Genomic DNA, 72,089 nt, shown 5'->3' on the forward strand with positions numbered 1-72,089 from the left:
AAGGGGCTTCTTGACTCAGCGATTTAAAATCTGCCTTCAATGTAGCAGCCATTGAAGAGACATGGGTTCAATCCCAGGTTTGGGAAGAACCCCTGGAGGACAGCAAGGCAACCCACTCCAGAACTCTTTCTTGGGAAATCCCATGGACAGTGGAGGCTGGTGTGCTATGGTCTTTGGGGTCGCACAAAGTTGGACAAGACTGAAACTGCTAAACATACACACATATGCTCAAAGAGAACTTATCTTAAATAAAATATTACACCAACTCCTTGAGGGCTAAATATAAATTACAATATTTCAGGTATGTGAATTATACCAGTAGGAGTGAAAATTGTCATTATTTCCTTTTTCCTGGTAGTCGACTACACCCCATGGAACCAAGTAACAATACACAGATTTCAGAATTTCTTCATTTGGGAATTTCAAAGGAAGCCAACTACAGCCCCTCATACTTGGGCTTTTCCTCTCCATATACCTGGTCACTGTGCTTGGGAAGCTAATCATCATCTTCACTGTCAGCTCAAACTCCCACATTCACACCCCCATGACTTTCTCTCCAACCTGTCCTTTGTAGACCTCTGTTTCATTTCCACCACCATCCCAAAGATGCTGTGGAACATCCAGACACAGATCAAAGGTATCACCTATGAAGGCTGCATCACCCAGATGTATTTTTGTATGCTGTTTGCAGGATTAGACGACATTCTCCTGAGTGTGATGGCCTATGATCAGTATGTGGCCATCTGCCACCCCCTGCACTATATGGTCATCATGAGCCTCCGGCTCTGTGGACTGCTGGTTCTGATATCCTGTATGTTGATTGCCTTGTGTTCCTTGCTACACAGCTTAATGTTGTTTGATTGTCCTTCTGTACAGTTCTGCAAATCCCCCACTTTCTCTGTGAACTCAGTCAGGTGGTACAACATGCCAGTTCTGACAACTTTCTTAATAACATATGATGCATTTTTCAGCTGTCCTGATGGGTGGTGGTCCTTTTGCTGGTATCCTTTACTCTTACTCTAAAATAGTTTCCTGCATATGTAAAATCACATCAGCTCAAGGAAAATACAAACCATTTTCCACTTGTGTGTCCTACCTCTTGGTTGTCTTTCTATTTTATTTTACAACCTTAGGAGTTTACCTTAGCTCTGGTGCTACCCACACCTCACATTCAAGTACAGTTGCCTCGGTGATGCACACTGTGGTCACACCCCTGCTGAACCCCTTCATCTACAGTCTGAGAAATCTAGATATAAAGGGGGCTCTGAAGAGTTTATATTTGACACCAAGTATAAAAGACCAATTATAATTCCCTGGATTGCATATCTGAAAGCCTCAGAACCAGAAATGTGATTCTTTGATCACTGTGAAATAAAATTTGCTCCCTGTATGTATTTTCTGGAATTTCCATTTTTCTTTCCTTCTTTGGATTCAGCATATTTATACAATTTTGGCACTTTCTTTATTAAGCTTTATTCTCAGTGTTATACACAGGAAATTTTAATTTTTCCTACTCCACAATTTACATACCTTTGAAGAAAAATATGTTTGGAAATTTCATTTCTTTGGTGGGGTATCATAGATTTATGAATAATTTGTTAAGAATCATGTTTTTTAATTAGAATATTTAGTTTGCTGACACTGATAGAGATTATCCATAGGTATGCGTATTGCCAGTGTGTTCTTTGTTTCTTGTTTGTAGTTCTTATTTTTTCCTTCTTTGTGTTTCTTTAGATTTGATGTTTTATTTAGTGGTATGGTTTGAGCAAGCTCTGGGAGATGTTAAAGGACAGGGAAGCCTAGTGTGCTGCAGTCCATGGGGTAGCAACAAGTCAGACACGACTGAGTGACTGGACAGCAAAGTAATAATGCTTGTGTTTCTTTCTCTCTAGTTTTTGTGTATCTAGTGTAGTTTTTTTTAATGTATGTTAAACAATGGGTTTTGTATGATGGCTTACAGCTGTGTTTTCTTTTTAAAACAGGCTGTCTTTTAAGTTCCTGCACTTTCAAATATTCACTATATTTTCACTTCCTGAGCTACATTTGTGTTTTTTTTTGTCATATTTAACACTTCACTATTTATCCCTTTAATTCTTATTGTAGCTATACTTGACTTTAGAAATTCTTTTTGTCTATTAAATTTTCATTCTAGCTTAAGTGATTTGATTTGCAGTCTTTCTACAAGTTTGCCTTAATTAGTGGGATTATGCCTTTTGTATAGTTACTTCCCACTTGTTATACCTTTTTCTTTCCTTAGAGAAGATTCTACATCATTTCTTGTCGAGAACATTTCATACAAAGATGGGCTCGATAAAGGACAGAAATGGTCTGGACCTAACAGAAGCAGAAGAAATTAAGAAGAGGTGGCAAGAATACACAGAAGAACTGTACAAAATAGATCTTCACGACCCAGATAATCATGATGATGTGATCACTAATCTAGAGCCAGACACGTGGAATGTGAAGTCAAGTGGGCCTTAGAAAGCATCACTACGAACAAAGCTAGTGGAGGTGATGGAATTCCAGTTGAGCTGTTTCAAGTCCTGAAAGATGATGCTTTGAAAGTGTTGCATTCAATATGCCAGCAAATTTGGAAAACTCAGCAGTGGACAGAAGACTGGAAAAGGTCAGTTTTCATTCCAATTCCAAAGAAAGGCAATGCCAAAGGATGCTAAAACTACTGCACAATTGCACTCACCTCACATGCTAGTAAAGTAATGCTCAAAATTCTCCAAGCCAGGCTTCAGCAATACGTGATCGGTGAATTTCCTGATGTTCAAGCTGGTTTTAGAAAAAGCAGAGGCACCAGAGACCAAATTGCCAACATCCGCTGGATCATGGAAAAAGCAAGAGAGTTCCAGAAAAAATATCTATTTCTGCTTTATTAACTATGCCAAAGCCTTTGACTGTGTGGATCACAATAAACTGTGGAAAATTCTGAAAGAGATGGGAATACCAGACCACCTAACCTGCCTCTTGAGAAATCTGTATGCAGGTCAGGAAGCAACAGTTAGAACTGGACATGGAACAACAGACTGGTACCAAATAGGAGAAGGAGTACGTCAAGGCTGTATATTGTCACCCTGCTTATTTAACTTCTATGCAGAGTACATCATGAGAAACGCTGGGCTGAAAGAAGCACAAGCTGGAATCAAGATTGCTGGGAGAAATATCAATAACCTCAGATATGCAGATGACACCACCCTTAAGGCAGAAAGTGAAGAGGAACTAAAAAGCCTCTTGATGAAAGTGAAAGAGGAGAGTGAAAAATTTGGCTTAAAGCTCAACATTCAGAAAATGAAGATCATGGCATCTGGTCCCATCACTTCATGGGAAATGGATGAGGAAACAGTAGAAACAGTGTCAGACTTTATTTTTTGCGGCTCCAAAATCACTGCAGATGGTGACTGCAGCCATGAAATTAAAAGATGCTTACTCCTTGGAAGAAAAGTTATGACCAACCTGAATAGTATATTCAAAAGCAGAGCCATTACTTTGCCAACTAAGGTCTGTCTAGTCAAGGCTATGGTTTTCCCTGTTGTCATATATGGATGTGAGAGTTGGACTGTGAAGAAGGCTGAGCGCTGAAGAATTGATGCTTTTGATCTGTGGTGTTGGAGAAGACTCTCGAGGGTCCCTTGGACTGCAAGGAGATCCAACCAGTCCATTCTGAAGGAGATCTACCCTGGGATTTCTTTGGAAGGACTGATGCTAAAGCTGAAGCTCCAGTACTTTGGCCCCCTCATGCCAAGAGTTGACTCATTGGAAAAGACTCTGATGCTGGGAGAGATTGGGAGTAGGAGGAGAAGGGGACGACAGAGGATGAGATGGCTGGATGGCATCACGGACTCGATGGGCGTGAGTCTGAGTGAACTTGGGGAGATGTGATGGACAGTGAGGCCTGGCATGCTGCGATTCATGGGGTCTCAAAGAGTTGGACACGACTGAGTGACTGAACTGAACTGAACTGAACTGAGGCTTAGAATTAATAAATTGTTACAGTCCTTGCTTGTCTGAAAAGGTCCTTATCTCTGCTTCAATTCTAAATGATAGTCTTGCTGGGTAGTATGCCCTAGTTTGCAGGTTTTCCCCACTCATCACTTTAAATATATCAGATTTCTCCCATCTGACACGTAATGTTTCTACAAATAAAAAGAAAAAAAAAAGGAAATCATTTGATAGACTTATAGGGTACCTTTTTAATATAATGCTTCTTTTCTTTTGCTTCCTTTAGAAACCCATATCTTTAATATTGCAGTTTTCATGGATGGATCTTGGTGTGGTTCTTGTTGCTGTCATTTTGGGGGGACACTTTTATCTTCTGGTACCTGATTCTGGTTTTTTATTCATCTTTGAGAAGGTTTTCAGGCATAATTTTTTCAAATACCTTTTGACTATCTCTCCTTCTGTCTTTTCCTTCCTGGACACTCCAGTTATGCCAGTGTTGGTGTTCTTAATGTAGTCAAACATCCCTCAAAATATTCTCATTTTTAATTTTTTTTTCTTTTCTAACAGAGTCATTTCCATTATTCTATATTTCAGTTAACCTATGCATTCTTCTGTATTACCTGGTATACTATTAATTACTTCTAGTTGTTGGCTATTTCCTTTATTGTAGTGTTCAGTTCTAACTAGTTTGTATTTTATAGTTCCCAATTAAAATGATCACTGTTTCATCAGTCTTTTTTTTTTCAGAGAATTAAATATTTTATGGTCTTCCACTTATTAACAAAGTGCACAGGGTGAATACTGGAAATAAAACTTCATTTGGAAGGTTCCTTGAATCATTTTAGCTTGAGAAAATGAAGTTTCATATCATCTTTACTAATGCATTGATTCGAAATCTGGCAAACTGTTTCTTTCTCTTTCATTACCTGTTTTTTAGGCATGTTTTTAGGGCTTGAATCAGGTGTGAGATATGGCTTCATCTTTGACTTGTGGCCAATACTGGCCTAATAGGAGGGAGGCAGCTCCCAAGTTGCTAGAGCAGAAGCCCTGAGGATCAGGTCTGAGCTGACCTTGTTCCCCCTATGTGTGTGCTTCCCCACTCCCGCACCAGCTCGGTCGACCCAAAGGGGAGCAGTGCTGGAGCAAGAAGTGCTAGTGTGAGGCACTCTACATGTGGTGGGGCATGGACCTGTTGGCCTGGGCAGAGCTTGAGATGCAGACTGCCTCTGATGCACTGTCTCTGAAAGCACTGCCAACAGTTGTCCCTCCCCTGCTCAGAAGCATCTTTGGGTCTGAAGCTCTTTTGTCGCTACAGTATGGCTACTGTTCTTATTATGGTATGAGGTGCAAATCCAGGGAGCAGGGACTTGCATGGACTTCTGGTATGGATAGTGGTGTGGGCTGTGGCACACGGCTGTAGTCAGTGATTGGGGTTGCTTCTGATGTGAAGCCCATGTAAGCGCCAGTAATGGCAGAGATCGTGGCCCTGTTAAGACATTGCTTCATGCCTGAGCCTCTGCTGTGATTCACAGCCAGGTTCCCAAGCATCCACTCATCTCAGGTTGTGGCACACACACACACACACACACACACACACACATTATATCTTTATCTATCTATCTATATATACATATATATGTATATGTATGTGTATATGTATATATACTGCATCTCGTGTATGCAGGCAGATTCTTTACTGCCTGATCTACCTAGTGGATCTGCCTGCAATGCAGAACATGTGAGTTTGACCTCTCCATCGGGAAGATCCCAGGGGAATGGAAAGGCAACCCACTCCAGTATTCTTGATTGGCAAATCCTACAGACAGAGGAAGCCTGGCAGGCTACAGTCCATGGGGTCACAAAGAATCAGATGTAACTGGGCACAGTACACACACACACACACACACACACACACACACACACATAATACTCTAAGATAGTTCATGGTACATATCAACATATAAATATCTCTCTTATCAGTACAAACATTTAGTAGTGAGGGGATAAAGGATAGCTCTTAACTTCTGATATAACTGGGAGATTTCTAATTGACTTGGAGAAACTATCATGCATCCAAGGAGTATATTGACCAAGGTTTTATTCCAAAGTAGCAAAGTCATCCCCTTTTTTGAAGAGGATAATAGCAATGTTTCGAGATTTCAGTGGTTCTGTCCCTGCCCCAAATCAAAGTATTAAAGACCCAAGGGACCTAGTCAAGACAAATCCTGAATGTTACAGTTTAAAGAAAATTTTGGTTGTTTTAATATAAATTTATTTATTTTAATTGGAGGCTAATTGCTTTACAATCTTGTATTGGTTTTGCCATACATTAACATGAATCTGCCACGGGTGTACACGTGTTCCCCATCCTGAACCCCCCTCCCGCCTCCCTCCCCATACCATCCCTCTGGGTCATCCCAGTGCACCAGCCCCAAGCATCCTATATCATGCATCAAACCTGGACTGGCGATTTGTTTCACATATGATATTATACATGTTTCAATGTCATTCTCCCAAATCATCCCACCCTCGCCCTCTCCCAAAGAGTCCAGAAGACAGTTCTATACATCTGTGTCTCTTTTGCTGTTTCACATACAGGGTTATCATTACCATCTTTTTAAATTCCATATATATGCATTAGTATACTGTATTGGTGTTTTTCTTTCTGGCTTACTTCACTTGTATAATCAGCTTCAGTTTCAACCACCTCATTAGAACTGATTGAAATATATTGTTTATTTTTTAAAAATTTTTTAATTTTAAAATCTTTAATTCTTACAGGCGTTCCCAAACATGAACCCCACTCCCACCTCCCTCCCCATAACATCTCTCTGGGTCCTCCCCAAATGGCTAAGTAATACTCCATTGTGTATATGTACCACAGCTTTCTTATCCATTCATCTGCTGATGGACATCTAGGTTGCTTCCATGTCCTGGCTATTATAAATGGTGCTGTGATGAACATTGTGGTACACGTGCCTCTTTCAATTCTGGTTTCCTCGGTGTGTGTGCCCAGCAGTCAGATTGTTGGGTTGTATGGCAGTTCTGTTTCCAGTTTTTTAAGGAATCTACATACTGTCCTCCATAGTGCCTGTACTAGTTTGCCTCCCCACCAACAGTGTAACAGGGTCCCCTTTTCTCCACACCCTCTTCAGCATTTATTGCTTGTAGACTTTTGGATAGCAGCCATTCTGACTGGCATCAGATGGTACCTCATTTGATTTTGATTTGCATTTCTCTGATAATGAGTGATGTTTAGCATTTATTCATGTGTTTGTTAGCCACCTGTATGTCTTCTTTGGAGAAATGTCTGTTTGGTTCTTTGGCCCATTTTTTGATTGGGCTATTTATTTTTCTGGAATTGAGCTGCAAGTGTTGCTTGTATATTTTTGAAATTAATTCTATGTCAGTTGCTTCATTTGCTATTATTTTTCTACTCCGGGATGTGATGACATGCTGAGAACCTTAGGGATTTAGAAGCAAGAGAATTAAGAGGGAGGAGTAATAAAAAATAAATTCACCCAACTTATAATGCAGTGTCTTAGGTATAGAGAATTAGCAGAGGGAAAAATCCATTCTGTCCAGAAAAGTGTCCTTATGGGAAATCATGTAGTTACAGGTTGGAGTAATCAGAGGAAACATGCCTAATGAGCTGACACAGGAAGCAGCAAATATCTCCTCTGCTGCAGTCGCTCAGCCTCTGCCACTTTGATTGGGGAGGACCTGGTTCTTGCCTTTGAAGTTCTGCATCTGTCTGGGAACCAATGCTTGATTTTTATCACTTCCTGTTTTCTTATTTGGGAACAAATTTTCCGTCTGCATCAGTAATCATTTAGGGAGGAATTTTGACTTCTACAGAAAAAGCTTTCTCTCTCAATCTGCAGGCAGGTGAGTCTGAGAACACCACAGACCCTGCAGGAGAGTGTCAGTGATGATGGAAGCCCGGGATGTGGACCTGAGGTCACTTGAGGACCAATCTTGCATAGCCCAGAGGCCAGAGGTCATTGTGGTTGTTTTCCGGTTTTCCTAATATTAATGTACTTATTTATGGTCTAAAACAAAGTGAACATTGCACTTGAAAATGCAAGTGTCAATCTTGACAATTAAATGGTAATAGTAGAAGCTCAGAAGGAATGATGTCAGTGGTTTAGTTGCTAAGTTGCTCCAACCCTTGTGTCCCCATGGACTGTAACCCACCCGGCTCCTCTGTCCATGGGATTTCCCAGACAAGAATTCTGGAGTGAGTTGCCATTTCCTTCTCCAGGGGATCTTTTAGACCCGGGGATTGAACCTCTGTGTCCCGCATTGACAAGCAGATTCTTTACTTTCTGAGCCACCAAGAAAATCCCTTTAAAGGGAACGCATGTACACCTGTGGTGGATTCATGTCAATGTATGGCAAAACCAATACAGCATTGTAAAGTAAAATAAAGTAAAAATAAAAATTAAAAAAATTTTTAAAAAAAGGAATAGGAGGCATAAAATGCATCCAGTAAAAGTAGAAAATAAGTATAAGGATCTTATTTATGAACAAGAGGAAACAAATAGGGGGAAGTCCTAAAGAAAAAGAAATCTGCTTTATATGCTTCATATAAAACATATCCAACTTCTGTTGTATTTTGTCTATCTCTGATATTGAATTGGTAGCTTATATTCTAATTTTTTCTTTTCCTTTTGGGATATTCAAACTGTAAGATGTTCCATGTCATACATCTTTCATTATTTTAATGTTCTTGGACCAAAGATATTTTTCTTGATTATGTTTCCAGACATCAAGGCGATGTCACTGGAGTTGGAATGTTTATACAGCAAGGAAACCTTGTTTATTGCATTTTCTCAGGGTTTACTGAGTATATTGGATATTTTTTCCCTAATGTCTATATATCCATTTCATTTCTTTCTGTTTCCTTCACTCGTACATTTTATTTTTCACTAAATACCAAGCAGAAATTGACTATACAAAAAATGAACCCCACATTTATTTTTCCATGAGAAGTTTATAAACTGGAATTTCACAGTAAAAATTATATATTCTTTTGGAGAATAATTATTTGACCTGACCAGCTGAGCTGTAACCACTCACAGCCTAAAGAGGGTGAATCTGGGTGACCAATGTATGATGGTGACACAACATAGAACATGGTGTGTGTGTGTGTGTGTGTGTGTGCGCGCGCGTGCTTTTGTCTTGAAAGGGAGAACAGTTCTCAACAGCAGAGGCACCTGGACCCATATGCTAAATGACATAGACACAGATCAGAGCAACAGATTGAACCAAGTGAATTGGATATAATTCATAGGATGGTTTTATAGCTAAATTGATAATGTGTAAGGAACCACATGGAAAGAGGGATTCTCTATGGATGGAAGGTTCAGCTGTAGCAGGAAGGCCACCTTGTTCCTCAGCATCCCTGACACCATCTCTAATCACTCCCCCTCCTGCTTATCCCTCTGCCCCACTGGCTTTCATGTTTGCTATTGAACATGTGGAACAAGCATCTTTCTTCCTCATATCTTTAGCAGTGGCAAGTTGCTCTTTCAGGCACATAATTCTGACATCACACTAGCTCCTTGTCTCTCTTTCTTTAAGAATTTGTTCAAACATCACCTAGTTTGCTGGACTTTCCTGAACACTCAGGGCAAAATAATACCTCCTACCACTTTCTTTTATACCTGGCTTTGTTTCATCATGGCATCTATCACATTCTGACATATTCTATCATATTTTATTAGCATAACCTCATTCACCATCCTTGCATTGCTAGAGGTTTGCTTTTCAGCATTTTCTACTTCTTGTCTCCATGTTCTTGGAACATGGTTAGCACTAAATATGTTTTTCTCAAAAGATAGATGGAATATCACATTAATACTCTAGAATATATGACCTCTTAGCAATAGTGATGAGAATGGGACAAAAATTCCTAGTCATAAATGAAATGAAGTATATCTTCAAGGGGCTTCTGCAGTGACTCAGTGGTTTAGAATCTGCCTGCAATGCAGTACCTGTTCATGAGAGGCAGGATCAATCCCTGTGTTGGAAATAACTGCTGGAGGAGGGCATGGCAACCCACACCAGAATTCTTTCTTGGGAAATCCCATAGACAGTGGAAGTTGGTGTGCTATGGTCCTTGAGGTCGCACAGAGTTGGACACAACTGAAGTGGCTCAACATACACACATGGTTGCCATTGCCATCTCCAAAAGAGAACTTATCTGCAAATAAAATATTAGCATCAACTTCTTGAGGGCTAAATAGAAATTGCAGTATTTCAGTTATGTGAATTAGTATGAGTGAAAATTGTCATTATTTTCCTTTTTCCTGATAGTCACCTCCACCCCATGGAACCAAGTAACGATACACAAATTTCACAAGTTCTTCTTCTGGGACTTTCAAAGGAAGCAGAAATACAGTCCTTCATATTTGGGCTTTTTCTCTCCATGTACCTGATCATTGTGTTTGGAAACCTGCTCATCATCTTGGCTGTCAGCTTGGACTCCCACCTCCACACCCCCATGTACTTCTTCCTCTCCAACCTGTCCTTTGTAGACATCTGTTTCACCTCCACTACCATCCCAAAGATGCTGTGGAACATCCAGACACAGAGCCAAGTTATCACCTATGAAGGCTGTATCACCCAGATGTATTTTTACATTCTCTTTGCAGAATTAGATGACTTTCTCCTGACAGTGATGGCCTATGATCGGTATGTGGCCATCTGCCACCCCCTGCACTACATGGTCATCATGAGCCCCCAGCTCTGTGTATTGCTGATTCTGATATCCTGGGTGCTGATTGCCTTGCATTCCTTGTTACACAGCTTAATGGTGCTGCAATTGTCCTTCTATCCCATTGTACAAATTCCCCACTTTTTCTGTGAACTCACTCAGGTAGTTCAACTTGCCAGTTCTGACAACTTTCTTAATAACATAGTGATATATTTTTCAGCTGTCCCGATGGGTGGTGGTCCTTTTGCTGGTATCCTTTACTCTTATTCTAAAATAGTTTCCTGCATATGTAAAATCACATCAGCTCAAGGGAAATATAAAGCATTTTCCACCTGTGTGTCCCACCTCTTGGTTGTCTCCCTGTTTTATTTTACAGCCTTAGGAGTTTATCTTAGCTCTGGTGCTACCCACACCTTACATTCAAGTACAATTGCCTCAGTGATGTACACTGTGGTCACACCCCTGCTGAACCCCTTCATCTACAGTCTGAGAAATGAAGATATTAAAGGAGCTCTGAAGAGATTCTACTTTATGCCAAGTTTAAAAGACCAAATACCCTAGTCCCCTGGATTTCATAACTCAAAGCCTCAAAACCAGAAACTGTGATTCTTTGATCATTGTGGAATAAAATTTTCTCCTATTTGTTGCCTGGGATTTCCATTTTTCTTTTCATCTTTGGATTCAGCATCTTTATGAAATTTTAGGAACTCTCCTTATTAAGTTTTTTCCTTAGTCTTATGCATAGGCAGTTTTTGTATTTTCCTACTTCAAACTTTTCCTACCTTTCGGTCAAAACGTTTGGAGATTCTATTAATTGATGGGACATCATAGATTTATTAACCATAATTACTTATTAAATGACACATGTCATCCCAAGAAAATTTTCTTCTATTTCCCTGAAGTAATAGTTTTGAGTTGCATTAATCATTTAAAAATACAATTAACAACCAAGGGAATTTATATTATTTTTATTACAATTGGTTGTTATCAGTGATATAGAAAAATAACTGTCAGGTTACAGGAGGATTTCTGACTATGAAAAGTTAGAACTTTTAACTCTCTTGTTCCAATGTCAACTTGTGTGTCTCTCTCTATATATAGATATATGTATAAATGTGTGTATATATATACACATGGTCTTTTTGCCCAAAAGATCTTTTAGGTGACATATTGTGTGTGTGTGTGTGTGTGTGTGTGTGTGTGTGTGTGTGTGTGTGTAGAGTATTATATCGGGTACAGTAGTACTCTATATTTATTTCAAGCCCAGAATGTCTGGAAGAAAGCATAAAAGCAGTGGTGATATTGCTGGTACAGCTAAAAAGCACAAAGTAACAATGATGGAAACAAAAATAACTAAGACAGTGGAGCAAGGTCAAACGAAGCAATTGGAAGACCAGCAAAATTAATAAGAGACAAGAGGAAGAAGATGTAACTGAAGAACAGGAGAGATCCAGAACACAGGAAAGAGCCAGGGAATTTCTTGATTTGAGAGGGCACTTGATGAGAAGAGTCAACTCATTGGAAAAGATCCTGATGCTGGGAAAGATTGAGGGCAGGAGAAGGGGCAACAGAAGATGAGATGGTTGGATGGCATCACTGACTCAATAGACATGAGTCTGAGCAAACTGGGAGATGGTGATGGATGGGAAAGCTTGGTGTGCTGCAATCCATGGTGTCTCACAGAAGTGGACATGACTGGGTAACTGAACAACAACAAATGAGTTTTTGAGGCATAGAACCTGATTGCAGAATGGTACATGAAGGTTGCAGCAGCTGTTAAGAATGCAATCCAGTGCTGCCATGTCATCTCTGATAGTATAAAAAGCTACATCAGGACATCAGTAAATTGTTTTTTCAAGTGCTTAGTAACTCATTCATGTCCAACTCTTTGTGACCACATGGACTGTAGCCACCAGGCTCCTCTGTCCATGGAAATCTCCAGGCAAGAATACTGGAATGGGTCACCAGGGCCTCCTCCAGGGGATCTTCCCAACCCAGGGATCGAACCCACATCTCCTGCATTGCAGGTGGATTTTTTTTAACCATCTGAGCCACCAGGGAAGGCAGAGAATACTGGAATGGGTAGCCTATCCTGTCTCCTGGGGAACTTCCTGACCCAAGAACTGAACCAGGGTCTCTTGCATTGCAGTTGGATTATTTACCAACTAAGGTATCAGAGTATCCCAGGAGCTACTGAAAAGTTTTTTCAAGAGGGTAGATCAAATGAATCCAGCAAGGAACCAGAACCTGTGCCATCAACATCAGGCATGAGTGAAATTTCAGCTTCCATCTCCTACCATTAATGATCCTTCATCTCTGCCCTCTCCCATCTCCTCTCACTCCTCCATTCAATAATTTTGTCTGTTCACTCAATGCCAACCCCTATATGCCAGCTGCTGTACTCTACCACTGTACTTTTCAAGGCACTATACAGTAAAATTAAAAAGGTTTTCTTTATGTTTTGTACTTATTTTTTTATGTGTTATTTGTGTGAAAAGTAGTGTAAACCTGTTACAGTGATGGCTGTGGTTTAGTCACTCAGTCATGTTCAACTCTTTGTGACCCAATGGACTATAGCCCACCAGGTTCTTTTCTCTATGGGATTTCCCAGGCAAGAATACTGAAGTGGGTTGCCATTTCTCCAGGGAAACTGATGATAGTACTATGTAACTGATAGTGCTAGTTGGGTACCTAGGCCAACTTTGTTGGACTTGTGAACAAATTGGACTGAAGAATACACTCTTGGAAAGGAACTCATTTATATCTAGGAGATGTGCTGTATTATATTCCTGTTTCCCCTTGAACATTTACAGTAATTCCCACTCATGCATCTTTCCGTAGCTCTAAGTTAAATATCTCACTTTTTTCTAAAATTATCTATAAAAATAAAAGAATCAATGAATGTACATTTGAATATCATTAATTATAAATCCTCACTATAATCAGAGATCTCTTTCATTATTATGATCAAAGGGCAACTGAAAAGAGAGGTTGAATTCTTGCCCAGTCTGTAATTCAGGCTTACCTATTTTTCTCCACAAGTACTTATTTTATTACAATTTTCCCTGGTTTCTTGGAAAGTAACCTCAGTAGGATCACATTTTAATATAGTCTTTTGAAATTACTTGAAAAATAGAATGAGCATGAATGCTGTCTCAAATATTGATGTAAATGCCCAAAATAAGAAGTAGCAGCTTTTTACAACTGTCTTCACATTTGCTTATTTTGATTGTTGTATCAATAAGCTCTCAGTGGCTTTCTGTGCTTTGCAAAAGTTTTCAAGTCTAATTAGGTCACATTTGTTTATTTTTGCTTTCATTTCCTTTGCTTTAGGAGACTGATCTTAAAGATATTGCTATTATTTAGCTCAAAAACTGTTCTACCTAGTTATTGTCTATGATTTTTATGGTTTCCAGTCTTACATTTGTCTTTAATCCGTTTCTGTTTATTTTTGCATATGGTGTGAGAAATATTTTAATCTAATTCTTTCTACATAGCTGTCCAGTTTTACTAGCACCACTTGTTGAAAGACTCTTTTTTGTTTTTTATTATTATTCTTACCTTCTTTGTCATGGGTTAATTGGCCATAAGTGTGTGGTTTATTTCTTGGCTCTCTATTCTGCTCCATTGATTGTTTGTGTCTGTACCATGCCATTTTGATGACTGTAGCTTTGCAGTATAGTCTGAAGTTTAGGAGAATGATAAGCCCAGCTTTGTTGTCATGGAGGGGAGGAGGTTGTTTGGTTGGTTGGTTGGTTGATTTTGTTTTGCAATTGCTTTGGCTATTCAGGTTCTTTTGTGGTTCCATATGAATTTTAGGCATGTATGTGTGTTAGTCCCTCAGTTGTGTCCATCTCTTTGCGACACCATGTACTGTAGCCTGCCAGGGCTCCTCTATACATGGGATTCCCTAGACATGAATACTGGAGTGGGTAGCCATTCCCTTCTCCAGAGGAGCTTCCTGACCCAGGGGTTGATGAACCTGCAATACCAGCCTGCAATTACCATTGCAGGCTGATTCTTTACCATCTGAGCCACCAGGGAAGCCCTGAATTTTAGGAATATTAATTCTATTTCTGCGGGAAATGTAAGTATTTTGAAGTATTAGGAGTGAATATTGGAAGTAGAGAGAGTAGACATCCTTGTTTTGTTCCTAAATTTATAGAAAGTGCTTTCAACTTGTCACTGTAGAATATGACTTTGGTTGGGTTTATGTCATAAATGCCATTATTTTGTTGAGATATGTTCCCTCTATACCCACTTTGATGAGGATTGTTATATCATGAATGGATGTTGAACTTTATCACATGTTTTTATTTCTGCAACTACTTTTTACAATTTTTTACTGTGCTATAATTGATTTACATTGCTGGGTTAGTTTCAGGGGTACAGAGAAGTGAATCTGTAATACATGTAGGTATATCCTCTCTTTTTAGTTTATTTCCCCATGTAAGCCATTACAGAACATTGAATAGAGTTCCCTGTGCTATACAGTATTAGTTATCTATTTTAAACTCAGTTGTGTGTATATGTCAAGTGTAGATTATTTTTGATGTGTTTGTGGGCAAGGTGGGCTTCACATCCTCTTACTCTGCCATCTTAGTCTTCTCCTTCAAGATTTCAACATTTTTGTATAACTGTGTAGCATTACATTTTATATACATATATGCCTTCTTCTTTATCCATTCATTCATTGATGGACACTTAAGTTGTTTCCATATTTGGCTATTGAAAATAATTTTGTGGGTGGTCCTAAGATGGTGGAGGAATAGGACAAGGAGACCACCTTCTCCCCCACAAATTCATCAAAAGAACATTTAAACGCTGAGTAAATTCCACAAAACAACTTCTGAATGCCGGCAGAGGACATTAGGCACCCAGAAAAGCAGCCCATTGTCTTTGAAAGGAGGTAGGAAAAAATATAAAAGACAAAAGAGGTAGGGATGGAGCTCCATCCAGGGAAGGGAGTCTTAAAAAGAGAGAAATTTCCAAACACCAGGAAACACTCTCACTGCTGAGTCTGTGGCGAGCCTTGGAAGCACAGAGGGCAACATAACAGGGAGGAAAAATAAATAAATAATTAAAACCCACAGATTACGAGCCCAACAGTAACTCCCCCGGTGGAGAAGCAGCGCAAAAGCCTGCCATCACTAGCAAGTGGGGGCTGGGCAGGGAGGCGGGGTCTGCATTGCTTAGAGTAAGGACGGAGCCTGAATGCCCTGAGGGCAATCTGAGCAAACTAACTTGGGGTAGCAAACCAGACTGTGGGATAGCTACAAAGCGAAAAGCCAGCCCTAACCTAAGACACCATCAGGCCCACACACAGAACAAAGGACTGAACAGAGATAGCCAGCTGCAGACCATCCTCCTCTGGTGACAGGCAGCCAGAGCCAGAAGGGCGCAGTCGCAGCCCCAGAGAGACATTATCTACCAATCTGCAAGCAGGCTTCTTTGCTAACCAAGACTTCTTGGGTTCTGGGCAGTCAACATCCCCCTGAGAAGGTGCTCAGTAGTACACCCAGAAAACCGAGTGACAGGAATGGGGGAGATGATAAGTAGCAGCAACCGTGCTCGCCGAGCACCTTATCACCTGAGCTGCTTGGACCTGGGAAAGGCACAAAACACAGGCCCAACCGAATCTGCGCCTCTGAGGACTACCAGAGTGCCTGAACCTGAGCGGCTTAGACCTGGAGGTGCAGGCAGCCCAGGGCCAGCCTCAGACGGTTCCCTGTGGAGCAACCTAGAGCCTGAGCAGTGTGGACAGGGAGGTCACCTGCGCCGTGTGCAGGGGCAGGCCCAGTGTGACTGAGGCACTGTGAACACATGCCAGTGTTATTTGTTTGCAGCATGCCTCCCTCCCCACAGCACGACTGAACAAGTGAGCCTAAAAAATGTCCACCACCACCCGCCTTGTGTTAGGGAGGAAATCAGATACTGACGAGAACAGCAAACAGAAGAAGCTAAAACAGAGGGAACCACCTTGGAAGTGAAAGGTGCAATAGATTAAAACCCTATAGTTAGTACTGACTACATAGGAAGGGGCCTATAGATCTTGAGAAGTATAAGCTGGACTAAGGAACTAGCCAAAAATGAACTGACCCCATACTGCCCACAATACCACCAGAGAAAGTCCTAGATATATTTTTACTATTTTTATGATCATTCTTTTCAAATATTTTTTAAAAATTTTAAGTCCTCTATTACTCTTTTAATTTTCATTTTTATACCCTACTATTACTTTGCAAAAAAAAGACCCTATTTTTTTTAAAGCAAACTTCATATATATATATATATATATATATATATATATATATATATATATTTGTTTTATTTTCTTCTTTTCTTTAATATTATATTTTTGAAAATCCAACCTCTACTCTAGATTTTTAATCTTTGCTTTTTGGTATTTGTTATCAATTTTGTACCTTTAAGAACCCAATCTTCAGTACCCATTTTTACTTGGGAGCAAGATTACTGGCTTGACTGCTCTCTCCCCCTTTGGACTCTCCTTTTTCTCCACCAGGTCGCCTCTGTCTCCTCCCTCCCCCTTCTCTTCTCTACCCAACTCTGTGAATCTCTGTGTGTTCCAGATGGTGGAGAACTCTTAAGGAACTGATTACTGGCTAGATCTGTCTCTCTCCTTTTGATTCCCGCCTTTTATCCTCCTGGCCACTTCTGTCTCCTTCCTCCCTCTTCTCTTCTCTGTATAACTCTGTGAACATCTCTGAGCCATCCAGACTGTGAAGCGCACATAAGGAAGTGATTACTGGCTAGCTTGCTCTCTCCTCTTTTGATCCACCTCATCTCATTTGGGATACCTCAAACTCCCTCCTCCCTCTTCTCTTCTCCATGTAAGTCTGTGAACCTCTCTGAGTGTCCCTCACTGTGGAGAAACTTTTCATCTTTAACCTAGATGTTTTATCAATGGTACTGTATAGAAGGAAAAGTCTTGAGACTACTGCAAAAATAAGACTGAAAACCAGAAGCAGGAGGCTTAAGTCCAAATCCTGAGAACACCAGAGAACTCCTGACTCCAGGGAACATTAATTGACAGGAACTCACCAGGTGCCTCCATACCTAGACTGAAACCAAGCACCATGCAAGGGCCAAAAAGTTCCAGAGCAAGACATACCACACAAATTCTCCAGCAACACAGGAACTCAGCTCTGAGCTTCAATATACAGGCTTCCCAAAGTTACTGCAAAACCAATGACATTTCATAACTCATTACTGGACACTTCATTGCACTCCAGAGAGAAGAAATCCAGCTCTAGCCATCAAAACACCGATACAAGCTTCCCTAACCAGGAAACCTTGACAAGCCACCTGTACAACCCCACCCACAGCAAGGAAACTCCACAATAAAGAAAACGCCACAAACTGCCTGAATACAGAAAGGACACCTGAAACTCAGCAATATAAACAAGATGAAGAGAGAGAGGAAAACCCAGCAGGTAAAGGAACAGGATACATGCCCACCAAACCAAACAAAAGAGGAAGAGATAGGGAATCTACCTGATAAAGAATTCCAAATAATGATAGTGAAAATGATCCAAAATCTTGAAATCAAAATGGAATCACAGATAAATAGCCTGGAGACAAGAATTGAGAAGATGCAAGAAAGGTTTAACAAGGACTTAGAAGAAATAAAAAAGAGTCAATATATAATGAATAATGCAATAAATGAGATCAAAAACACTCTGGAGGCAACAAATAGTAGAATAAGGAGTAGAAGATAGGATTAATGATGTAGAAGATAGAATGGTAGAAATAAATGAAACAGGAAAAAAGAAAAACGAATTAAAAGAAATGAGGACAATCTCAGAGACCTCTAGGAAAATACTAAATGCCCCAACATTCAAATCATAGGAGTCTAAGAAGAAGAAGACAAAAAGAAAGACCATGAGAAAATCCTTGAGGAGATAATAGATGAAAACTTCCCTAAAATGGGGTAGGAAATAATCACCCAAATCTGAGAAACCCAAAGAGTTCCAAACGGGATAAACCCAAGACGAAACACCCCAAGACACATATTAATCAAATTAACAAAGATGAAACACAAAGAACAAATGTTAAAAGCAGCAAGGGAAAAACAACAAAAAACACACAAGGGTATTCCCATAAGGATAACAGCTGATATTTCAGTAGAAACTCTTCAGGCCAGGAGGGAAAGGCAAGACATACTTAAAGTGATGAAAGAAAATAACATACAGCCCAGATTACTGTACCCAGCAAGGATCTCATTCAAATATGAAGGCAAAATCAAAAGCTTTATAGATAAGCAAAAGTTGAGAGAATTCAGCACCACCAAACCAGCTCTCCAACAAATGCTAAAGGATATTCTCTAGACAGGAAACACAAATGGGGTGTATAAACTCGAACCCAAAACAATAAAGTAAATGGCAACGGGATCATACTTATCAATAATTACCTTAAATGTAAATGGGTTAAATGCCCCAACCAAAAGACAAAGACTGGCTGAATGGATACAAAACAAGAGCCCTATATATGTTGTCTACAAGAGACCCACCTCAATACAGGGAACACATACAAACTGAAAGTGAAGGGCTAGAAAAAGATTTTCCATGCAAATATAGACCAAAAGAAAGCAGGAGTAGCAATACTCATATCAGATAAAATAGACTTAAAACAAAGGCTATAAACAGAGACAAAGAAGGACACTATATAATGATCAAAGGATCAATCCAAGAAGAAGATATAACGATTGTAAATATATATGCACCCAACATAGGAGCACTATGTAAGACAATTGCTAACAAGTAGAAAGGGGAAATTAACAATAACACAATAGTAGTGGGAGACTTTAATACCACACTCACACCTATGGATAGATCAACTAAACAGAAAATTAACAAGGAAACACAAACTTTAAATGATAAAATAGACCAGTTAGACCTATTTGATATGTATAGGACATTTCACCCCAAAACAATGAATTTCACCTTTTTCTCAGGTGCACACGGAACCCTCTCCAGGTTGATCACATCCTGGACCATATATCTAGCCTTGGTAAATGTAAAAAGTTGAATCATTCCAAGCATCTTTTCTACCACAATGCAGTAAGATTAGAGCTCAATTACAAGAGAAAAACTATTAAAAATTCCAACATGTGGAGGCTAAACAACGTGCTTCTGAATAACCAACAAATCACAGAAGAAATCAAAAAAGAAATCAAAATATGCATAGAAACGAATGAAAATGAAAACACAACAACCCAAAACCTGTGGGACACTATAAAAGCAGTGCTAAGAGGAAAGTTCATAGCAATACAGGCATACCTCAAGAAACAAGAAAAAAGTCAAATAAATAACCTAACTCTACAACTAAACCAACTAGAAAGGAAGAAATGAAGAACCCCAGGGTTAGTAGGAGGAAAGAAATCTTAAAAATTAGGGCAGAAATGAATGCAAAAAAAAAAAAAAAAAGAAAGAAAGAAAAGAGACCATAACGAAAATCAACAAAGCCAAAAGCTGGTTCTTTGAAAGGATAAATAAATTTGACAAACCATTAGCCAGCTTCATCAAGAATGAAAAGGAGAAAAATATCAAATCAATAAATTTAGAAATGAAAATGGAGAGATCACAAAAGACAACACAGAAATACAAAGGATCATACGAGACTACTATCAGCAATTATATGACAATAAAATGGACAACGTGGTAGAAATGGACAAATTCTTAGAAAAGTACAACTTTCCAAAACTGAACCAGGAAGAAATAGAAAATCTTAACAGGCCCATCACAAGCACGGAAATTGAAACTGTAATCAGAAATCTTCCAGCAAACAAAAGCCCAGGTCCAGATGGCTTCACAGCTGAATTCTTCCAAAAATTCAGAGAAGAGCTGACACCTATCCTACTCAAACTCTTCCAGAAAATTGCAGAGGAAGATAAACTTCCAAACTCATTCTATGAGGCCACTGTCACCCTAATACCAAAACCTGACAAAGATGTCACAAAAAAAGAAAACTACAGGCCAGTATCACTGATGAACATAGATGTAAAAATCCTTAACAAAATTCTAGCAATCAGAATCCAGCAACACATTTAAAAGATCATACACCATGACCAAGTGGGCTTTATCCCAGGGATGCAAGGATTCTTCAATATCTGCAAATTAGTCAACATAATATACCACAGTAACAAATTGAAAAATAAAAGCCACATGATTATCTCAATAGATGCAGAGAAGGCCTTTGACAAAATTCAACATCCCATTTATGATAAAAGCTCTCAAGAAAGCAGGAATAGAAGGAACTTACCTCAACATAATAAAAGCTATATATGGCATATATGGCAAACACACTGCAAATATCCTCAATGGTGAAAAATTAAAAGGATTTCCCCCCAAATCAGGAACAAGACAAGGGTGCCCACTTTTACCACTACTATTCAACATAGTATTGGAAGTTTGGGCCACAGCAATCAGAGCACAAAAAGAAATGAAAGGAATACATTGGAAAAGACAAAGTAAAACTCTCACTGTTTGCAGATGACATGATCCTCTACCTAGAAATCCCTAAAGACTCCACCAGAAAATTACTAGAGCTAATCAATGAATATAGTAAATTTGCAGGATATAAAATCAAAACACAGAAATAGCTTGCATTCCCATACACTAATAATGAGAAATCAAGGGAACATTTCATGCAAAGATGGGTTTGATAAAGGACAGAAATAGTATGGACCTAACAGAATCAGAAGATATTAAAAAGAAATGGCAAGAATACACAGAAGAACTGTACAAAAAGATCTTCATGACCCGGATAATCATGATGGTGTGATCACTCATCTAGAGCCAGACATCCTGAAATGTGAAGTCAAGTGGGCCTTAGAAAGCATCACTACAAACAAAGCTAGTGGAGGTGATGGAATTCCAGTTGCGCTATCTCAAATCCTGAAAGATGATGCTGTTAAAGTGCTGCACTCAATATGCCAGCAAATTTGGAACACTCACCAGTGTCCACAGGACTGGAAAAGGCCAGTTTTCATTCCAATTCCAAAGAAAGGCAATGCAAAGAATGCTCAAACAACTGCACAGTTGCACTCATCTCACACGCTAGTAAAGTAATGCTCAAATTTCTCCAAGCCAGGCTTCAGCAATACGTGAACCGTGAACTTCCTGATGTTCAAGCTGGTTTTAGAAAAGGCAGAGGAACCAGAGATCGAATTGCCAACATCTGCTGGATCATTGAGAAAGCAAGAGAGTTCCAGAAAAACATCTATTTCTGCTTTGATGACTATGCCAAAGCCTTTGACTGTGTGGATCACAATAAACTGTTAAAAATTCTGAAAGAGATGGGAATACCAGACCACCTAACCTGCCTCTTGAGAAATCTGTATGCAGGCCAGGAAACAACAGTTAGAACTGGACATGGAACAACAGACTGGTTCCAAATAGGAAAAGGAGTACATCAAGGCTGTATATTGTCACCCTGCTTATTTAACGTCTATGCAGAGTACATCATGAGAAACGCAGGACCTGAGGAAACACAAGCTGGAATCAAGATTGCTGGGAGAAATATCAATCACCTCATATATGCAGATGACACCACCCTTTTGGCAGAAAGTGAAGAGGAACTAAAAAGCCTCTTGATGAAAGTGAAAGAGGAGAGTGAAAAAGTTGGCTTAAAGCTGAAATTCAGAAAACTAAGATCATGGCATCCGGTCCCATCAATTCATGGGAAATAGATGCGGAAAACGTTGAAACAGTGTCAGACTTTATTTTGGGGGGCTCCAAAATCACTGCCGATGGTGACTGCAACCATGAAATTAAAAGACGCTTACTTCTTGGAAAAAAATTTATGACCAATCTAGATAGCATATTCAAAAGCAGACACATTACTTTGCCAACTAAGGTCTGTCTAGTCAAGGCTATGGTTTTTCCAGTAGTCATTTATGGATGTGAGAGTTGGACTCTGAAGAAGGCTGAGCGCTGAAGAAATGATGCTTTTGAACTGTGGTGTTGGAGAAGACTCTTGAGAGTCCCTTGGACTGCGAACAGATCCAACCAGTCCATTCTGAAGGAGATCAACTCTGGGATTTCTTTGGAAGGAATGATGCTAAAGTTGAAACTCCAGTACTTTGGCCACCTCATGTGAACAGTTGACTCATTGGAAAAGACTTTGATGCTGGGAGGGATTGAGGGCAGGAGGAGAAGGGGATGACTGAGGATCAGATGGCTGAATGGCATCACTGTATCTATGGACGTGAATCTGACTGAACTCCGGGAGCTGGTGATGGAAGACAGGCCTGACGTGCTGCGATTCATGGGGGTCACAAAGAGTCAGACACGACCGAGCAACTGAACTGAACTGAACTGAATAATGAGAAAATAGAAAGAGAAATTAAGGAAACAATTCCATTCACAATTGCAATGAAAAGAATAAAATACTTAGGAATATATCTACCTAAAGAAACTTAAGAACTATATAGAAAAGTATAAAACACTGGTGAAAGAAATCAAAGAGGACACTAATAGATGGAGAAATATACCATGTTCATGGATCGGAAGAGTCAATATAGTGAAGATGAGTATACTACACAAAGCAATCTGTGGATTCAATACAATCCCTATCAAGCTACCAACGGTATTTTTCACAGAGCTAAAACAAATAATTTGACAATTTGTATGGAAATACAAAAAACCTCAAATAGCCAAAGCAATCTTGAAAAAGAAGAATGGAACTGAAGGAATCAGCCTGCCTGACTTCAAGCTCTATTACAAAGCCACAGTCATCAAGACAGTATGTTACTGGCAGAAAGACAGAAATATAGATCAATGGAGCAAAATAGAAAGCCCAGAGATAAATCCATGCACCTATGGACACCTTAACTTTGACAAAGGAAACAAGAGTATACAATGGAGAAAAGACAATCTCTTTAACAAGTGGTTCTGGAAAAACTTGTCAACCACTTGTAGAAGAATGAAACTAGAACACTTTCTGACACCATACACAAAAATAAACTCAAAATGGATTAAAGATCTAAAGATAACACCAGAAACTATACAACTCCTAGAGGAGAACATAGGCAAAACACTCTCTGACATAAATCACAGCAGGACTCTCTATGACCCTCCTCCCAGAATTCTGGAAATAAAAGCAAAAATAAAGAAATGGGACCTAATTAAACTTAAAAGCTTCTGCACAACAAAGGAAACTCTAAGCAAGGTGAAAAGACAGCCTTCGGAAGGGGAGAAAATAATAGCAAAGGAAGCAACTGACAAAGAACTAATCTCAAAAATATACAAGCAACTCCTACAGCTCAATTCCAGAAAAATAAACGACCCAATCAAAAAATGGGCCAAAGAACTAAATAGACATTTCTCAAAAGAAGATATACAGATGGCTAACAAACACATGAAAAGATGCTCAACATCACTCATTATCAGAGAAATGCAAATCAAAACCATAGTGAGGTACCATTTCACGCCAGTCAGAATGGCTGCGATCCAAAAGTCTACAAGCAATAAATGCTAGAGAGGGTGTGGAGAAAAGGGAACCCTGTTACACTGTTGGTGGGATTGCAAACTAGCACAGCCACTATGGAGAACAGTGTGCAGATTCCTTAAAAAACTGGAAATAAAACTGCCTTATGACCTAGCAATCCTCCTGCTGGGCACACACACCGCTGAAACCAGAATTGAAAGAGACACGTGTGCCCCAATGTTCAGAGCAGCACTGTTTATAATAGCCAGGATATGGAAGCAACCTAGATGTCCATCAGTAGATGAATGGGTATGAAAGCTGTGGTACACATACACAATGGAGTATTACTCAGCCATTAAAAAGAATACATTTGAGTCAGTTCTAATGAGGTGGATGAAACTGGAGCCAATTATACAGAGTGAAGTAAGTCAGAAAGAGAAACACCAATAGAGTATACTAACACATATATATGGAATTTAGAAAGATGGTAATGATAACCCTGTATGCCAGAGAATAAAAGAGACACAGATGTACAGAACAGTCTTTTGGACTCTGTGGGAGAGGGAGAGGGTGGGTAGATTTGGGAGAATGGCATTGAAACATGTATAATATAAGAAATGAATTGCCAGTTCAGATTCGATACAGCATACAGGATGCTTGGGGCTGGTGCACTGGGATGAACCAGAGGGATGGTACAGGGAGAGAAGTGGGAGGGGGGTTCAGGATGAGGAACACATGTACACCCTTTTGGATTCATGTTGATGTATGGCAAAACCAATACAATAATGTAAAATAATTAGCCTCAAATTAATATAAAAAAATAATAATGTTGTGATGGTCTTATGGTTGCATATGTCCTTTCAAATTTGTGTTTTTGTATCTTTAGTATAAATACTCAAATTGGAATAGCTGGATCATAAGGTAATCATGCTTAATTTTTTGAGCAGTCTCCCTACTCTTTTACATGTTAGCTGTACCAATTTACATTCCTATCAATATTATGGGTATAAATGGATAATTAATTTACAATATAGAAGTAACCCACTCCAGTATTCTTGCCTGGGAAATCCCATGAACAGAGGAACCTGGCAGGCTACCTTCGATGGGGATGCAAACAGTCAGTAATTACTTAACAACTAAACAAGAATAATACCTTTTATTTTATTAAATACCTTTTAATTTTCTTGATTTTAAAATAAAAAAATTATTTTAAATATTTGAAAATATCAATTTTCTTTGAAAATTTCAATTCAAACTTTTTCAGGTATATATTCTTTTGTGTGATTCATGAGTCCTTGCATAAAAAAATTAAAATTGATCACTTCTGGAAGGAATGCATACACTTTCATTCAAAAGTTCAGGTGATGGCAATTTGGTGTGCAGAAATTGTAAAACTGTATACTCTGTATCCTAAACACAGAGTTTGAGCAGAAACTTTTCCTATCTGACCAGACCAATGTCCCTCAAGGAAATTAGATATTAGAGGTGGTAGTTACAAAAGGGAATCATGCTAATGAATAGACATAATGATACATAAGTATTTCCTGTGCAGCAGTCCCTCTGCCTGTGCAGCCTTGGACTAGATTGGGACATAGTTGATGCTCACAGAGTCAAAACTCTAGTTGAGGGACCAATGTTTGACTCCATCCCACTGTCTTATCTGTAGACAGAGTTTCTACCTCCATCATCAACCATCCAAGAGGAGTTGGGACATCTATGTTGAGGCTTTCCTCTGAAACTCTACCCAGGTGAGTCCAGGAGCTCAGTAAATACTGCAAGATATGGTCAAAGGGAATGGCAGCCAAGAACATTCACCTGAGTTCATATGAGAGCCAATGCAGACTAAACCAGAGCCATGAACACTGAGTTTGTTTGTTGTCTTGACTGATAGTTTAATGTATTATTTCATGAATCTGAAAAAAAATGTGAGTAGTGAGCTTGACAATGCAAGGGTCAATGTTGACCATTAAATGATGGACATAGAAGCCCAGTTAGAAGAGGGAGTGGGATGTGCAAAGTGCTTTCAGTCAAAGTAGAACCGAAGTCCAAGCACGTTTGTCATTAACTGAAGTAGAGTTATAGGGTATTAGCTGTGGAGGGATGTACAGTAATGTAGCATGTTTTCCTAGCAGAAGCATATTTAACTATGATGAATAAGATCCAGACCTAGAATGCTGGCAAACATTTCCCCTGCAACAGCCATTGATGAGGCATACATTTCAGTGTCTCCACCCTCTTAATATTCAAGCAAAAAAAAATACTACATCAAAATTGTATGCCAAAGAGCATACCCTGCAATTATTTCATTACGTATAATATTAAATATATATGTAGAATCATTCAGTTCATTTCAGTTGCTCAGTCGTGTCTGACTTTGAGACCACATGGACTGCAGCATGCCAGGCTTCCCTGTCCATCACCAACTCCCAAAGCTTTCTCAGACTCATGTCCATCAAGTCGGTGATGCCATCCAACCAACTCATCCTTTGTCGTTCCCTTCTCCTGCCTTCAATCTTTTCCAGCATAGGGATCTTTTCCAGTGAGTCAGCTCTTCGCATAAGGTGACTAAAGTAGTGGAGCTCCAGCTTTAACATCAATCTTTCCAATGAATATTCACAACTGATTTCCTTTGGATTGACTGGTTTGACCTGGTAGAATCGTTAGCCCATTACTGCCACCTTTAAAAACTGACCAGTCAAGTTCTTTGCTTTTGTATGGGAAATTCAGCTTATTTTTGTTCCTTTTTTTTCTTTAATTATTATAAGCTTTCAAACCAGGAATTGGATTTTTATGATCAAGATTGCTGTTTGTCCTTAGATATGTTATTATGTATACAATTACTTGTGCAGAATTTCTGAGAATTTAAAATTTTGTGCGGTAAAATCTGTGTTAGTAATCTTATGCTCTCTCCAATACTTTTTTTAACTGAAGCAACTGAGCCATAACTCAAATATTCTTCACTTGCAAATCCTTGCCTTAAACAAAAATGAAAAGGAACGTTCTTCTTCATACATGGTGCAAATACATCATACTTTTGCATAGTTTGAACTACTTCCACATCTCTTATTCCTCATGGTCCTTTCATTCTAAATCTATTCTAAAAGTTGCATCATGTTCAGCCTCCATTTGAAAACTTCTCTTCTTTACATTTGAATAAATTTCACTCTTATCTTCCACATGCATATTGAAATCCATATGTTTCTAAGTAAGAGGAAATTTTAACTCAGTGCTTCCATCTCATATTATAGCAACTTGCTGTCATATTATCTGTTTCAATGTCTTTTGTTATAAAAAATTGAATTAGTGACATAAGTTATAACTATCATAACCTTTACTTTAGAATTTGGTTTTGGATTTTCCATCAATTGTCTCACATACAGCTTTATTAATATTGAATTTCACAAAGTGAAGAAGGTAAAAAACATGGATAAAGAACCCCCTGTGACTTGAATTTTCAGCAGCAGGAGGGAGAACACCTCATTCCTCAACATCCTCTGACACCGACTCTCCTCACTCTCCCTCCTGCTCATGTCTCTCACCAGACTGGCTTTCTTTTTTGGACTGGAACATCTTAAACAAGCACCTTCCTCAGGACCTTCAAATTAGCTGCTGCCTTGCCAAGATGCACTGCCCCAGGTATGCTCATGGCCCTAGTTTTCTCATCCTTAAGATCTCTGTTCAAATATCACCTTGTTCACAGGCCTTACCTAAATACACATGAAAAATCATACTCCTTTTGACTTTCTGCATCAGACCTTTTTTTTTCCTTCTTCATACCACTTGCCACCATCTGACACGCTATATGATTTTTGTTGGATTATATTCTGTCACCAAAATGGGATCTTAGGAGCTTTTATTTCAGCACCTTGCATTCCCTGCAATGACAATATTCAGACTTTGTCACTACTCAATTTATATTTTTAAGAGGCATGAAAGAATTTTTTCATTAAAACTTGAATACATGTCATCTTGGTGAAAAAACTGACAGTTACACAAGTTTGCTAATTAGAGATGACTCAAGTGATTCCCCAAAGTGCACAAAATCTATGAGCAAAATTTCGAAGTTAATATCTTTATGGCAAAATATAAAAGACAGCAATTCAACCATGCGAGTATTGCCCATTTGTGTGAAAATTAGTCATGTTACTTTGCCCCTTTCCTGGTAGTCACCTTCACCAAATGGAACCAAACAACCTGAGGAGGGTTTCCAAATTTCATCTTCTGGGATTTTCAGAGGAACCAGAACTGCAGCCTCTCGTGTTTGGTTTTTTTCTCACCATGTACTTGACCACTGTGTTTGGAAACCTGCTCATCATCCTGGCTGTCAGCTCAGACTCCCACCTCCGCACCCCCATGTACTTCTTCCTCTCCAACCTGTCCTTTGTAGACATCTGCTTCACCTCCACCACCATCCCGAAGATGCTGTGGAAAATCGAGATCCAGAACAAAGTTATAACATTTGAAGGGTGCATCACCCAGGTATATTTTTTCACACTTTTTGTAATACTAGACGTTTTACTGCTGACTGTGATGGTCTATGATTGCTTCATGGCCATCTGTCACCCCCTGCACTACCTGGTCATCATGAACCCAGAGCTCTGTGAACTGCTGGTGCTGGTTTCCTGGGTCATCATTGTCCTGCATTCCTTGTTAGAAAGCTTAATGGTGTTGCACCTGGCTTTCTGCACAGTCTTAGGAATCCCCCACTTTTTAAATGAACTCAATCAGATGATCCAACTGTCTATTCTGACACCTTTCTCAATAGCATGGTGATGTATTCTGTAGCTCTACTGCTGGCTGGTGGTCCCCTCACTGGTATCTTTTACTCTTATTCTAAAATAGTTTCCTCCATACAAGGAATGTCATCAGCTCAGGAGAAGTATAAAGCATTTTCCACCTATGCATCTCACCTCTCAGTTATCTCCTTCTTTTATTGTATGGGTTTAGGAGTGTACCTTAGCTCTGTTGTTACCCACAGCTCACACTCAAGTGCAAGAGCCTGGTGATGTACACTGTGGTCACACCCATGCTGAACCCCTTCATCTACAGCCTGAGAAATAAAGACTTAAACTGGGGTCTGAAAATACTCTTTGAAAAGGTGACTGTAAAATGCCCTATTGTCCTAGGGCCCATGATAGCAGAGCGCAAAGACTGAGGTCAATATTGCCAGTCTTTGATCAAATTATGGAAGTAGAGCATTGCCTTTCTATTTTCTTTGGCATTTCTATTTTGATTTTGACTTTATACACTTTATGCATTTTGTGATATTTCTGATATTCTTGATTTTTCCCTGTTTCATTTTCCTACTCTCATAATTACATTTCCAATCTTGGAGGTGAAATATTTGAAAATACACACATTTATTTCAGGAGTCTACATGGATCACTTAGTAATTATTTTTTGTAAAATAAAAAAGGCCATACTGAGTATTTTTCATTTTGTTATTGAGCAGACTTTTGGACTCTGTGGGAGAGGGAGAGGGTGGGATGATTTGGGAGAATGTCATTGAAACATGTATAATATCATGTAAGAAATGAATTGCCAGTCTAGGTTCAATGCAGGATACAGGATACTTGGGGCTGGTGCACTGGAATGACCCAGAGAGATGGTATGGGGATGAGGTGGGAGGGGGGTTCAGGATTGGGAACTCATGTACACCCGTGGCGGATTCATGTTGATGTATGGCAAAATCAATACAGCATTGTAAAGCAAAATAAAGTAAAAAAAAAAAAAGTAATAGTCATGAGATGTACCATTCTCATAAGTTTGGAAAAATATATATATATACACACATGGATCTTTGAAAAATAGCATTTCAGACTTTTCAGAAATATATTATTTGGTGTGATACATGGGTACTTGTATAAAAAAAGAAAAAACAATAATAAAATAAATTTTTTTCTAATAAAAATATATTTTTTCTAATAAAAAAATAGAACTGATCACATGTATGGAGTGAATGCTTACACTTTTCATTCAATAGCTCAGGTGAAGACAATTTGGAGAGAAGAAAATGTAAAACAATATTCAATTATTATTATTATTTTTTTACTTTATTTTACTTTACAATATGGTATGGGTTAAAATAATAATAATAAAAAAAGAGGTTGTGGGGCAGGAAAGTAAACTGAGGGTTGCAATTAAAATGAAAATATTTAAAAAAAATTAGTATGTATAGGGTGACCAAATATGTATTCTGACTTTAGTAAACATGAGCAAGAGGGGAAAAAACAAACAATCAACAACAACAACAACAACAAAACACAAAACTACGTGCAAGATTCTGAAATAAAACCACAGCCTTGCTTACTCAAAAATGGCTGCAATACAGTACCTGCACCATCAACACCACCCAGGAACATTTGGCTCACCAGGCAAGACCTGCTGATCAGAAACTGCATATGAACTAGTGTCTGGGTGACTGGTATGCGCAGTGATGAGGGGAAAGTCCTGGTCTAGAATAGGTTAACTCATTTTCTCACTGTTGACCTTTTGTAGCAGGATCATTCTTGGTGCTGGATGTTGTCCTGGGCATTGTAGATGATTAGCAGCATCCCTTCAACATGACCAAATATCACACATGGAAAAGGCATCTCTGAGAACTGCTGGACCAGAGCTTGAAGACTAGAAACAACCTGAGAGAATTAAAAAAAAAAAAAAGTCACTTGCCTTATTCAAATTATAATGTGCAGATCACTAATTTCCATAAGCCCATTTCTGCAATGAGAATGGGGTTTAGAATAGTATCAGCTCACAGGATAGAGTTTTCTAAAAATTAAGTTATGCAGTCCCTATATGGTCCTAAAATCCATACACTTCTTATAACAAACATTTTCTAATGAGGGACTAACTGGCAGCTCTCAGGTGGTACTATAAGTATTAAGCTCCTAACTGCTTTGGCAAAACTCTCATAAATCCAAGCACTACACTGTCCAAGGTTTTATATTAAAGGATCAAAGTTATCCTACTTTTGAAGATGGGAATGCTAATTTTCTCTAGAATCAAAGGGCTGTGGCTCACCAGAAGTGAAGTCAGTGCCTTGATTAGGGATCTAACCAAGACAGAATCCTGAAGCTTAGACTCTGGAGAAAACCTGAACTCAGGGATGGGGTGAGGTGTTGGGATCTTAAGGTTTATCCCTCTGGAAGACAGGTGGAATTATTAAAGAAGTAATAAACATTGAATACTGAATTCATCTGGCTTGTAACATAGAATCCCAGAAACCGAGTATGAGCAGGAAACATTTCCTATCTGTCCAGACCACTTTCCCACAGCAAAATCAACTATTAGAGGTAGTATTACAAAAGGGAAACATGCTAACGAGCAGACATAAGGAGCCACAAATATTTCTTGTGCTGCAGTCCCTCAGCCTGTGCAACCTTGGTCTAGATTGGGGCATGGTTGGTGCTTGCAGAGTCAAAACTCTATTTGGGGGACTGATGCCTGACTCCACAGTCTAGTCTGTAGACAGAGCCTCTGTCTCCATCACCAGCCATCTAAGAGGAATTGGGACACATATGTTGATACCTTGCTGTCAGAAACTCCACCCAGGTGAGTCCAAGAGTCCAATAAATACTACAAGAGATAGTCAGAGGGAATGACAGGCAAGAACATTGACCTGAATTTGCCTGAGCGCCAGTGTAGACTAAACCCAGAGCCATGATTATTGCAGTTGTTTGTTGTCTTGACTGATTGATGGATTGTTTCATGATGCTGAAAACAGAAGTGAATACTGAACTCAACAATACAAGGGTCAACGTTGACCATTAAATGATGGACATGGAAGCCCAATTAGAAGAGGGAAGGAGAGGTACAGAGTGCTTTCAGTAAAAGTACTTATGTTCATAAGTACAAGGACCTTTTTTAATGAACTGAAGTAGAGATAGAGGGTACTAGCTTTGGAGGGATGTACAGTGATGTAGGATGTTTTTCTAAGAAGAAGCATATTTTGCTATAATGAGTAAAATCCAGATCAAGGAATGCTAGCAAACATTTTCCTGCAACAGCAGTTCAGGAGACATACATTTCACAGTATCTCCTGCCTCTGAGTATTAAAATTAAAAAGCTTTTATTATGTGGAAATGAGTATGCCAACAAGCTTACTCTGTAATTATTTCATTATCAATAAGATTAAATACATGTGTAGATTAATTACATCCTCATTTAAAACTGACTGTTAAAGTCGTTTGCTTTCAATAGGAAACGCATCATCTTTTTGCTCCTGTATTTTATTGTATTCTTTCAAACTAGGAACTGGCTTATTATCATCAAGATTGCATTCACCCTTAAATATGTCATATATGTATACCATTATTTGTGCAGAATATGTGAGCTTCTAAAATTTTGTGTGGTAAAATCTCTGCCAGGTATCTTACACACTCTTCCTTGTTCTTTTTTGTTTTTCTTTCTTGTTGTTGTTGTTGTTTTAACTGATGGCATTTTGTGGTCACTTAAATATGCTTCACTGGCAATCCTTGCCTTAAACAAAAATGAAAAGGAATGTTCTTCATGCAAATAAATTACACTTTTGCACATTTCCATTTATTTTCGACATCCATTATTCCTTAAGATGAATTAAAAAGAATGAAATAATGGCATTTTCAGCAACATGAATGGACATGGAGATTGTCATACTGAGTGAAGAAAGTCAAACAGAGAAGGAGAAATATCATATGGCATCCCTTATAAGTGGAATCTAAAAAGAAATGTTACAAATGAATTTACAAAACAGAAACAGACTCACAGGAATAGAGAATGAACTTATGGTTGCTGTGTGTGTGTGTGTGTGTGTGTGTGTGTGTGTGTGTGTGTGTGTGTAATCCCTGGTGGCTCAGAGGTTAAAGCATCTGCTTGCAATGAGGGAGACCTGGGTTCAATCCCTGGGTCAGGAAGATCCCCTGGAGAAGGAAATGGAAATGCACTCCAGTACTCTTGCCTGGAGAATCCCATGGACAGAAGAGCTTGGTGGGCTACAGTCCACAGGGTCGTGAAGAGTCGGACACGACTAAGCAACTTCACTTTCACTTTCATATATATATATACACACACACATATGTTTTATTTGAGATAGTCTTTCTCTATGATGGGATTTTAGGAGATTTTGTTTTACAAAACCCTGTATGCATTGCCAAATCCATGAACAAGGTATTGAAATAAACTTTTTAACAGCAAAATGTAAATAGTTGGCATTTCAACAATGCAAGTGAAGTCCGATTGTACCATAATCAGTCATTTGCTTTCCCCTTTCCTTGCTGTCACCTCCAACACATGACACTAAGGAACATAATAGGAGTTTCAGAATTTCTTCCAAATTCCAAATTGCAACCTTTCACATTTGGACTTTTCCTCTCCATGTACATGATCACTCTGTTTGGAAACCTGCTCATCATCCTGGCTGTCAGCTCAGACCCACACCTCCACACCCCCGTGAACTTCCTCCTCTCCAACCTGTCCTTTGTAGACCTCTATTTCATCTCCACCACCATCCTAAATTTGCTGTGGAACATTCAGACACAGAACCAAGTTATCACCTATGAAGGCTGCTTAACTTGATCGTATTTTTTCACACTCTTTGTAGGATTGGACATCTTTCTCTTGATCATGATGGCCTATGACCCCTTTGCAGCTGTCACCCCCTGCACTACATCATCATCATGAACCCCCATCTCTGTGTACTACTGGTGCTATTGTCCTGGATCATCAGTCTCCTTCATGCCTTGCTGGAAAGCATAATGGTATTGCCCCTGTCTTTCTGTACACCCACTCACTTTTTCTGTGAGCTCAATCAGATGATTCAACCTGCCAGGTCTGTCATCTTTCTTGATAGCAGTAATGTATTTTATACCTCTGTTGCTGGCTGGTGGTTCCCTCATGTGTATTCTTTACTCCTACTGTAAGACAGTTTCCTCCATACATGAAATCTCATCGGCTTGGGGGGAAGTATAAAGCATTTTCCACCTGTGCATCTCACCTCTCATGTGTCTCATTACTTTATTGTATAAGCATAGGCGTGTCCCTTAGCTCTGCTACTACCCACAGCTCACATTCAAAAGCAACAGCCTCAGTGATGTACACTGTGGTCACGCCCACGCTGAACCCCTTCATCTACAGTCTCAGAAATAAAGACTGAAAGAGGGCTCTGAAAATACTCTTTGGGAAGACATCTATGAAAGAATCTATTATCCTAGGGCTTAAGAAATGCCCACGATAGCAGAACTCAAATCCTGAGCCAAATATTGCTGGTATTTGATCCAGCTGTGGGAGTGGAATATGCCTCTTTTATTTTCCTTGCAGTTTCTATTTCAACTTCTTTATGCAAGTTATGTAACTTGCTTTTAAGTTTTGTGATAGCACTAGTATTCAAGAGTTTTTCCCTTTTTCATTTTTATATTCTCCCAACCTTGGATGTAAAATATTTGAAGACTCCCATTTATCTCAAGGGATCTCTTAAGAATAATTTCTTCTCAAATGAAATGTATCATGCTGAGGATTTTGTTTGTTTGACTAAAAGAATAATTATGAGCCATACCACACCTATAGGGGAAAACTCCTCTTGGCAACCACAGCTATTTATAAGTTTATGACAGAGAAAAATTTGTGACCACGGTTTGTCACAAACATCATTCCTTTGTATAACACTATCTTATGCTCTTCTTGATAATCTAAACTGTAAAATGCTAGTTGTTATCGCTGACCATAGGTATTTTCTACTTGTTCAGATCTTGTTCTGCTATATAACTTGTCTCCTGTATCTACCATAGTAGTAGTGTTAGTCGCTAGTCATGTCTGTCTTTTGGCAACCCCATGGATTGTAGCCCATCAGGCTCTTCTGTCCAGGATTTGTCAGGCAGGAATACTGGAATGGGTTGCTATTCCCTTCTCCAGAGGATCTTCCTGACCCAGGGTTCAAACGTGGGTCTCCTGTGTTGCAGGCAGATTCTTTACTGTCTGAGCTACAGGGAAGTCTTTGTATCTACCGTAGTCATTGGCAAAAATTGATAATAAAATATGAGTTCCCAAGGAGAATCAACAGAGGAAAATGACTATGAAAAAATTGATGGATATAATATGATGCTAGACCAGACTTGACCTTAAGTATGATGAAGCAAAATATTAAATGCTACATTTATAACTATGCAAAATATTCTTTTTCAGACAATTCATCTACTCATTGAAATATGATATAAGAGTGTCCATTTGTCATGGAATGTGGGGATAGAGGTCCGAGAGGTAGGGGATGTATGGATACAGATAGCTGATTCACTTCGTTGTAAAGCAGAAACTAACATGACATTGTAAAGCAACTATACCACAGTAAAAAAAAAAAAAAAAAAGTTGTGTGATTTTGTGCAAGCTAAAAGTGTCAATTTTTAAGATGTATTTATTGCGATGAAGGACTGATGGCTTGTTTTTGTTTTTTATTAAATTATTTTCATGTTACTGTTTGAAAATTTCCAGTGCTTCCAGAAAATATTATTCCTTCAATTTGTCTAAATAAAATAGCTCTCATTATTCAAAATTTTGTCACAGTCTCTAGAAGGGCAGAGGGTAAACAATTTCAACATCACCCACTATAGGTCATGCTCATTATCAAAGGATGACTCATTAGAAAGTTCCAATTCTGCTCAGCTATATGATTCAGGTCACAGGTGTTGTACAAACATAGCTGGCCTTCCAACTGCTCCATGTAACCTCAAATGATCCTCACTGGAGGCATGTTTTCACACCCTTACATGAGCTAAACTTGAATAACAAAGTAATCATGAATGTTACCTTCAAATATCAAAACAAATGCCCTCAGTTCTGTCTGGTTAATTATTGTATCAGTTAGCTATTGTTGCATACAAATTTCCTAACATAAAATTATTTAACATAGTATCTTTATTATCAAGTGAGATTGTCCAGTGGGAAGGTGCACTGAGCTCTGCAGGCTTCTCATGAGCCTATAGTCAGACTTGAACCTCTACCTTGTGTTTCTAAGGCTCATCCATGATGTTTGTGATTGTACTGCTCTTCTGACTTAAACCAATTTATGTCATTTTACTCCTTTGATGTGGGCTTCCCAGGTGGCCCAGTGGTAAAGAATCCACCTGCAGCGCAGGCAACACAGGTTCGATCCTTGGGTGGGAGAGACCTGTTGCAGCAGAAACAGAAATGAGTAGACCACCTTTGGCACATACCAGCTAAGCAGGCCTGCAAAAAGTTAACAATCTTGGTTGTTCTTTAGCTGTTATGACGAAAAATCACTTGCAGCTAGACTTGCCCATCACAAAACTTCAAGAAAGTGAATTACTCTCTGACTCCATATAGATTATACTCTGTACCTGGCCTTCTTCTCCCCACATACTCTCTTGTAGCATTTTGAATTTCAGAAAGAAGGTCATGGACCAATAACTTCAGGGACACCACAGTCGGTTGCTGAGTTGTCTGATGCGAGCGGTGGCCATTTTGAAACTTTAAGAGAAAAATATGCAAGACTTTCATGAGGATATAAAACCTCTCTCTATTCCCTGGAGAAGAGGAATTCTTGAGACACAGACCTGGTGTGTTTCCCTTTTGCCTGGAAAAAATAATAAAACTACTCTTCCCTATTTCCTCCCAACTGTCCCTGTGTTTCTACTTGGCTTCGGTGGGCAGGGAGCCAAGATTTTGATAACAGATCCTGTGAAGTAGGAAATGGCAACCCACTCCAGTATTCTTGCCTGGAGAATCCCATGGATAGAGGAGCCTTGGTGGGCTACAGTCCATGGATTCACAAAGAGTCAGGCATGAGTAAGCTGAGCTGAGGCTAAATAGTTTGCAGAAAAAAATGAGTTTCATAATTATGAATTGCCTTAATTCCACCACATTAATGTCCATATAAGAAACTTTTCCTTATTCCATAGAGATATCTCCCACCATCATGAGATCTGACTTAGCTACCTATGCCCCAGGTCCTACCTTAACATACACACTAACAATTTTTAAATAGCAATAAATTTTATTAAAGCAGAGTTACACAGAACAAGTGCTTCCCTGGTGGCTCAGCTGGTAAAGAATCTGCCTACAATGTGGGAGACCTGGGTTCAATCCCTGGGTTGGGAAGATCCCCTGGAGAAGGGAACAGCTACCCACTCCAGTATTCTTGCCTGGACAATTCCATGGACTGTGTAGTTCATGGGCTCACAAAGAGTAGGACACGACTGAGTGAATTTCACTTTCACTTTCACACAGAACAAACACTATTCATTTAAAAGTCATTAAACATTAAGAATGCATGTGGCCTAGTTCCATTTCTATAACCCTTGAGAAGAAATATAATACCTTTACTGCTTTGTTACATGAATGCATGTGTGTGCTTAGTCGTGTCTGCCTCTATGACCCCAAAGGCTATAGTCCACCAGGCTTTTCCGTTGAAGGGAATCTCTGTCATACCTTCCTCCTGGGCATCTTCCTGACATACGGATCCAACTTGAATCTCCTGCATTGCAGGCAGATTCCTTACCCCTGGGTGGTCAGGGAAGTCTCCAATGTAATTCCCTTTGTTTCTTTACTTCTGTAGGTGATGTGGAATAATGTACATGACTTCTGAGGGATATTGTGAGAAAAAAATGAAATCTGTATAAACAACTCTATAGTTAAAAAATTCAAGTATAAGATATATGTGTGTACATTATTTGTATATTTTTTTTTCCAAATAAACACATTCACACACACACATGTATATATGCTTGGAGATTTATAATCTCATTTATCATGTTGAAAAAATATTTTATAAAAAGTTGGAGGATAAAAAAATGAAAATAATGAATAGTTGAATTCACATGCAATTCAATAAATGTAGAAATTTGACAAAAATTAAAAGTAAAAATTGTGAATCTACTGTTTATATGCAGTAATTTTCTTAACTAAGTCTTCAAAATCAAAATGTTTATACTTATGGAACAGAGAATTTGATGCACCAACTAAATGGGGCAAATATCTTCAAATTGACTCTAATCGTCTTCTATTAAACTGGGGCTTTGATACAAAATATCTTTATCCAGAGGAAACTAAATGACTGACTCAGTTCAGTTCAGTCGGGTTAGACTGTTTGCAACCCCATGAATCACAGCACCCCAGGCCTCCCTGTCCATCACCATCTCCCGGAATTCACTCAGATTCACATCCATCGAGTCGGTGATGCCATCCAACCATTTCATCCTCTGTCGTCCCCTTTTCCTCCTGCCCCCAGTCCCTCCCAGCATCAGAGTCTTTTCCAATGAGTCAACCCTTCGCATGAGATGGCCAAAGTACTGGAGTTTCAGCCTTAGTATCATTCCTTCCAAAGAACACCCAGGGCTGATCTCCTTTAGAATGGACTGGTTGTATCTCTTTGCAGTCCAAGGGACCCTCAAGAGTCTTCTCCAACACCACAGTTCAAAAGCATCAATTCTTCAGTGCTCAGCTTTCTTCACAGTCCAACTCTCACATCCACACATGACCACTGGAAAAACCATAGCCTTAACTAGATGGACTTTTGTTGGCAAAGTAATGTCTCTGCTTTTGAATATGCTCTCTAGGTTGGTCATAACTTTCCTTCCAAGGAGTAAGTGTCTTTTAATTTCATGACTGCAATCACCATCTGCAGTGATTTTGGAGCCCAAAGAAATAAAGTCTGACACTGTTTCCACTGTTTCCCCATCTATTTCCCATGAAGTGATGGGACCAGATGCCATGATCTTCATTTTCTGAATGTTGAGCTTTAAGCCAACTTTTTCAGTCTCCTCTTTCACTTTCATCAAGAGGCTTTTTAGTTCCTCTTCACTTTCTGCCATGAGGGTGGTGTCATCTGCATATCTGAAGTTATTGATATTTCTCATGGCAATCTTGATTCCAGTTTGTGCTTCTTCCAGCCCAGTGTTTCTCATGACGTACACTGCATAGAACTTAAATAAGCAGGGTGACAAGATACAGCTTTGATGCACTCCTTTTCCTATTTGGAACCAGTTAGTTGTTGCATGTCCAGTTCTAACTGTTGCTTCCTGACCTGCATATAGGTTTCTCAAGAGGCAGTTCAGTGGTCTGGTATTCCCATGTCTTTCAGCATTTTCCAAACATTATTGTGATCCACAAAGGCAAAGGCTTTGGCATAGTCAATAAAGCAGAATAGATTTTTTCTGGAACTCTTTTGCTTTTTCAATGATCCAGCAGATATCAGAAATTTGATCTTTGGTTCCTCTGCCTTTTCTAAAACCAGCTTGAACATCAGGAATTTCACGGTTCATGTATTGCTGAAGCCTGGCTTGGAGAATTTTGAGCATTACTTTACTAGCGTGTGAGATGAGTGCAATTGTACAGTAGTTTGAGCATTCTTTGGCATTGCCTTTCTTTGGGATTGGAATGAAAACTGAGCATTTCCAGTCCTGTGGCCACTGCCGAGTTTTCCAAATTTGCTGGCATATTGAGTGCTGCACTTTTACAGCATCATCTTTCAGGATTTGAGATAGCTCAACTGGAATGCCATCACCTCCACTAGCTTTGTTCCTAGTGATGCTTTCTAAGGCCCACTTGACTTCACATTCCAGGATATCTGGTTCTAGGTGAGTGATCACATTATCTAGGTCATGAATATCTTTTTTGCACGGTTCTTCTGTGTATTCTTGCCACCTCTTCTTAATATCTTCTGCTTCTGTTAGGTCCATACCATTTCTGTCCTTTATCGAGCCCATCTTTGCATGAAATGTTCCCTTGGTATCTCTAATTTTCTTGAAGAGATCTCTAGTCTTTCCCATTCTGTTCTTTTCCTCTATTTCTTTGCATTGATTGCTGAGGAAGGCTTTCTTATCTCTTCTTGATATTGTTTGAAATTCTGCATTCAGATGCTTATATCCATCTTTTTCTCCTTTGCTTTTCACTTCTCTTCTTTTCACAGCTATTTGTAAGGCCTCCCCAGACAGCCATTTTGCTTTTTTGCATTTCTTTTCTATGGGAGTGGTCTTGACCCCTGTCTCCTGTACAATGTCATGAACCTCAGTCCATAATTCATTAGGCACTCTATCTATCAGATCTAGTCCCTTAAATCTATTTCTCACTTCCACTGTATAATCATAAGGGATTTGATTTAGCTGAATGGTCTAGTGGTTTTCCCTACTTTCTTCATTTTAAGTCTGAATTTGGCAATAAGGAGTTCATAATATGAGCCACAGTCAGCTCCTATTCTCATTTTTGCTGACTGTATTATAGAGCTTCTCCATCTTTGGCTGCAAAAAATATAATCAGTCTGATTTCAGTGTTGACCATCTGGTGATGTCCATGTGTAGAGTCTTCTCCTGTGTTGTTGGAAAAGAGTGTTTGCTTGGCAAACAGTGCATTCTCTTGGGAAAACTCCATTAGCCTTTGTCCTGCTTCATTCCGTATTCCAAGGCCATTTTGCCTGTTACTCCAGGTGTTTTTGACTTCCTACTTTTGCATTCCAGTCCCCTATAATGAAAAGGACATCTTTTTGGGGTGTTCGTTCTAAAAGGTCTTGTAGGTCTTCAGAGATCTTTTCAGCTTCTTCAGCACTACTGGTTGGGGCATAGACTTGGATTACTGTGATAGTGAATGGTTTGCCTTGGAAACGAACAGAGATCATGCTGTCGTTTTTGAGACTGCATCCAAGTACTGCATTTCGGACTGTTTTGTTGACCATGATGGCTACTCCTTTTCTACTAAGGGATTCCTGTAATGGTCATCTGAGTTAAATTCACCCATTCCAGTCCATTTTAGTTTGCTGATTCCTATAATGTTGACATTTACTCCTGCCATCTCCTGTTTGACCACTTCCAATTTGCCTTGATTCATGGCCCTGACATTCCAGGTTCCAATGCAATATTGCTCTTTACAGCATCGGACCTTGCTTTTGTCAATGTGACCCAGCAGTCACATCGACAGCTGGGTATTGTTTTTGTTTTGGCTCCATCCCTTCATTCTTTCTGGAGTTATTTCTCCACTGATCTCCAGTAGCATATTGGGCACCATGACCTGGGGAATTCCTCTTTCAGTATCCTATCATTTTGCCTTTTCATATTGTTCATGGGGTTCTCAAGGCAAGAATACTGAAGTGGTTTGCCATTCCCATCTCCAGTGGACCACATTCTGTCAGACATTTCCACCATGACCCGCCTATCTTGGTTGGCCCCATATAGCATGGCTTATTTTCATTGAATTAGACAAGGCTGTGGTCCTAGTGTGATTAGATTGACTAGTTTTCTGTGATTATGGTTTCAGTGTGTCTGCCCCCTGATGCCCTCTTGCAACACCCAGCATCTTACTTGGGTTTCTCTTACCTTGAATGGCTGCGATGGCGCACAAGCATGGCCAAGAGGAGCTACCCTGCATCTGAGGTCAGGGGCAGTGGCTGAGAATGCCAGGCTGTGACAGCGCAAGAGCAGCCAAGAGGAGCTACCCCACATCTGAGGTCAGGGGCAGCGGCCGAGAGGAGCTACCCCATGTCCAAGGAGTGGTGGCTGCTCAGGCACAGGAGGGCCTAGAGGAGCTACTCCACGTTCAAGGTCAGGAGGGGAGGCGGTGAGGACATACCCTTCTTCCAAGGTAAGGAGCAGCAGCTATGCTTTGCTGGAGCAGTTGTGAAGAGATATCCCATGTCCAAGGTAAGAGATATGACTGACTAGAGAAGTTTAAACTCAGTACCTTCAAACCATATTTAATTGGATAAATGTATATATTGCATTCTTACTGTTTCTGTTACAAATTAATAAATTGTGCCTTAAAAATTAAAGTTTTAAGGTTCAGAATAAAGATTTAACTCATGGGACTGAACAAAAGACCTCTGTGAGAACTGGGATCTGTCTGGATGCTTCATGGAAGAATACATTGCCTTCCTAGATAACTTTCTAGGGGCACCTGGATTCCTGGATTCATGGTCCTTCCTCATCTTCAAAGCCAGTGGTAGAGTATCTTCAAATCTTTCTCTGACTTCAGTTCTTCCCCTGACCTTTGCATCTAGAAGATCAAAAGGATATCTTATACCAACCTGGGTAATCCAAGCTAATCTCATTTTAAGGTCAATGAATAGCAAATTTATTTTCCCTATTAGATATATTCCCCTTTATGTAAGATAACATATTAAAAAAGTTCGGGGGATTAGGATGTGGACATTGTTTTGAGGCTAATATTCTGCCTACTACAACATCTTTTTCATATATATATATATATATATATATGTGTATATATATATATATGAATTTCCTGAGGGCTCAGACAGTAAAGAATCTGACTGCAGTGTGGAGACCAAGGTTCGATCCCTGGGTCTGGATTATCCCCTGGAGAAGGAAATGGCAACTTACTCCTGTATTCTTGCCATGGAGAATTCCATGGAGAGAGGATCCTGGTGGGCTGCAACCCATGGGGTGGCAAAGAATCAGACACTACCAAGCAACTAACATATATCAGCCACTCAGTCACATAAAAGTTCAAGTACCTATACCTGAATTTAACATAAGTTAAAGCAATGCAAGAGACCCTGGTTCAATTCCTAGAATGGGAAGATCCCCTGGAGAAGGGATAGGCTACCCACTCGGGCTTTCCTTGTGGCTTAGCTGGTAAAGTATCCACCTGCAATGTGGAAGACCTGGGTTCCATCCCAGCATTGGGAAGATCCCCTGGAGAACAGAAAGGCTACCCACTCCAGTATTCTTGCCTGGAGAAATCCATGGACTGTATAGTCTATGGGGTCACGAAGAGTCAGACACGACTGAGTGACTTTCACTTTCAAGCTCCTATACCTGAACTTAACACAGAACTGGTGCTTTATTACTGAAAGTGAGAGCCACATACTCACACCTGCATCATCATATAGCCCAGTAGCTTGTTAGAAATAGAGTCTAAGGGCCCACTGAGGATCTGTTCAATCAGAATTTGCACTTGAATTAGAATTCCTGCTGACTTGTATGTACTAGGAGGCGAGAGAAGTGCTGGTACAAAGAGTTTTTCTCCAGTTCTATGGCACCCATTCCAGTATTCTTGCCTGGAGAATCTCATCAACAGAGAAGCCAGGCAGGCTACAATTCATGTGGCTGCAAAGAGTTGGACAGGACTGAAGTGACTGAGTACACACACATGCTCCAGTTCTAACTGTTAACATTTAGGGGAGGATAGCTGTGTTGAATGATATCTTGTTTACTGTGGGTGTTTTGCCGCATTTCACCCTGAATTGCCAAGTAACCAAGAGCAAAACCATCCCTGGTTGGAAATGACAATCCAAATTATGAAAACTGGAAGCATTCTGAGAGAACCCCAATCAAGACTCCATCCCCAAATCAGTTCATCAATTTCAGCAGAACAGTAAATTCCTTTGAGCCCCATTCCTGAAATGAAGGATGGAGTTACAATAGTATTACCTCATAGAAGGAACTTCTCTAAAAACTAAATCAGATCATCCTGATTATGTGCAAACATAGGTTATGGTACATTAATAATACTTAAATGCATCTCATAACATAAACCTTTTACAATGAGGAGCAAAATGATAGCTCTCCGCTTCAGATATAAGTATGACGTGATGGTGGTGGTTTAGTTACTCAGTCTTGTCTGAATCTTGTGACCCCATGGACTGTAACCCATCAGGCTCCTCTGTCCATGGGATTTCCCAGGCAAGAATGTTGGATTGGGTAGCCAGTTTCTTTTCCCAGGCATCTTCCTGATCCAGAGACTGAACCCATGTCTCCTGCTTTGCAGGTGATCTCTTGTATTGCATGCAGACTCTTTACCAACTGAGCCACTAGGGAAAGACCCCAAGTATGAAATACCTAACAGTTTTAGGGAACATAAGGAAGCCAAAGAGTGCACTGACCAATTATACCCATTAATAGAATGACGTCCTTTTTTTTTTTCTTTTACTTTACAATATTGTATTGGTTTTGCCATACATCAACAAGAATCCACCACGAGTGTACACATGTTCCCCATCCTGAACACCCCTCCCATCTCCCTCCCCATACCATCCCTCTGGGTCATCCCAGTGCACCAGCCCTGAGCATCCTGTATCATGCCTCGAACCTAGACTGGCGATTCTTTGTCCCTCTTATAAGCTGAGAATAACAGGTTTTGCAGAGTTCCATGAGCTGTGTAGCCATTGAAAGTCAATGCTTTATTGACCCAAGGGATCTATTCAAGACAGTTGCCTCAATCTAACTAGTTGGGAAAATTTTAAATTAAGAAATAAAATGAGGTGCTAGGAGTTTAGACTTCTGGAAAGCAAGAGAGATGATGGAGAAGGATTCATAACTGAATTACCTGACTTATAACTGGTATCCTGGAAACAGAGAGTTAGGAGGGAGGAAAAAAAAAAAGTACTTTGTGTCAGATGAAGTCCAACAGGGAATTCAGGTGCTTACATGTCACTGTAACAAGAGGGTCATGTACCTATGAGCAGACAGAGAGAGCTGTAAATAACCACCTCTGCTGCATCCCTGAGCTTGTACAACCTGGGCCTGGACAAGGCATGGTTATTGTTTTTGAAGTCCTAAATCTGAGTAAAGGACCAGCGCTTAACCTCTTCGTGCTACCTTGTGTGGGGACAGCTTCAGTCTCCATCATCAACCATCCAGGAAGAGAATCAGGCTTCCACATGGAGATCTTCCTCTCAGGATTTCCATGAAGTTGAGTTGAAGAGTCCAGAAGACACTGCAGAAGAAGCACAGAGTCAATGAATCCAAGAATGATTACCTGAGTCCACCAGAGAGCCAACTCAGCCTACGTCAGAGCCCAGAGACCGCTGTGATTATTTCCTTGCATGATTAAAGTATATCAATGTATTTTGATAATGCTGAAAAGAGAACTGAACATTGAACTCAGTAAAGCAATGTTCGGTGATACCAAATAAATGATAAAAATGAAACCCAATTAGAAGAGAGAGGCATAAGGGGCTTCCCAGGTGATGCAATGATAAAGAATTTAACCACCAATGCAGGAGCCACAGGAGATGCGAGTTCCTGTGGGTCGGGAATATCCCCTGCAGGATGGCATAGTGACCCACTCCAGTATTCTTGTCTGGGAAATCCCATGGACAAAGGAGACTGGCAGGTCACAGTCTGTGGGGTCTCAAAGAGTTGGACACAACTGAGCAACTGAACACACAATGCATAAAGAGCTTCCAATAAAAGTAAAACAAGTCCAAGTATCTAATTAACTAATCTGAGTAGAGAATTAGTATATGAGGGATGTAGGGATATAAAATATAGTTAGGGCATTTCTAATTATTTTTTAGTAAATCTACAAATCCCCTTTTACTTATTTATGTTTTAAATATAAATTTATTTATTTCAATTGGAGGCTAATCACTTTACAATATTGTATTGGTTTTGTCATACATCAACATGAATTCGCCACAGTGTATTTGACTATGTTTCAATATTGATTAAAAAGATACATACTGGGCTTCCCTGGGAGCTCAGTGGTAAAAGAATCTGCCTTTCTGTGCAAGAGACGGGTTCGATACCTGGTCTGGGAAGATCTCACATGCCTCAGAGCAACTAAGCTCATGCACCACAACTACTGAGCCTGTTCTCTAGAGCCCAGGAACTACAACTACTGAGATCCTCACACCATAGAGACCATGTTCTGCAATAACAGAGCCCACTGCAATGAGAAGCCCATGCACCGCAACAAAGAGTAGCCCCTGCTCATTGCAACTAGATAAAACCCACATAGCAACAAAGACCTCACCACCAAAAATAAATAAATAAATATGAACACCAAAGAATGTTTGTGGATACCTCCTTGCAACAGTTTGCCAGAGATATATGCTTCACAGTATCTTCTGTGGGGGGGTGGGGAGGGGGGAAATCACATGTAAAGAGGGGAGTGCTAAGGAGCTTTGTTGTTTAGTCACTAAACTTTGTCTGGCTTTTTGTGACCCCGTGGACTGTAGCTCACCAGGCTCCTCTGTCCATAGGAGTTCCTGAAAAAGAATACTAGAGTGGGTTGCCAATTCCTCCTCCAGGGGATCTTCCAGCCCCAGGAATTGAACAAGCATCTCCTCCACTGGCAGGCAGCTTCTTTACTAATGAGCTGCCAGGGAAGTGCTAATGAGCTTACCTTGCAATTGTTTCATTACATCTGGGGCTGTATATGTGTGTGGATTTGTCAGCCATTAATTTTTTCTGTCTAAAATTATGTATGTGAGCCCTTTGCTTTTCTATAATAGGCTCAGAACAGGATTCCTACTTTTGAGTGCAATCTTTCAAAGAACTGGAGATGTTTTAGTCTTAAGATGTTGTTTCATTGTTAAAGCATATCCAACTCTTTGCGACTCCTTGGACTGTAGCCCACCAGGCTGCTCTGTCCATGGGATTTCCCAAGCAAGAATACTTGAGTGAGTTGCCATTTCCTCCTCCAAGGAATCTTCCTGAACCAGAGATTGAGCCCATGTTTCCTGTATTTGCAGGTGGATTCTTTACGACTGCACTGCCAGTGCAGTCATTGTTCCTAACTTTTTGTCTTTTTCTTTTCTCCAATTTTCCTTCTTACTCTATAATTTCTCATAGACCTGCCTCAAATTGCAAGTCTAATGATGAATTAATTGTTTTTATGGCTGTAACAGCAGGTCATGGTGTGCCTATACTACTGACACTTTGATGGTCTTTAGTATCCTTTATCATTAAGTTGCTATTATACCAAAACTACACAATACATAAGATAGTGAAGTTCAAACTCTGGTTCGAACTATGGATGGTTTTGCCTCCCAGGGATTTTTGTCTGTCACACACGGAAGGCTCTGTAGGTCAGGGATGCTCTAAATATCCTACAATGCACAGGACAGATGCCATCACAAACAATGTTCTGGCTCAGAATGTCAATGGTGCCAACGATGGTGAACCCTGAATTAACATATATCTGTATTTTGAAGGTTTATAGCTATCTTCAGATTTTTGCCTAAAATATTGTAACACTTCACTTTTCTGCCAGAAAAATCAGAGTCTCCTTTGCTACTAGTCCAGAAGTTCTCAGCTCAGATTTGACCAGTCTGCAAGATACTTCCCAGGACCATGGTATGAAAGAGATTTTTTTGTTGTTGCTTTTTTAAACTACAAACTGGGCTAGAGCATGCATTCATATATTTGGCCACCTTTTTGATTGCCCTATTCTTATTATGTATGAGCTTCCATGGTGGCTCAGTGGTAAGCTCAAATTCACCTGCCAGTGCAGGAGACGTGGGTTCCATCAAGATTCCCTGGAGTAGGAAATGGCAACCCACTCCAATATTCCTGCCTGAAAAATCCCATGGACAGAGGAGCTTGGCAGGCTACAGTCCATGGGGTCACAAAAGAGTTGGACATGACTTAGTGACTAAACAACAGAAACAATAATTATTATGTATGCCTATTAGCAACTGAACAACAGCAAGACATATTTATGCCCATTTGTCTACAGATATATGACTTTCAAATAATTCTTTAAAATGATTGTTTTTGAGATTGTGAGGCATATATTTGGCCTTAAACGTTTTTTAAATTTTATTTAGTTATATAGGTCTATTATCTTGTTTCTGAGACTCTCATTATTTGAGATGATTTTGCCCCACCATTGATATTATATATTTACATGTCAAAATGTTCATGTAAAATGTGTTGGTTATTCTTACACTGAGAGCATAATATAATATTCATAAGATTTTTGAGGTGGGTGAGAAACCATTTTTCGCAAGATAGATATATAAGCCAACTTTAGAAACAATTCAATCTTTCCAAATAAATTGAAATACAACCTTGATATATATTAAATGTCCATTTATAAGGAGACCTAAGTCCTGATTCATTCAACAAAGAGTAACTGAGCATACGGTATATACCAGATTACTCTAGGAACATTATATATCATACTATGTTTACATTTTGGTCATTGCCAGTTTAATTAATCCATGTTGATATCATAAACTTTTGCCATTACATTTCTTCTTCGGTTTGTTTTCAGTGCTGCATTCAATTCTGTTTACCACAGTTTTGAAACCATGATATTTATCTTAGTTTCATTCTCTTCGTTATTCATTTTATTTCCTCAATTTTCATTTTTCAAAATTCATTTTTATACAAGTGCACATATATTTACATACTCAGTTAAAATACAAAGATGAACAAAAGAGTTGAAGTCCCTCCATGTATGGGTCAAGCATTATAATTGGGAAGACAGAGTGCAATGAAGGAATTAAGTGTATAATACAATATCCCCAGATAACTAACGTGAAGAATGTTGGTGAAAAGGTTGAAACTGGCATGGTGTATCCAGATTTTGTGTGTATGGACCTTTGATCTTTTGGGCAAAGATCAGAACTAGGGTTAGAGTGCACCCTTCGGACTCATCAAAAATAGATCTTAATCCAAGAATAACAGCAACAAAAAAAGATGTCACATAAGAAAAGGGAGAAAGAGGTTTGCTCCTCTGCTTTCATATAAAAACACTTAGTCAAATGAAAATGAAATAAGCACAGGAAAAACAAATTTTGCTGCCTGATATTAAAAATGGCCAATGTTCAATTCCTATCCATTATACTTTATAAGCATCCTTTTGTGAAGTATTATTTTGTTCTCTTCACTCATTTTTCTCTCGGGTCATACAACCCATGAGTATTTTAGACCATAAGTTATTGCTACTCTGGATAAATTTCTTTTTTCGTTTTAATTATTTCTGCTGGCACCAAGGGAATATAAGAACACATGAAATGTCATAAGAACCAAAGAAGTTTTCTTACCACAGTCTCTCAAGGACCCATTTGAGTTTATTAGATCTATACTCTCTTTCATGTCCATTCTCTATTTCCCTCTCTCTTTCTCCATATATAGATACATATAGTGCTATTGCTGTTGTTCAGCCACTAAGTCATGTCTAACTCCTTGTTATCCCATGGACTGCAGCACATTCGGCTCCCTTGTCCTTCATTGTCTCTCGGGGTTTTCTCAAATCCATGTGCATTGAATCAGTGATGCGATCTAACCATCTTATCCTTTGCCACACCCATCTCCTTTTGCCTTCAATCTTTCCCAGCATCAGGGTCTTTTCCAATGGGTCAATTCTTCGCATCAGGTGGCCAAATTGTGGAGCATCAGCTTCAATATCCAATGAATATTCATGGTTGATTTCCTTTAACATTGACTGGTTTGATCTCTTTGCAGGCACACACACACACACACACACACACATATGTATGTATGTATATACATCCAGGTTTAAAGAAACAATACTGATATATACTATAGCTGCTCACTGAAAAAAATTATACATCTTTAATACATGTCATAAAGTGGTCATACCAAAATCAAATGCCAAGTTTAATTAATACCTGGGAAAATTACAACGTGGAATTTCTGAATGCCATTTGTACGTAATCTGATCTGATCAACTTGAGTTGTATCAAACTCTAAATCATTTGTGTTTGTTAAACTGTGGTTGAAAAATTATTGAAAATAATACTACGTAGGAAGCCAGGGTCTTACTGTGTGTCTTTTGCTTTCTTTCCTTGCAGAGGGTGAGAAGTCTTCAGAACAGGGGTACTGAACTCACATATCCCAAAGTGATTCTCATACACAGAGGCCAGAACTCAGTCATCAGAAGGTACTAGAGAAGAAATTCACTTAAACATACAGGCTGGGACTTTCTTGGTGATTCAGTAGTTAAGAATCCACCTCCCAGAATGGCATTGAAACATGTATACTATCATGTAAGAAACGAATCGCCAGTCTATGTTTGATACAGAATACAGGATGCTTGGGGCTGGTGCACGGGGATGACCCAGAGAGATGATTTGGGGAGGGAGGTGGGAGCAGGGTTCAGGATTGGGAACTCATGTACACCCGTGGCAGATTCATGTCAATGTATGCAAAACCAATACAGTATTATAAAGTTAAATAAAGTAAAAATAAAAATTAAAAAAAAAGAAAGAATCCACCTCCCAATGCAGGGGAGGCAGGTTCAATCCCTGGTCTGGGAACTAAGATCCCCCAAGCTGCAGGGCAACTAAGTCCATTCACCACAACTAGAGAACCCATGTGCTGCAACTAGAGAAGCCTGCACACTGCGATGAAGATCCAGCACAGCCAATGTATAATCCCACAAGCCGCAGGCTACCTTTGCAACAATTTCATAATGTGGTAGAGAAATGTTTTATGGAGGAGGGGCTCCTTGTGAAGTTTCAGCAGCAGCAAGGAGACCATCTTGTTCCTCAACATCCTCTGACACCATTTCTCCTCACTGTCCCTCCTCACTTCCCTCACCACACTGGCTTCCTTTTTTTTCACCTAGAACATCTTAAACAAGCACCTTCCCCAGGGCCTTTGCATTGGCTGTTCTCCCTGCCAGTCACACACCTCTCCTGATAAGTTCATGGCTCCTGTTCTCTCTTACAGGAGGTCTCTGTTCAAATGTCACCTTATTTGCTAATTTACCTGAACAACCATAAAAATAGCATCCTTTCTTTACTTTTTCCTTTATACTTACTTTTATTTTATTCATAATATGTGTCACCAGATGACATGCTATATATTTTTTTATTTGCTATATTAACTCTCCATGACTGGATTTTAGGAGAGTTTGATTACCAAAACACTGTATTCATTGCATGAGCAATATACTGACATTAATTTCCTAATAGAAAAATATATAAGGTAGCATTTCAGCAATGTGAGTAATGTCCATCTGCATGAAAATTAGTCATGTTATTTTTTTCCCTTTACTTGTAGTCATTTCTACCATGTGACACCAAGCACATCACAGGAGTTTCAGAATTTCTTCTGGGATTCTCAGAGGAACAAGAGCTGCAGCCCCTCATATTTGGGCTTTTCCTCTCCATGTACCTGATCACTGTGTTTGGAAACCTGCTCATCATCCTGGCTGTCAGCTCAGACTCCCACCTCCACACCCCCATGTATTTCTTCCTTTCCAACCTGTCCTTTGTAGACATCTGCTTCACCTCCACCACCATCCCAAAGATGCTGTGGAATATCCAGACACAGAACAAAGTTACCACCAATGAATGCTGTGTCACCCAGATGTACTTTTCCATACTGTTTGCAGGGTTGGGTGACTTCCTCCTGACTGTGATAGGCTGTGACTGCTTTGTGGCTCTGCTATCACGTCTACTACACAGTCATCATGAATCTTGATTGAAGGCACCTGATCGAAGTGTTAAAGACCCAGAGCCAAAATTTCAGATCTTTTTTCAGATTCTTTCATTAGATTGAAGAAGTAGGACATGCTCCTTTTATTTATTTCCTCAAATTTCCATTTCTTTTAACTCCTCTGTATAACATGTCATGACTTTATTAATTTGTGATCTCTCTCCTTTTCCAGAGTTTTTCCATCGTACGGTTTTTTCATTCTCTCAAGTTTATTCTGAAGGTAGGATTTGAACAATCTGGGGAATTTCCATTATCATATTATGTTACTTGATACAAATATGTTATTGTATCATGTGTGCATGCATACTCAGTCTCAGTTGTGTCTGATTCTTTGTGATCCCACAGATTGTAGTCTGCCGGGCTCCTCTGTCCATGGAGTATTCCAGATAAGAATACTGGAGCGGCTTGCCATTTCTGACTCCATATGTCATGTATATGCGGAATCCTTCTGAAAAGCCAAAATTAGGCAAATAGAGAGTAGAGTAGTAGTTGCTAGGAGCTGAGGCTTTAGGAGAGATGCTGATCAAAAGGTACAAAGTCCCACTTATAATATGAAGATGCTTTGAGGAGCTAAGAGAGCATGGTGACAACAGTTAGTGATTCTCTATTGTATCTTTGAAAGTCGCTAAGAGAGTAATTCTCCAATGTTCCACCATAAGAAAAAAAATGTTAATTTTTTTCTGATGATGTTAACTAACTTTATTTTGGTAACTAGTTTTGAATACATAAATATATCAGATCATTATATTGTTGACTGAAAACAGCATCTCAAGTAACCCTGAGAAAATTGCTCCAAGGAGGTTGCAGGGAAGAGCCAGGTTATGCAGAAATTTTGCAAGAAGGGGCAGGTAGTCTGAATGTCAAAAGTGGTTTTTTTTGTTGTTGTTTTTGTTTGTTTGTTGGTTTTTATAATTTAAAGAAAACTAGATATCCCAAGTTAAGGACAAAAATTGGTCATGATATATCTTCCAGATATTAGTTGAATTCTGGACTAAGAGGAGGAACTGAAGAATGGAATATTTCCTGCCATATCAGTAAACAACAGATGTCAATCATCAACAATTTCAGCCACCACAGAAGGTGAGCTAGTGAGCCCTGAGGGAACTCAGGAAGGAAACAATATCTACTATCCTGCAGCCATCAGACTGCTGCCACTCCCTATGGTGAGCCCCAAGGAAGCTCAGGATGGGAAAAACACAGAAAGAAAGTGAAAATCACTCAGTCGTGTCTGACTTTTTGCTAGCCCATGGACTGTAGCCCATCAGGCTCCTCTGTTCATGGAATTCTCCAGGCAAGGGGTAGGTTGCCATCCCCTTCTCTAGAGGATCTTCCCCACGCAAGGATTGAAGCAGGATCTCCTACATTGCAGGAAGATTCTTTACCATCTGAGACACCAGAGAATCCCAGATAACTAAGGTGCACATCAAAGGAATAAAGTCTTTTGCTTTGTCAGCACAGATGTGTCTTCAGACAATTCATTTCTTAGTGTTAGACAAGGGCACACTCTCAGGCCCTGGAAGGGGTCACCCTTCCTGCAACAGACTTTACCTGTCCTATTCCAATTTCTAGAGAACATCAGCCTTCCTTGGCTAATGGCTACATCACCAAAATCAGCAACTTCAGGTTTCCAATTATCTCTGTGAATTCAATTCTTCTGCCTCTCTCATCCATGTTTACAGGATCATTGATTAATTTAATAACCATGGTTAATCTCAAATGAGCTTATTGGAAACTTTATTCAACTAATCACATTAAACGCCCCTGTTATGTAAAATAATATATTCAAAGGTTATAGGGATATGAACTTGGACATCTTTTGGAGGTCTTTATCCTGCTTACTACACCAACTTTTCCAGAAGTACATTATTTGATGTGATTCAAGGGACCTTTTTGCAGATAAGAAAGCCTTCCTCAGTAATCAATGCAAAGAGATAAATGAAAACAATAGAATGGGAAAGACTAGAGATCTCTTCAAGAAAATTAGAGATACCAAGGGAACATTTCATGCAAAAATGGGCTCGATAAAGGACAGAAACGGTCTGGACTTAACAGAAGCAGAAGATATTAAGAAGAGGTGTCAAGAATACACGGAAGAACTGTACAAAAAATATCTTCATGACCAAGATAATCACGGTGGTATGATTACTCACCTAGAGCCAGACATCCTGGAATGTGAAGTCAAGTGGGCCTTAGAAAGCATCACTACAAACAAAGCTAGTGGAGGTGATGGAATTCCAGTTGAGCTATTTCAAATCCTGAAAGATGATGCTGTGAAAGTGTTGCACTCAATATGCCAGCAAATTTGGAAAACTCAGCAGTGACCACAGGACTGGAAAAGATCAGTTTTCATTCCAATCCCAAAGAAATGTAATGCCGAAGAATGGTCAAACTAGCACACAATTGCACTCATCTCACAAGCTAGTAAAGTATGCTCAAAATTCTCCAAGCCAGACTTCAGCAGTATGAGAACCATGAACTTCCTGATGTTCAAGCTGGTTTTAGAAAAGGCAGAGGAACCAGAGATCTAATTGCCAATATCCACTGGATCATTGAAAAGCAAGAGAGTTCCAGAAAAACATACATTTCTGCTTTATTGACTGTGGAAAGTTCTGAACAGATGGAAATACCAGACCACCTGACCTGCCTCTTGAGAAACTTGTATGCAAGTCAGGAAGCAACAGTTAGAACTGGACATGGAACAACAGACTGGTTCCAAATAGGAAAAGGAGTATGTCAAGGCTGTATATTGTAACCCTGCTTATTTAACTTATATGCACAGTACATCATGAAAAACGCTGGGCTGGAAGAAGCACAAGCTGGAATCAAGATTGCTGGGAGAAATATCAATAACCTCAGATATGTAGATGACACCACCCTTATGGCAGACAGTGAAGAGGAACTCAAAAGCCTCTTGATGGAAGTGAAAGAGGAGAGTGAAAAAGTTGGCTTAAAGCTCAACATTCAGAAAACGAAGATCATGGCATCCAGTCCCATCACTTCATGGGAAATAGATGGGGAAACAGTGGAAACAGTGTCTGATTTTATTTTGGGGGGGCTCCAAATCACTGAAGATGGTGGTTGCAGTCATGAAATTAAAAGACGTTTACTCCTTGGAAGAAAAGTTATGACTAAATTAGATAGCATATTCAAAAGCAGAGACATTACTTTGCCAACAAACTTCTGTCTAGTCAAGGCTATGGTTTTTCCAGTGGTCATGTGTGGATGTGAGATTTGGACTGTGAAGAAGGCTGAGCACTGAAGAATTGATGCTTTTGAACTGTGGTGTTGGAGAAGACTCTTGAGAGTCCCTTGGACTGCAAGGAGATCCAATCAGTCCATTCTGAAGGAGATAAGCCCTGGGTGTTCTTTGGAAGGAATGATGCTGAAACTACAGTACTTTGGCCACCTCATGCGAAGAGTTGACTCATTGGAAAAGACTCTGATGCTGGGAGCGATTGGGGGCAGGAGAAGAAGGGGATGACAGAGGATGAGACTGCTGGATAGCGTCACCGACTCGATGGACGTGAGTTTGAGTGAACTCCGGGATTTGGTGACGGACAGGGAGGCCTGGTATGCTGTGATTCATGGCGTTGTAAAGAGTTGGACATGACTGAGCGATTGAATTGAACTGAACTGATCTGAATGTTCATAGGTTTCTTGCTGCAAGAATACTGGAGTGGGTTACCATTCACTCTTCCAGTTGACCACATTTTGTCAAAACACTTTACTATAACCCGTCTGTCTTGGGTGGCCCTGCATGGCATGGCATGGCACATAGTTTTATTGAGTTACACAACCTCCTTCACCATGGCAAGGCTGTGATTCATGAAAGGGACACAAATTGGACACAGATCTTCATAGCCTTTGGAATGAATGCATATGCTTCTCTTCATAATTTCATACAAAGATGATCTGGGGTAGAGAAAATGTAAACCTGTGTGGAATACTCTGAAACAACCAGAGCCTTGATCCAGTACCTGCACCATCAACACCATCCAGAAGCCTCTTGCTCACCAGGCAAGACCTGCTGATCAGAAGCTGCATTTGAACCTGCATCTGGGTGGCACTAGTTGTAAAGAACACATCTGCCACTGAAGGAGGAATAAGACATGAAGGTTCGATCCCTGGGTTGGAAAGATCCCCTGGAGGTGGACATGGCAACCCACTCAAATATTCTTGCCTGGAGAATCCCACGGACAGAGGAGCCTGATGGGTTACAGTCCATGTGGTTACAAGAATTGGACACAACCTAACGGCTAACACTTCACACTTACCACATAGAGAGGAATTTTCTAAGATTTAAATTATAATTATAATTAAAACATTTTCTAAAGGAGAACTGAGACCTCTTAATTTTTGCTTTAAGTGCAAAATTCCTAACTTTTTTTGGCAAAACTGTAATGAATTCAAGCAGAGTGCTACCCAATGTTTTACATTAAAGGAACACATTTATCCCACTGCTTGAAGATGAGAATAGTAATTTTCTAGAGATATCAAAGGCTGTGACCCATCAGGAGTAAATGCTTTGATTAGGGACCTAGTCAAGGCAGAATACTCAATCTTAGACTCTGGAGAAAATCTGGACTCAGGGTTGGGATAGGACCTTATGTTTTACTCCCCCAGAGGAGAAGTAATAAATACTAAATCCATCTGACTTGTAACACTGTCTCCTAGAAACAGAAAATGAAAAGAAAGTTTTCCTATCTGCCCAGACCAGTGTCCCAAGGGACATCAACTATGAGAGATGGTACTAACAGGAAGGAAACGTACCTAATGAGCAGGCATGGAGAACTGTAAATATCTCCTCTAATGCATCCCTCAGCATGGGCAACCTTGGAATGAACAGGACATACCTGTTTCTTGTGGACTCATAACTCTGACTAGGGGACCAATGCTTGACTTCATCCCATTGTCTTGTCTGGAAACAAAACCTCTGTCTCCATCATCAACCATCCAAGAGGAGCTGCAACATCTATGTTGCAACTTTCCTCTCAAAGACTCCCCCCAGGTGAGTCCAAGAGTTCAGTAAATACTGCAGAAGAAGGTTAGATGGAATGGCAGGCAAGAACGTTTACTGAGTTCACCTGAGAGTCTGTCCAGACTAACCCAGAGCCAAGATCTCTGGGGTTGTTGGTTTACTTGATTAATTAATTAATGTTTTAATTTATAATGCAAAAAGAAATGTAAATATTTAATTCCCTGTGGCAGAGTGGTAAAGAAACCACCTTCAATGCAAGAGACCCAAGAGTTGTATCCCTGGATCAGAAAGATCCCCTGAAGAAGGAAATGAAAACCCACTCCAGTACTCTTGCGTCGAGAATCCTATGGAAAGAGGAACTTGGTGGTCTACAGTCTATGGAGTCAGAAAAAGTCAAACATGGCTGAGCAACTGAGAAGTGCAAGAGTCAGTATTGGCCAATATATGATGGACATAATGACTCAATTAGGAGAGTGAATTGGAGGTGTAAAATGCTTCCAGTAAAAATAGAACCAAAGTGCAAGGACCTTTGCTATTACCTGAAGTAGCCAAACAGAGTATTAGCTGTGGAGGGTTGTACAGATGTGTAAGGACATTTTAATTAATTAATTTATTTTTTTAAGATGGTGCCTATGTGACTATGATAAGGGGGATCCAGACCAAGGAATATTGGCAAACATTTCCTTACAAAAGCAGTTCATGAGACCAACATTTCACAGTATCTCCTCCCTCCTAATATTCAAATAAAACCGTATTTATTCTGTAAAATATGGATATGCTATTGAGCTTATTTTATAATTATTTCATTACCAGTGAGGCTGAATATATTTATATGTTAGTAATTCAGGTACTTGAAAAATTTCTGTTCCATTCCTTTGCTTTTGCATCATGAATTTAGCAGGGTTCTTGCTTTTTATTGTATTCTTTCAAAGACTAGATATTTTTTCATCAATGCTCTCTGCCATTTAGTTATTTTATGCATTTATACAAGTTTTGTGCAGAATGTCTGAGAGTTTATAAATTTGGTGTGGTAAAATCTATAAGTCAGTCGCATTTTGTTCTTTTCATTGCTTTTTAATGTTTTTTAATTGAAAGAGTAGAGCAGTCACTTACACATTCTTCATTGCTTTCACCAAAAATGAAAATGAGTGCTCGTCTGCATTTTGGTGTTGTTGTGTCAGTCTCTCAGCAATGTCCAACTCTGTGACCCCAGGGACTGCCCTCTGTCCATGGGATTCTCCAGGCAAAAATACTGGAGTGGGTTGCCATTCCCTTCTCCAGGGGATCTTTCCGGCCCAGGGATAGAGCCCCAGACTCTGGCATTGCAGGCATATTCTTTACCATCTGAGCTTCCCATCTCAGGGAAGACTTGATGCTAATAAATCACACTTTATGCATATTTCAAACTGCTTTTTACATTCTTTATTACTTGCTTTTGTTCTTTGTGATTAGACGTTGCATTTTGATTTCTTAAATTTGCACCATATTTCTAAAAGTTACATCATGTGCACCTACCATTTGGAGGGCATTCCTCTTTATGCTTGAATAAAGATCACCTCTGTTTTCCATATGCATATTTGAAACCATATATTTCTATATATGAAATTGTAGAGGAAATTGGAGCTTAGATACTGCTTCTTCCCCACATTTTTTTTTTTTAATTTTTAGTTTTTTATTTTTTAAATTTTAAAATCTTTAATTCTTACATGCATTCCCAAACATGAACCCCCCTCCCACCTCCCTCCCCAGAACATCTTTCTGGGTCATCCCCATGCACCAGCCCCAAGCATGCTGCATCCTGCGTCAGACATAGACTGGCGATTCAATTCACATGATAGTATACATGTTAGAATGTCATTCTCCCAAATCATCCCACCCTCTCCCTCTGAGTCCAAAAGTCCGTTATACACATCTGTGTCTCTTTCCCTGTCTTGCATACAGGGTCGTCATTGCCATCTTCCTAAATTCCATATATATGTGTTAGTATACTGTATTGGTGTTTTTCTTTCTGGCTTACTTCACTCTGTATAATCGGCTCCAGTTTCATCCATCTCATCAGAACTGATTCAAATGAATTCTTTTTAACGGCTGAGTAATACTCCATTGTGTATATGTACCACAGCTTTCTTATCCATTCATCTGCTGATGGACATCTAGGTTGTTTCCATGTCCTGGCTATTATAAACAGTGCTGCAATGAACATTGGGGTACATGTGTCTCTTTCAATTCTGGTTTCCTCGGTGTGTATGCCCAGAAGTGGGATTGCTGGGTCATAAGGTAGTTCTATTTGCAATTTTTTAAGGAATCTCCACACTGTTCTCCATAGTGGCTGTACTAGTTTGCATTCCCACCAACAGTGTAGGAGGGTTCCCTTTTCTCCACACCCTCTCCAGCATTTATTGCTTGCAGATTTTTGGATTAAAGACCCTCTGATGTATCCTTTTATTTCCAAGTCTTTGGTAATCTAAAATTGAATCAGGGACCCATGCTTATATAATTAAAATATGTGGTCCAGTGGCTAAGCCATATTTGAGTCTTTGTGACCCCCATGGACTGCCTTCATTGTCTATCACTGCCTCCCAGAATTTGCTCAAATTCAGGCCCATTGAGTTGGTGATGCTATCTAATCATCTCATCCTCTGCCACCCCCTTCTCCTTCTCGTTCTCCCAGCTTCAGGGTCTTTTCCAGTGAGTCACCTCTTCTCAAAAGGTGGCCAAAGTATTGGAGCTTCAGCTTCAGCATCAGTCCTTTCAATGAATATTCAGAGTTGATTTCCTTTAGGGATCAATGATTTGATCCCCTTACATTCCAAGGGACTCTCAAGAGTCTTCTCCGGCATCATAATTTGAAAACCATCAATTTTCCAGCACTCAATCTTCTTTAGGGAATAACTCTCATGTTCGTTCATGACTACTGGAAAAACCGTAGTTTTGACTGGGCAGACCTTTATCACAAAATGATGTCTCCATTGTTTAATATGTTGTCTAGGTTTGTCATAGCTTTCCTTCCAAGGAGAAAATACCTTTTCATACATTTGATTAATTAATTTCAATCAAAGTATAACTATTGTGTATTTTTTCTACTAGAAGTTGATTTTGGATTTTCTTTCAATTTTCTTTCATATGGTTGTGGGTTTTTTTATGTTGAATTTCATAAAGTGCTGGAGATACATATATGGACAAGGGACTCCTTGTCACTGGAGGTTTCACCAGCTTCAGAGAAGCTTCCTTGTTCCTCAGCATCTTCTGACACCATCTCTCCTCCCTCTCCATCTTGCTGATTTCCCTCACCAGACCAGCTTCCCTTTTATGAACCTGAACATCTTAAAAAAGCACTTTTGTGCTGTACAAGACTGTGCACTGGCTGTTCCCTAGACGAACACACACTTTCCCACAAACGCTGTCACTGGCTCTCTATTCAAGAATCACATTTTTGGCAGACCTGGCCTGAACACGCATAAAATTTAGCACACACACACACATCCTTCTCTCTCTTCCTTCCACCTCCTTCTTTTTTCTTTGTAAGTCCTGTAATCATCAAACATGTGTGTGTGCATGCTTAGTTGCTCAATTATGTCTGATTCTTTCTGACCCCATGGACTGTAGCCCACAAGTCTCCTCTGTCCATGGGATTCTCCAAGCAAGAATGCTGGAGTGGGTTGGCATTTCCTTCTCCAGGACATCTTCCCAACCCAGGGACTGAACATGGGCCTCCTGCACTGATGGCAGATTCTTTATCATCTGAGCCACCAGGGAAGACCCTTAAATATGATATATAAGTTTTGAACTTGCTTATGTTCATTCTCCAATCAGAATTTTAGGAGCTTTAATTTTCAGCACCTTACAATCCCTGCATAGATTGTATAGGGAACGTTGTTGCAATTCAATTTTCAAGTGCAGGAATTTATCATTAAAACCGAATACATGACATCATGGGAGAAAAGTTAAAAGTGGGACAGGTTTGCTTATTAGAAAAGGCACAGTGAATTCTCTGATACAGATCAGAAATAAATAAAATATTAATTTTTGGTGACAAAATATGAATTGAATTACTTCAATGATACGAAGAAAGCCTGTTTGTGTAAAAATTAATCATATTATTTTCCCTTTCCTTACAGTCACCTCTACCACATGAATCCACAGAATGATACAGAAATTTCAGAATTTCTTTTTTTTAATTACGTTTTCTTTTTAATTTAATTGGAGGCTAATTACTTTACAAAATTGTAGTGGTTTTTGACATACATTGACATGAATCAGCCATGGGTGTACATGTGTTCCCCATCCTGAACTCCCTCCCACCTCCCTCCCCATCCCATATTCAGGGGAATCCCAGTGCAGCAGCCCTGAGCACCCAGGCTCATGCATCGAGCCTGGACTTGCAATCTGTTTCACATATGATAATATACATGTTTCAGTGCTGTTCTCTCAAACCATCCCACCCTCACCTTCTCCCAGAGTCCAAAGACTGTTCTATATATCTGTGTCTCTTTTGCTATCTCACATATAAGGTCATTGTTACCATCTTTCTAAATTCAATATATATGTGTTAGTATACTGTATTGGTGTTGTTCTTTCTGACTTACTTCACTCTGTATAATAGGCTCCAGTTTCAAACACCTCATTAGAACTGATTCAAATGTATTCTTTTTCATGGCTGAGTAATATTCTATTGTGTATATGTACCACAGCTTTCTTATCCATTCATCTGCCGATGGACATCTAGGTTGCCTCCATGTCCTGGCTATTATAAACAGTACTGTGATGAACATTGGGGTACACGTGTCTCTTTCAATTCTGGTTTCCTTGGTGTGTATGACCAGCAGTGGGATTGCTGGGACATAATGCAGTTCTATTTCCAGTTTTTTAAGGAATCTCCACACTGTTCTCCATAGTGGCTGCACTAGTTTGCATTCCCATCAACAGTGTAACAGGGTTCCCTTTTCTCCACACCCTCTCCAGCATTTACTGTTTGTGAAATTTGGATAGCTGCCATTGTGACTGGCGTGAGATGGTAGCTTATTGTGGTCTTGATTTGCATTTCTCTGATAATGAGTGATGTTGAGCATCTTTTCATGTGTTTGTTAGCCATCTGTATGTCTTCTTTGGAGAAATGTCTATTTAGTTCTTTGGCCCATTTTTTGATTGTGTCGTTTATTTTTCTGGAATTGAGCTGTAGGAGTTGCTTGTATATTTTTGAGATTGATTCTTTGTCAGTTGCTTTGTGTGCTACTATTTTTCCCATTCTGAAGGCTGTCTTATAGTCTCTTTCGTTGTGCAAAAACTTTTAAATTTAGCTAGGTACCATTAGTTTATTCTTGCTTTTATTTCCATTACTCTGGGAGGTGAGTCACAGGGGATCCTGCTGTGATGTATGTTGGAGAGTGTTTTGCCTATGTTCTCCTCTAGGAGTTCTATAGTTTCTGGTCTTATGTTTATATTTTTAATTCATTTTGAGTTTATTTTTGTGTATGGTGATAGAAAGTGTTCTAGTTTCATTCTTTTATGAGTGGTTGATCAGTTTTCCCAGCGTCACTTGTTAAAGAGATTGTCTTTAATCCATTGTATATTCTTGCCTCCTTTGTCAAAGATAAGGTGTCCATAGGTGTGTGGAATTATCTCTGGGATTTCTATTTTGTTCCATTGATCTATATTTCTATCTTTGTGCCGGTACCATACTGTCTTGATGACTGTAGCTTTGTAGTAGAGCATGAAGTCTGGCAGGTTGATTCCTTCAATTCCATTCTTTCTCAAGATTGCTTTGGCTATTCTAGGTTTTTTGTATTTCCATACAAATTGCGAAATTATTTGTTCTAGTTCCGTGAAAAATACTGTTGGTAGCTTGATAGGTACCAAGCTACTGTTGGTAGCTTGCATTGAATCTGTAGATTTCTTTGAGTAGTATACTCATTTTCACTATATTGATTCTTCCAATCCATGAATACGGTATATTTCTTCATCTATTTGTGTCCCCTTTGATTACTTTCATCAGTGTTTTATAGTTTTCTATATGTGGTTCTTTTGTTTGTTTAGGTAAATTTATTCCTAAGTATTTTATTCTTTGTGTTGCAATGGTGAATGGAATTGTTTCCTTGATTTCTCTTTCTGTTTTCTCATTGTTAGTGTATAGGAATACAAGGGGTTTCTGTGCGTCAGTTTTATATCCTGCAACTTTACTATATTCATTGATTAGCTCTAGTAATTTTCTGGTGGAGTCTTTAGGGTTTTCTATGTACAGGATCATGTCATCTGCAAGCAGTGAGAGTTTTACTTCTTCTTTTCCAATTTGGATTCTTTTTACTTCTTTTTCTGCTCTGATTGCTGTGGCCAAAACTTCCAAATCTATGTTGAATAGTAGTGTTGAGAGTGGGCAGCCTTGTCTTGATCCTGACTTTAGGGGAGATGCTTTCAATTTTTCACCATTGAGGATAATGTTTTCAGTGGGTTTGTCATATATAGGCTTTATTATGTTGAGGTATGTTCCTTCTATTCCTGCTTTCTGGAGAGTTTTTATCATAAATGGATATTGAATTTTGTCAAAGGCTTTCTCTGCATCTATTGAGATAATCATATGGTTTTTATCTTTCAATTTGTTAATGTGGTGCATTACCTTGATTGATTCATAGATATTAAAGAATCCTTGCATCCCTGTGATAAAGCCCACTTGATCATGTATTATATTTTTAATGTGTTGTTGGATTCTGCTTGCTAGGATTTTGTTAAAGATTTTTGCATCTATGTTCATCAGTGATATTGGCCTGTGGTTTTATATATACATATATATATATATATATATATATATATATATATATAAAATTGAGATTTTATTGGTTGTTTTGAGGATCACTATACAGACACTTCAGTTTGTACACAATTCTTCCCATATGTACCAAAAATCTAATAAATCATGGAGTTTTGATTCTTCTTCTTTTTTTTTTTTTACATTACAATATTGTATTGGTTTTTGTGGTATCTTTGCCTGGTTTTGGTATTAGGGTGATGGTGGCTTCATAGAATGACTTTGGAAGTTTACCTTCTGCACTTTTCTGGAAAAGTTTGAGTAGGATAGGTGTTAGCTCTTTGAATTTTTGGTAGAATTCAGCTGTGAAGCTATCTGGTCCAGGGTTTCTGTTTGTTGGAAGATTTCTGATTACAGTTTCAATTTCCTTACTTGTGCTCAGTCTGTTAAGATTTTCTATTTCTTCTTGGTTCAGTTTTGGAAAGTTATACTTCTCTAGGAATTTGTCCATTTCTTCCAAATTGTCCATTTTATTGGCATATAGTTGCTGATAGTAGTCTCTTATGATCCTTTGTATTTTTGTGTTGTCTCTTGTGATTTCTCCATTTTCATTTCTAATTTTGTTGATTTGATTATTTTCCCTTGTTTTCTTGATGAGTCTAATGGTTTGTTATTTTCTTTATCTTCTCAAAGAACCAGCTTTTAGCTTTGTTGAATTTTTCTATGGTCTCCTTTGTTTCTTTTTCATTTATTTCTGCCCTAATTTTTATGACTTATTTCCTTCTACTAACCCTGGAATTCTTCATTTCTTCTTTTTCAAGTTGCTTTAGGTGTAGAGTTAGGTTATTTATTTGATTTTCCTCTTGTTTCTTGAGGTAAACTTGTATTGCTATGAACCTTCCCCTTAGCACTGCTTTTACTGAATCCCATAGGTTTTAGGTTGTGTTTTCATTTTCATTCATTGCTATGCATTTTTTTGATTTCTTCTGGCTTTGGTTGGTTATTCAGAAACCTGTTATTTAGCCTCCATGTGTTTGTATTTTTAACATTTAATATTTTATAAGATTTTCCCCCTTGTAGTTGACATCTAATGTTACTACACTATGATCAGAAAAGACGCTTGAAATTATTTCTTTTTTTTTTTTTTTTAATTTACCAAAGCTAGATTTATGGTCCAGGATGTGCAAGTTCTGTGTGGACCTGAGAAAAAGTGAAATTCATTGTTTTGAGGTGAAATGTCCTATAGATATAATTAAGTCTAACTGGTCCATAGTATCCTTTAAAGTTTGTGTTTCCTTACTAGCTTTCTGTTTATTTGACCTAAACATAGGTGTGATTGGGGTATTAACATCTCCCAGTATTATTGGGTTACTATTAATTTCCCTTTTCATAGTGTTAGCATTTGCCTTACATATTGAGGTGCTCCTATGTTGGGCGCATATATATATATATATATATATATATATATATATATATATATATAATTATTATTATTATTATATCTTCCTGGATTGATCCCTTGATCATTGTAGTGTCCTTCTTTGTCTCTTTTCACAGGCTCTATTTCAAAGTCTATATTATCTGATATGAGTATTGCTACTCCTGCCTTCTTTTGGTCTCCATTTGTGTGAAATACCTTTATCCAGTCCTTCAGTTTTGGTCTGTATGTGTCCCTTGTTTTGATATGAGTCTCTTGTAGACAGCATATATATGAGTCTTGTTTTTATATCCATTCAGCCAGTATTTGTCTTTTGGTTGGGGCATTCAACCCATTTACATTTAAGGTAATTATTAATAAGTATGATCCCATTGCCATTTACTTTGTTGCTTTGGGTTCCAGTTTATACACATTTTCTGTGTTTCCTGTCTAGAGAAGATCCTTTAGCATTTGTTGAAGAATTGGTTGGCTGTTGCTGAATTCTCTCAGCTTTTGCTTGTCTGTAAAGCTTTCGATTTCTCCTTCATATTTGAATGAGATCCTTGCTGGGTACAGTAATCTGGGTTGTAGGTTTTTTTCTTTCATCACTTTAAGTATGCCTTGCCATTCCCTTCTGGACTGAAGAGTTTCTATTGAAAGATCAGCTGTTATCCTCATGGGAATCCTCTTGTGTGTTATTTATTGTTTTTCCCTTGCTGCTTTTAATATTTGTTTTTTGTGTTTGATCTTTGTTAATTTGATTAATATATGTCTTGGGGTGTTTTGCCTTGGGATTTCCCTGTTTGGGACTCTCTGGGTTTCTTGGATTTGGGTGGCTATTTCCTTCCTCATTTTAGGGAAGTTTTCAACTATTATTTCCTTCAGTATTTTCTCATGGCCTTTCTTTTAGTCTTCTTCTTCTGGGACTCCTATGATTCGAATGTTGGGGCATATAACATTGTCCCAGGGGTCTCTGAGGTTGTCCTCATTTCTTTTAATTCTTTTTTTCTTTATTCCTCTCTGCTTTATTTATTTCCACCATTCTATCTTCCACCTCACTTATCCTGTCTTCTGCCTCAGTTATTTTACTGTTGGTTCCCTCCAGAGTGCTTTTGATTTCAGTTATTCCATTATTCATTATTGATTGACTCTTTTATTTCTTCTCAGTCCTTGTTAAACTTTTCTTGCATCTTCTCAGTCTTTGTCTCTAGATTATTTATCTGTAACTCCATTTTTTTTTTCAAGATTTTGGATCATTTCTACTATCATTATTCTGAATTCTTTTTCTGGTAGACTCCCTATCTCCTCCTCTTTTGTTTGGTTTGGTGGGCATTTATCATGTTCCTTTATCTGCTGAATATTTCTCGGCCTTTTCATATTGTTTTAGATTGCTGTGTTTGGGGTGACCTTTCTGTATGCTGGAAGTTTGTGGTTCCTCTTTATTGAGGAGGTTCCTCCCTGTGGGTAGGATTGGACATGTGGCTTGACAAGGTTTTCTGGTTTGGGAAACTTGTGTCAGTGTTCTGGTGAGTGGAACTGTATGTCTTCACTCTGGAGTTCAATGAAGTGTCCAGTAGTGAGTTTTGAGGTGTCTATGGATTTGGTGTGATTTTTCCCGCCTGTATTTTATGTTCTTGCATTGTTGGATAATTAGCTTGGTATGTCTTGCTCTGAAACTTGTTAGCTCTTAGATGGAGCTTGGTTTCAGTGTAGGTATGGAGGCCTTTGGATGAGCTCTTGTCAATTAATGTCGCCTGAAGTCAGGAGTTTTCTGGTTCTCAAATTTTGCATTCAAGCCTTCTGCCTCTGGTTTTCAATCTTATTCTTACAGTAGCCTCAAGACTTCTCCATCCATACAGCACCAATGATAAAACATCTAGGTTAATGGTGAAAAGAGTCTCCACAGTAAGGGATACCCAGAGAGTTTCACAGAGTTACATTGAGAAGAGGGAGGAGGGAGATAGAAGTAACCAGGAGGAGAAGAGGGGGAATCAAAAGGGAAGAGACCAATCTACCCATAATCAGTTCCCTAAGTGTTCTCCACAGCCCTGGACACCCAAAGAGATTGAGAGAATAGAGTAGAGAAGAGAAGAGGGAGGGAGGAGATAGACGTGACCTGGCAGAGAAAAAGGAAAGTCAAAAGGGGAGAGTGCAATGAAGCAAGTAATCACACTCCTAAGTAAAAATGGGAACTGAAGATTGGATTCTTAAAGGTACAAAGTTTATAACAAATACCAAAAAGCAGAGCTTAAAAATCTAGAGTAGAGGATAGACTCTCCAAAACACTATATAAAAAAAATCACAAAAATTATAAAAATATCTATATGAAATTTGCTTTAAAAACAGGGTCTTTTTTTTTAACAAGGTAATAGTAGGTTTAAAAATTCTCCAGAAAGCAGGAATAGAAGGAATATACCTTAACATAATAAAAGCTATATATGACAAACCCACTGCAAACGTTATCCTCAATGGTGAAAAACATTTCCTCTAAAGCATTTCCTCTAAAGTCAGGAGTAAGACAAGGGTGCCCACTTTCACCATTACTATTTAACATAGTTTTGGAAGTTTTGGCCACAGCAATCAGAGCAGAAAAAGAAATGAAAGGAATCCAAATTGGAAAATAAGGAGTAAAACTCTCACTGTTTGCAGATGACATGATCCTCTACATAGAAAACCCTAAAGACTCCACCAGAAAATTACTAGAGCGAATCAATGAATAGTGTAAAGTTTCAGAATATAAAATCAACACACAGAAATTCCTTGCATTCCTATACACTAATAATAAAAAAAGAAAGAGAAATTAAGGAAACAATTCCATTCACCTTTGCAATGAAAATAATAAAATACTTAGATATAGACCCACCTAAACAAACTAAAGACCTATATATAGAAAACTATAAAACACTGGTGAAAGAAATCGAAGAGGACACTAATAGATGGAGAAAGGTACCATGTGCGTGGATCATAAGAATCAATATAGTGAAAATGAGTATACTACTCAAAGCAGTTTATAGATTCAATGCAATCCCTATCAAGCTACTAGCAGTATTTTTCACAGAGCTAGAACAAATAATTTCACAATTTGTATGGAAATACAAAAAAACCCTCTAATAGCCAAAGCAAACTTGAGAAAGAAATATGGAACTGGAGGAATCAATCTGCCTGACTTCAAGCTCTACTACAAAGCCACAATCATCAAGACAGTATGGTACTGGCACAAACACAGAAATATACATAATTGGAATAAAATAGAAATCCCAGAGATAAATCCACACACCTATGGACACCTTATCTTTGACAAAGGAGGCAAGAATATACAATGGAGAAAAGACAATCTCTTTAACAAGTGACACTGGGAAAACTGGTCAACCACTCGTAAAAGAATGAAACTAGAACACTTTCTAACACCATACACAAAAATAAACTCAAAATGGATTAAAAACATAACTCAAAAAACTATAGAACTCCTAGAGGAGAACATAGGCAAAACACTCTCCAACATACATCACAGCAGGATCCTCTATGACCCACCTCCCAGAATACTGGAAATAAAAGCGAAAATAAACAAATGGGACCTAATTAAACTTAAAAGCTTCTGAACAACAAAGGAAACTGTAAGCAAGGTGATACGACAGCCTTCAGAATGGGAGAAAATAATAGAAAATGAAGCAACTGACAAAGAACTAAACTCAAATATATACAAGGAATTCCTGCAGCTCAACTCCAGAAAAATAAACGACCCAATCAAAAAATGGGCCAAAGAACTAAATAGACATTTCTCCAAAGAAGACATACAGATGGCTAACTAACACACAAAAAAATGCTGAACATCACTCATTATCAGAAAAATGCAAATCAAAACCACAATGAGGTACCATTTCATGCCAGTCAGAATGGCTGCTATCCAAAAGTCTACAAGCAATAAATGCTGTAGAGGGTGTGAAGAAAAGGGAACTCTGTTACACTGTTGGTGGGAATACAAACTAGTGCAGCCACTATGGAGAACAGTGTGGAGATTCCTTAAAAAACTGGAAATAGAACTGCCTTATGACCCAGCAATCCTACTGCTGTGCATACACACCACAGAAACCAGAATTGAAAGAGACACGTGTACCCCAATGTTCATCACAGTACTGTTTATAATAGCCAGGACATGGAAGCCACCTAGCTGTCCATCAGCAGACGAATGGATAAGAAAGCTGTGGTACATATCCACAATGGAGTATTACTCAGCCATTGAAAAGAATACATCTGAATCAGTTCTAATGAGGTGTTTGAAACTGGAGCTGATTATACAGAGTGAAGTAAGCCAGAAAGAAAAACACCAATACAGTTTACTAACACATATATATGGCATTTAGAAAGATGGTAATCATAACCCTGTATTAGAGACAGCAAAAGAGACACAGATGTATAGCACAGTCTTTTGGACTCTGAGAGAGGGAGAGGGTGGCATGATTTGGGAGAATGGCATTGAAACACGTGTAATATCAAGTATGAAATGAATCACTTGTCCAAGTTCAGTGCATGATACAGGATGCTTGGGGCTGGTGTACTGAGCTGACCCAGAGGGATGGTATTGGGAGGGAGGTGGGAGGGAAGTTCAGGATGGGGAACACATGTACACCCGTGGCAGATTCATCTTAATGTATTGCAAAACCAATACAACATTGTTAAAAAATTTAATTAATTAATTTAAAAAGGAAAATGCATCAAGGGGCATAGAACATTTTAAAATTATTTTAATATAGATAAAATGCAAAAAAATGTGGGTACTAAAGTGCATATTGCTCAGGTATTTAGAAAATTTACTTACATAAAATTACTTTATTTTTTTAAATAAATTTATTTATTTTAGTTGGAAGGCTCACATTCATACATGACTACTAGAAAAACCATAGCATGACTAGACAGACCTTTGTTGGCAAAGTAATGTCTCTGCTTTTTTTTTTTTTTTAATTTTAAAATCTTTAATTCTTACATGCGTTCCCAAACATGAACCCCCCTCCCACCTCCCTACCCACAACATCTCTCTGGGTCATCCCCATGCACCAGCCCCAAACATGCTGCACCCTACGTCAGACATGGACTGGCGATTCAATTCTTACATGATAGTATACATGTTAGAATTCCCATTCTCCCAAATCATCCCACCCTCTCCCTCGCCCTCTGAGTCCAAAAGTCCGTTATACACATCTGTGTCTCTTTCCCTGTCTTGCATACAGGGTCGTCATTGCCATCTTCCTAAATTCCATATATATGTGTTAGTATACTCTATTGGTGTTTTTCTTTCTGGCTTACTTCACTCTGTATAATTGGCTCCAGTTTCATCCATCTCATCAGAACTGATTCAAATGAATTCTTTTTAACGGCTGAGTAATACTCCATTGTGTATATGTACCACAGCTTTCTTATCCATTCATCTGCTGATGGACATCTAGGTTGTTTCCATGTCCTGGCTATTATAAACAGTGCTGCGATGAACATTGGGGTACATGTGTCTCTTTCAATTCTGGTTTCCTCGGTGTGTATGCCCAGCGGTGGGATTGCTGGGTCATAAGGTAGTTCTATTTGCAATTTTTTAAGGAATCTCCACACTGTTCTCCATAGTGGCTGTACTAGTCTGCATTCCCACCAACAGTGTAACAGGGTTCCCTTTTCTCCACACCCTCTCCAGCATTTATTGCTTGCAGATTTTTGGATCGCAGCCATTCTGACTGGTGTGAAGTGGTACCTCATTGTGGTTTTGATTTGCATTTCTCTAATAATGAGTGATGTTGAGCATCTTTTCATGTGTTTGTTAGCCATCCGTATGTCTTCTTTGGAGAAATGTCTATTTAGTTCTTTGGCCCATTTTTTGATTGGGTCGTTTATTTTTCTGGAATTGAGCTGCATAAGTTGCTTGTATATTTTTGAGATTAGTTGTTTGTCAGTTGCTTCATTTTCTATTATTTTCTCCCATTCTGCAGGCTGTCTTTTCACCTTGCTTATATTTTCCTTTGTTGTGCAGAAGCTTTTAATTTTAATTAGATCCCATTTGTTTATTTTTGCTTTTATTTCCAGAATTCTGGGAGGTGGATCATAGAGGATCCTGCTGTGATTTATGTCTGAGAGTGTTTTGCCTATGTTCTCCTCTAGGAGTTTTATAGTTTCTGATCTTACATTTAGATCTTTAATCCATTTTGAGTTTATTTTTGTGTACGGTGTTAGAAAGTGATCTAGTTTCATTCTTTTACAAGTGGTTGACCAGTTTTCCCAGCACCACTTGTTAAAGAGATTGTCCTTACTTTAGAATTTCATATTGAGGAACTACTACTATATTTAAAAGTAAAAATGCATGTAATTGAAAAAGAGAATTAAGACTTGGAGAATGAGTAACCAAGTCAGATTTTAGCCAACCTAGTCAGTGAGTAGAATAAAAAATGACACATTAAAATATACTTTTAGAACCTATGAAGCAGGATACTAAATAATTCTTACAAAATATAAAATATTCACTGCAGTTATTGCTCTATAGAATGTCTGTGTACTTAAGGTAAATGGCTCTACATATACTTGTGTGCTATGGTAATAAAATAATGGATAAATTCTCAAAAAAATTTTAAAATGATAACAGTAAAACAAATCAAGGAATTTCTCTGGAGCTTTTGAGGGCAGTGTGGGGTCAGTTCAGTTTCAGATAGTTCCTTGTTCCAGCTTATACTTCTTCTCAAGATCTATAGGCCCCTTCCAATGTAGTCAGTGCTAACTACACAGTTTTAGTCTGTTGCACCTGTCACTTCCAAAGCAGTTCCCTCTTCTTTGTTTATTTTGGCTTCCTCTGTGTGCAAGTCTCTTCAGTGTCTAATTTCCACCCTGACATAAGGGCGTGAAGGTGGCCATTTATTTAGGCTCACTTGTTCAATTGTGCTGTGCAGAGGGAGAAACACTGCAAACAAATATCGCTGGTGTGTGTGGGGAGTGCTCACAGTATCTGGGCTACACTGCGTTTGCCCCCACTCACAGTGTGTGTGCTTTCCCAGTCTACACTGCTCGGGCTCCAGGTTCTTCAGGGGAACTGTTTAAAGTTAGCCCTGGGTTGTGTGCACTTCCCAGTTCTTAGCTGCTCAGGTTCAAGTTCCCAGGTAGTCAAAGGCATAGATTCGGTTGGGGCTGCGTTTTGTGCCCTTCTCAGGTCTGAGCAGCTCAAGTGGTCAGATGCTTAGCTAAGGCACTCTCCCCAGGTGGGCAGAGTGTCTTATCATCTCCCTGGTCCCAGCCGCTCAGTTTCCCAGGTGCACCAAGAGAGCACTTCTCAGGTGTGCCATGTGTCTCTTTGGGGGAGCTGATCTCTGACTGTGACCCTCCTCATGGATGTCAACCGCCCAGGATCCCAGGAAGACTTGGTTAGCAACTGGGAGCCTGCTCAGTTTGGTGGAGGATGCTATCTCTGGGGCCGAGATTGCCCCTCACCTTCCGGCTCTGGCTCTCTGCCGCCTGCCTCTTTGCCACCAGCAGGGGGAGGGGCTGGTCCACAGCTGGCTAGCTCTCCTCTGGTATTCACTCAGTGCTTTGTTCTTTGAGCGGGACCAAGTTGTGCCTTAGAGCTTTTCCCGGGAAAAGTTTTCTCACTCTCTCTCTCTTTTTTTTAATTTTTTTACCTCTCAGGCTATCCCACAGTTTAGGCTGCTATCTCAAGTTAGCTCCCTCAGCTTGTCTTCAAGACA

At 39.2% G+C, this 72,089-nt stretch overlaps 1 protein-coding gene and 3 pseudogenes across 1 annotated transcript; all 4 read left to right on the plus strand.

Annotated features, from left to right (window-relative positions):
- Nucleotides 1-371: 371 nt before the first annotated feature.
- LOC138441688 (olfactory receptor 7A5-like) lies at nt 372-1,309 on the plus strand (annotated as a pseudogene).
- Nucleotides 1,310-10,282: 8,973 nt separating this feature from the next.
- LOC138441689 (olfactory receptor-like protein OLF4) lies at nt 10,283-11,230 on the plus strand. Its single transcript, XM_069592784.1, has one exon. It carries the CDS (start codon nt 10,283-10,285, stop codon nt 11,228-11,230), a length of 948 nt encoding a protein of 315 aa, XP_069448885.1.
- Nucleotides 11,231-28,297: 17,067 nt separating this feature from the next.
- On the plus strand, nt 28,298-29,273 carry LOC138440564 (olfactory receptor-like protein OLF4; annotated as a pseudogene).
- A 4,112-nt stretch (nt 29,274-33,385) lies between these two features.
- LOC138440565 (olfactory receptor 7A10-like) lies at nt 33,386-34,247 on the plus strand (annotated as a pseudogene).
- The last annotated feature ends 37,842 nt before the right edge of the window (nt 34,248-72,089 follow it).

The sequence above is a fragment of the Ovis canadensis genome, chromosome 5, assembly GCF_042477335.2.
Source record: "Ovis canadensis isolate MfBH-ARS-UI-01 breed Bighorn chromosome 5, ARS-UI_OviCan_v2, whole genome shotgun sequence".
NCBI lineage: Eukaryota > Metazoa > Chordata > Mammalia > Artiodactyla > Bovidae > Ovis > Ovis canadensis.

What these genes read in the sequence shown, in the direction of transcription:
- LOC138441689 (XM_069592784.1), top strand. Translation starts at nt 10,283, where the DNA reads ATGGAACCAAGTAACGATACACAAATTTCACAAGTTCTTCTTCTGGGA.